Source organism: Triticum urartu, chromosome 2, assembly GCF_003073215.2.
Source record: "Triticum urartu cultivar G1812 chromosome 2, Tu2.1, whole genome shotgun sequence".
Classification (NCBI taxonomy): Eukaryota; Viridiplantae; Streptophyta; class Magnoliopsida; order Poales; family Poaceae; genus Triticum; species Triticum urartu.
In genome coordinates, this window is record NC_053023.1 from 676,057,769 (window position 1) to 676,129,857 (window position 72,089).

At 43.0% G+C, this 72,089-nt stretch overlaps 5 protein-coding genes across 5 annotated transcripts; all 5 read right to left on the reverse strand.

Annotated features, from left to right (window-relative positions):
* Positions 1-1,515: 1,515 nt before the first annotated feature.
* LOC125534023 lies at positions 1,516-2,266 on the reverse strand. Its single transcript, XM_048697331.1, has 2 exons — positions 1,888-2,266; positions 1,516-1,783 (listed from the first exon to the last, which is right to left on the reverse strand). The coding sequence occupies exons 1-2, from the start codon at positions 2,264-2,266 to the stop codon at positions 1,743-1,745; spliced, it is 420 nt and encodes a 139-aa protein (XP_048553288.1). The 3' UTR covers positions 1,516-1,742.
* A 17,198-nt stretch (positions 2,267-19,464) lies between these two features.
* Positions 19,465-20,189, reverse strand: LOC125534024. The gene is made up of 2 exons (XM_048697332.1): positions 19,825-20,189; positions 19,465-19,719 (listed from the first exon to the last, which is right to left on the reverse strand). The coding sequence occupies exons 1-2, from the start codon at positions 20,147-20,149 to the stop codon at positions 19,676-19,678; spliced, it is 369 nt and encodes a 122-aa protein (XP_048553289.1). The 5' UTR covers positions 20,150-20,189; the 3' UTR covers positions 19,465-19,675.
* A 14,444-nt stretch (positions 20,190-34,633) lies between these two features.
* LOC125534025 (late embryogenesis abundant protein 18-like) lies at positions 34,634-35,225 on the reverse strand. Its single transcript, XM_048697333.1, has one exon. The coding sequence runs from the start codon at positions 35,133-35,135 to the stop codon at positions 34,803-34,805; it is 333 nt and encodes a 110-aa protein (XP_048553290.1). The 5' UTR covers positions 35,136-35,225; the 3' UTR covers positions 34,634-34,802.
* A 3,840-nt stretch (positions 35,226-39,065) lies between these two features.
* LOC125534026 (late embryogenesis abundant protein 18-like) lies at positions 39,066-39,691 on the reverse strand. Its single transcript, XM_048697334.1, has one exon. The coding sequence runs from the start codon at positions 39,586-39,588 to the stop codon at positions 39,247-39,249; it is 342 nt and encodes a 113-aa protein (XP_048553291.1). The 5' UTR covers positions 39,589-39,691; the 3' UTR covers positions 39,066-39,246.
* Positions 39,692-62,363: 22,672 nt separating this feature from the next.
* LOC125534028 (salicylic acid-binding protein 2-like) lies at positions 62,364-63,372 on the reverse strand. The gene has a single exon (XM_048697335.1). It carries the CDS (start codon positions 63,311-63,313, stop codon positions 62,519-62,521), a length of 795 nt encoding a protein of 264 aa, XP_048553292.1. The 5' UTR covers positions 63,314-63,372; the 3' UTR covers positions 62,364-62,518.
* Positions 63,373-72,089: the final 8,717 nt, after the last annotated feature.

A 72,089-nucleotide genomic window follows, 5' to 3' on the forward strand; every position in this document is an offset into this window, starting at 1 on the left:
TTCAGATATATTCACCGTATATTTAGGAAAATGGTTGACACATATTATAAGTACTTGAAAAATGTTTGACATGTCTTTAAAAATTATTTAGCACATGTCTAAAAAATTCAACAAGTATATTAAAAAGGTTAAATGTATTTGTTTAAAATTTCATCATGCACTTAGAATTTTTTTGACTTATATTTGAAACATGTTTAACGTGTGTTAAAAAATGTTCATTATGCATTTGAAAATGTACAATAGGGATCTTCAACAATAGTTGAACGAGTAAAAAGGATGTTCACCATGTATTTTAAAAAAAAAAATTCGATATATATTTGAAAAATGTCTTACACATGTTTAAAAGGCTCACCATATATTTAAAAATGTACAACCAGTATATAGAAAAAATATTCAGCATGTATTTAGCAAATAGTCTACATGTAACAAACTGAAAAATTAAAACCAGGAGAAAACATAAAAGAGAAACATAAAGTAAATAAATGTCAAATGTTTATCCAAGAAAATGTTTAGAGTGTATTGCAATTTACAAATGGTCAAATTGTATTAAAACAATGTTCATACACTGACACCTGGCGGACTAAAATAATCACAAGTTCAAACTAATAAAAGAAAGACCACAAACGGAGAAAATGAGATAGTAAATTAAAAAAACAAAAAATAGAACAAATAACGAAGAGAAAAATAAAAGCGAAAGGAAACAAAAACATATCGGAACCTTCCTCGAACTGCCAAAGGGCGCCTCCTATTTCTCATGTAGGTAGTGACCCTCCGCGTGCCCGTGCTCTCTATGAGCCGGCCATTCCAGTTTAGGGAAGGCTCTAGAACCGTTGTTGAACCATTTTTTTCTTTTATTATTTGATTTTTCCTCTGGTTTCTCCTTTCTTTCTCGTTTTTAGTTTTGTATTTTATTTTCTCCTTTTTACAAACCATTGAACTTTTCTCCAAGCCATTTTTTTAATTTCGTATACTTTTCCAAAGCCATTAACCTTTTTGAAAGACGCCCTCAGTTTTTCAAATTCGCGAACCATTTTCAAATTGGTTATTTTTTCTGAAATATGTGAAATCTTAAAATTCACACGCATTTTATAATTCCGAGAATATTTTAAAAATTTATGATTTTTTTGGAAATTCAAGAATATTTGTAAAATCATCAACATTTTTTGAACTTTTGGACCAATTTATGAGATTGCGAACTTTTGTTGAATATATGCTAACATTTTGTGTGTGTGTGTGTGTGTGTGTGTGTGTGTGTGTGTGTGTGAAATCATCAACATTTTGTGTTCCTACAAAAATATGCTAAACTTTTGTGGATGGTAGAATGTTTTTTTTATTCACAAACTTTTTTTTGAAACTTTTTGTGAATGGTGACATGAGAATATATTGTTGGAAGGACATGTTAAATCGTATTCACTTCGTTCCAACAACGCCATGTTAGATTCAAACGAGCAATAATAAAGAAAAAGGTGCCAAGGCGGAACTCGTAGCAACTGCGGTCTTTTGTAATGCATGAAGTGTAGCATTCTAGACAGAAGGCTTTTATTCTTACTATTATTAATTATTATTGGGATCTCTGAGGGGAACATGCCATGGCAGATTACATTCTACGACGATGATGATAGTCACTATATAGCTCAGCATACAGGCACGTACGCGCGCACTTTATTTAGTTATTCTGCATGCCATGATCTCAGTTTTCTTCAGCGGCCTTCCTCTCGCGCGATCCCCATGATCGAAGCTCCTCACGCGTGCGCGGGTGGTGGTACTGGCGCCACGGTGTAAGCTGCAATTATTAAGTCGTACTACGTGGATTAGACGAGCCCGGCCATGCAAAACTGCAGAAAAATGAATTGCGCAAAACCTCTGCATAAATGCTTGGTTGCTTACTTCCGCATTTGCTCCCGACGGTGAGTTTGATTTTGCAGTCGTGGGCGAGGTGGACGAGCTTCACGGGGCTGACGGTACGCTCGTCGGAGGCGGTGAGGACGCGGCAGATGCAGGGCATGTCGACCTTCTTCACCTCGTTTTTGCAGGCCTGGCTCGGGGGCGTGTAGAAGCCCTCCTTCTTGATGCTCTTGATGCAGATGCTCACGATCCTGTCCCTCTCGTCGTAGCAGTCCTTCTCCCCCGCGGCGAGATGCGCCGCGAACCCGGCGAAGAGCGACGCGAACAGCAGGGCACGGACGAGGCTGGCTCCGGTGCGGCGGCCCATCTCCGTGTCTAGGCCGTAGTGTGTGATGCTGGTATGCTTGCGAGTGGTGTGCATGATGCTGGCAGTGGGAGCTCGTTTATATAGTAGCCGAGGACCCCCGGTGCACGTACGATCGACGGAGAGATCGACGACCTACCTACCTGGTTGACGGCGGCGCTAGTTGCATTAAAACGGTTAGCGGCGACAAGAAAGCAAATGATCTTAGAGCTTCGATCGAACTGCTATAGGCATTACAGAGGCATATGTCGCTTCATTGAATCCGGGTCTTGGTAGTGGGTGCAGTGATCGACCTAAGGCATCAAGTCCAAGAACAGATGAACTCAGCTGCAGATGCTGGACGTACGGTTGTTCATGGAGACAAGACAAAACCACCCCCTTCTTCCATCACACAGTCACTGAAAAGAGAAGGAATAATCAGCTATTCTAGATTGGCCTCCACCTTCGATGCTCGAAAATGGCATCATCGCATAACCTTTAACCAGTGAAGAGGCATCGCAGACAGTTGTATCTGTATGCATTACACCAACTTTTTTTGGCTCTTCAATGCAAGCAGGCAGGTCCCATTTAACTCCTAGAAAAATCTCTAAGGCCATTAGTGATCGCCCATTAGTGGGTTAATTACATCATAAGTTGTGTTGTAAAAACTCAAATTAAGTAGCGCTCAACCGCCTGGCTCCATTGAGAAAAATCTAGTGTCCTTCACTGAGAAAAGGTCAAAAAATCAAGCGCTTCTGCCTCTGAAAAAACCGGACACCGCTTTTTATATTAGTATTAAGAAAATGTTTGCAATTTTTTTGAAAAATACTCTTGAATTATGGAAAATGGTTCATGAATGCAAAAAGTGTCGGCGCTTTTGATAAAATGTTCAAGAGTTTTAGTGAAATGCTCACGAATTTAAAAACAAATCATGATTTCAAAATCCTCAATTAGTACAAAAAATTTAACATTTAAAATTAAGTTTCAATATTTTGACAAATTTTAAAATAGTGAAAAAGAAAAAAAAGTAAAATAACAAAGATAAAATGAAAAAAAACAGAATGAAAACATGGGAAAATAAACTTAATAGAAAGTAAAAAAAGGAGTAAAAAAGGCAGAAAAGCAACAGAAACACACAAAAACCAAGCAATAGAAAAAAAATCAACCAAAATGGGCCAACCACATTGCCTCTCGCTTCTGGCCGTGGGGCGTCGATCCTCAATGCAGACAATGAGGAACGATACAAAGCTGTCTGGACTGCCAATGCTAGAGCTAAAGGGGCACTCAGATATGATCTGAGCTTGCCCGCCGATAAGACTGGACCGGAGGATAGCCAAGGTCCATGACGACGGCCCCAAGTGGGTGATTATGCAACACAACGTCGACATTGTGACCGAAGGTATGCTCAAGGGTTTTCACTAGAGCCCTAGCATGGGGAGGGGAAGCACAATGACGCCACCAAGAGAGACATGACACACACATGCATCGCCACAGCCAGAGTGCGGACCTTTTGGTCGATGTCTCACCGCGGCGCACCGAGGTGTTATGGTCCCAAAAGTCCACCGCCACCACACCATGATCCCGGGGCGCCACTACTGAAGCACCGCCACCACCTCCAGGATCCCCGTCGCCTCGTTCCTCGTTGTCCATATAGCCGAGGAGAAATGCCACCAGCATCACAACGTTGCTCGCCATAAAGATAATCGCACGACCTCGCCATCAAGGGCCACCGCCCCAACATTTTAGAACCCCAAACCCTTGCACCATCATCGGTCAACACATATTTCGCATGTAGAAGCAGACCCACCATGAACCATGTGGGTGCCCCCACCTGCCACCAATGGTGTGAGCCACGGGAAGCAACATGGCAACGGGAATACCAGTCAACGAGCAGAAGACGGCATGCACAACCCCCTAGTCACGGCTTCCCATCCGGTTCAATGGCCCACTCACCACCCCAGATCTTGGTACAAGTGGGCACCTCGGGCAGGAAGCCTCTGGCCCAAGGCCGGGTGAGGCGGCGAACAATGCCCTCGTCGTGACCATACCTCACGAGGAAGAAGACGACCCCCCCCCCCCCCAAGTTGTGACCGCCTCATTGGGCTGAAGAACATCATTGGGCCCTAGATGAGGGATGGACCGGGCTCCTGGTCAGTGCCCCCAAGGGGAGGCCATGCGCTGACCCTCCTAGTTGTGTCGACCACTTCCCAGGATACCCAACCTCTGGTTGTGCGATGGGTGGTCAGGTGACGGTACGAACATAGGGTTAGGGGCATAGAGGGAACCAAAGGGGGGCAGAGGAAGCAGGGGAACCGCTCCGCCGTCGCCAACCCATGGCGAGACTTTGCTCGACGAGGACGACCAGTGGCAGCGAAGGGGGAATGGCAGGGTCGGTAGTGAAGGGGTGTGGGCTCCGCCCGTGTCACCCTTGGGGACGATGCAGTTACATGAGCGATTTTTTTCCAAACCAATGTTAAGATGTTCACAAACGTTCACTATGTGTTAGTTATATATTTTGAAATTTTCTTTCTCAGCTATTCTTAAAAAAAATTACAAAATAATTAAGGAATGTTTAGCATGTATCCAAAAAATGTTCATAATATTTTTTAATACACGGTGAATAATGATCGATGCATATTTTATGTATTTAAAAATGTTTGACATCTCTATAAAATTGTTTGATATATATCTAAAATATTTCAACATGTATATTAAGAGGTTAATGTTTTTTTTAAGAAGTTCACCATGTATTTATAAATTTTTGACATATATGTGAAAAAATATGTATATATTAAAAACTATTCATTGTGTATTAAAAAATGTACACCATATATCTTCAAACTTTTTTGAACGATTTAGAAATAAATTCACCATTTATTTTGAAAACAATATTTTGTATGTACTTGAAAAATACAAGTATATAAATAAATATTCAACATTACTCAGAAAAAGGTCAGCATATATTGAAAAAATACAAATCAAACAGAAAAAAAATGTGAAAATGCATAAAACAGAAAACTAAACTAAATAAAATATCAAATGTGTCTCTAAAAATGTTTAATGTCTATTACGAATGTTCAAATTTTATTAAAATAATGTTCATACACTAAAATCGGGCGGATTAAAAAAAATCACGAGTTCGAAATAAACAACAAAAAAGGTGAGATAGTAATTAAAAATATAAAAACTGAAAATACAGAAGATTAAAATTAAAAAAACACAGAATGCCAACAAAAAGAAACGCAGAGAAGGAAAAAAAAAAGGCTCAGAACCTTTCTCGAACTGCCAAAAGGCGCTTCCTATTTCGCGCCTATAGCGTCCTACCAAATACTCCTTCGTGCTTCGTCCTCACTACTATGGGCCGGGCCATTTCGGCCTTGGAAAGGTTCCAAAGCAAAACCCGCTCTGCCCTTAACCGATTTATTATTTCTTTCTCTTTTCTTTCTTCAAATAAGTGAACTTTTCTCAAACTCATGCTTTTTTTTGAATTCGTGAAGTTTTTCCCAATCCATGAATGTTTTTTTCAAATTTATGAACCCTTTTTACAAACCCCCCCACAAATTTTAAGTTCGTGAACCGTTTTAAATTTGTTATTTTTTATGAAATATGGGGGGGGGGGGGATTCAAATTCATGAAATGTTGAAATCCAAGAACATTTTTTCAAATCCATGAACAACTGTTTCGACATCTGGGAGCAATTTATCAAATTCGTGAAGTTTTTATGAATCTGCTAACATTTTTGGAATCGATGGATATTTTCTGAATTTTGGGAACAACTCTTGGAATTCATGAACTCTATTTGGAACTCGCGAATACTCTTTGAATCAGTGTATTGTTTTTGAAATTTATAACATGTTTTGAAATTAATGATTTATTAAATTGGCAAATATTTTTGCCTATTTGAACATTTTTCAATTTCTTTAAAATTTATTGAAATGCCGGATCTTTTTCCTAATATTTGAACATTTATTTATAATTTTAAATTCTTTTAGATTTTCTATAATCCAATACTATTTTTTAAATGGGAACATTATCAAATTTGGATTTTTTGGGATCATGAATTCTTTTGAAATTTGGCATTTTTAAAAGCTCAAACATTTTCTAAAGAAAAAACCAAAATAGAAAAGACATAAAAAATGAAAGAGAAAACATAGGTGTCCCACTGCACAATGGGCCGGCCAGCCGGCCCAAAGCGCGCGCACGAGTGTGTGTTGCTACGCTAGCACCGAATAGCACGGGGATTAGTAGCTGCCCTTCCAAAACTAGAGAGTAGAAGGTTCCGAACTTGCTCTCGATCGACTACTGGGCCATGGGCAGCTCACGTTCGCAGTTGGTGAGTGATATATCCTTCTCGCGGTTGGTGAGATATAGCACTGGCGTTCTATGCTAAAATTCAATCAGGGATCCCAGCTTAAACTGGACTGGACCACACTCAAAAGTATGTCTATTTTTTCTATTTATTTATTTGATAAAGAGAGCGTCCTCTCCGATTTTCATTAGCTGAAACCACAATGTCTGTTATATCTACCAGAAGAAACATGAAATAGACGATGACCGCGTGATCTAAAGGGGTATGATGAGAACTACCCATCAGCGTCGAACGACCACAAGGGGATAAACCGGCAGACTACCGATACCTCGTAAACCAACAGACTACAACTCCCTCTCGTGAGAGCCTACAAGTCAGATCTCCAGAAGAAGGAATAAAACATAGGTTTTCTAATTTCATACAAACTGTCTGATGAGACCAGAAGAAAAGCGTAACAACAGCTTGGTCAGGGGGTAAAGGACTTTTCCTGCAAATCATCCAGCCATGATTCTGTTACTGTTAGACTTGTGTCGAATATTATTGTATAAGGTAGGTTACAGTTGGACTTGGTTTTGGACTGTGTGTAGACAGGGTAGGAGTTGTGTCCTAATAGGACACTTGTATCCTAGGCCTCTCATATATATCGGGGGTAGACACACGATGTAACCTATGCCAACATAATAGCACGGGCACGCGGGGGGAGTCGGCGGCGTGTGCCGACGCCCGGGCGGCCGGGGTGCGGTATTGTAGCGGTGTCATGAGGAGGAGCGCCCATAGTCATACCCCGGGGATGTAGCCATATCGGTGAACCTCGTTAACAAATCTCGGTGTCGTGCTCGTGTGATTGCTTGGTCCTCGGTAGATCGATGGAACGCCTCGGATTTATTCTAATTAGTGGTATCAGAGCTAGGTTGTTGGGTGGTTGCTGGATTGTTGATCTAGAGGATGGATCGTTGTCAGATCATGCGAAAACGAGATGCAAAGAAATCGGTATCGAAATTGATTGGGAATTCTTTCATGGAAGTCGTCGAGTCGCTGTGATCAGACAAGATCGGGAAGAAGCAATCGGAAGCAAAAGTCTCGGCGCGCCGATCGGATCGATGCATATTGGGCGAGTGGCGGCGGCGTGAGTTTCGGAGGACTCGACAAGACCAGATTGGATCACGTTCAGGTGTAGCGTGGGGCAATAGGAGTCCCGAGCGTGGGCGTGTGGCCGGTGCAGCAGCAAGCTACAGGCAGCGGCCCAGGGGAGCCTTAGGCAGGAGGTGGCCCATACAGTTGGGCTGCTATGCTACACGGGCTGACACAATTGGGGGCTGAAGTTCAGGATCATGTCGTGAGATTTGTTTGCACGAAAAGAAGAGGCACGATGTCCAGGTTTCACATGATACGAGTGTGCGTGTGTGTCATTGGCAGATAGATGATCTTTGCTGCTAAGGGTACACGGACATGCACTAGCAAATAGTGACAAGGAAAAATAATTGTGCAAAGAATTCTTTGGGTCAGGTTTGCATGGAATTTTTTCTGTCAAGTTTGCGAAGAGGGCTCGAAAAATATGTGAAGACGAGGACAGCGTGTCGTGCGGATCATGCATACACAGGGCGTTCAAGCAATGCACGGAGATGTGCGGGGCGGACACGACGCAGGGTGGAGTATGGTTGCAGTCGGATAATTTCGACTGGGTCGGACTGGATTGTCTGATGGATCAACGTGGATGTTGGTCAAAGCAGAAGATGGCGGTGATTTCAGCGATGACAACATAGGAGCGTGATGCTGATGGTGGCCAACTTCTGGGGCGTGGAAACACGTGGTGCAGGCCTGAGGGTTTGTGTGGCTTCGACAAGACTATTACGCAGGGTTGATTCAAGACGGTGCACTTGAGAGCTTGGAGTCGACAGGGCGCGGGAGGGTGGCACGTACAACCACCATGGAGTCATGTTGAAGGTGGAGGTGGAGTCTGATGGAGGACTACACTCTGTGCTGATGGAGGGGCTATGGCGTAAGAATTCGGAGAGTCGAAGCCTATTTCAGCGGGATAGTGAGAGACACGTGGATCAGACTAGGTACCAGTGGTCTGATGGAGGCGTGATACTCGGCATCGGTCGGTGATGATCGATGGTTCTCTGCAGTGGGAGTTGAGATAGTGGGGGCTAGCTACCCGGGAGACTCGACCAGGATAGCAGAGGCTCGACGCGGTGATAGCGGCGAGGCGTGCGGTAAGCACGGTGACACAGCGACAGGCCAAGGCACTGGTGGTCAGACATGTGGAGACAGACAAATTGTGCAGGGGTGCCAAAGCAGTGTTGACGAGTACCGGATTCAAGTTGGTGACTGGGTCTATCGGTGCCGGAAGATGGACAGGAGTTGACCATGGAGAATCTGTGAAAGTGACAGAAAGTCTGAAATTGTCAAAAGCGGAGAGAGTACATGGCCGTATATTCTGTGGTGTTCGGTGCACATGGCAAAGTGCGGGTGACAAGTACAGAAGGAGGTTGAGTGCTATAGCTGTGGGACATGTCAGAGACTATCCGGGGAAAAGGGTGAGACAACTGTGAATTTGACTCAGGGTGACACAAGGTGACGGTGAAATTCCTCCAAGTTTCAGACAGATGGTCAAGGAAGAATAGTGATGTTGAGTTCAGGTAACTCTTATTTGTGGCGTTCAATACGTGAGTTGTTCATTTTCACGCAGATAGTGGTCGGTGTGTGATGGTGTTGAACGGATTCTTCGAAAGTTGGGAGCATAAAGTAGAGTATTGAGGAACTTAATTTTGCTCGAGTATTGACTGTAAAGAAGACGAGAAGGGACTACAGTTGCAGGTGGAGTCATATGGAGTCTGGGAGTAGCAGCGGTGCTCATGGCGTATCTCAAGTCCAATGTACATGGAGGTTCGACGCACGGACGAATTCAAGGTGGTGGAGAATATTCGCCAAGGTGGAGTTTGTTAGATTTGTGTCGAATATTATTGTACAAGGTAGGTTACAGTTGGACTTGGTTTTGGACTATGTGTAGACAGGATAGGAGTTGTGTCCTAATAGGACACTTGTATCCTAGGCCTCTCATATATATCGGGGGTAGACACACGATATAACCTATGCCAACATAATAGCACGGGCACGCGGGGGGAGCCGGCGGCGTGTGCCGGCGCCCGGGCGGCCGGGGTGCGGTATTATAGCGGTGTCATGGGGAAGAGCGCCCATAGTCATACCCCGGGAATGTAACCATATCGGTGAACCTTGTTAACAAATCTTGGTGTCGTGCTTGTGTAATTGCTTGGTCCTCGGTAGATCGATAGAACGCCTCGGATTTATTCTAATAGTTACTCCCAAATCTCCACATATGTATCGCCTGGAAGTTCTCATTTGCAATCAGCACAACCATTCTTATGCTTATGTCGCTAAGTGATTTATGGACCTAAATGTAATTTCTATTACCTTTAGTGTGCTCTGTATTGTCATAACTGATTATGAATAGTTCAGAAATGTCTCTCGCAAAAAACAAACAAACAAACTGCTACTCCCGTCAACGTAGACAGCTGCTGAAGAAAAGCCATACGCGAGAAAAACAACGTCGTTCCCAGCTCCCAGGCGAAAGCGGTGAAGCTAATAGGTATTCCCTTCTCCGTAAATATATATAAAAGCGTTTGGATCACTACTCTTTAATTATAAGAGGGAGTATTATTGCCCTTGAGATTTTATGCGTGCACGTGCATGTGCACAAAGCACACGCGCACACACTGTTAGCAACTCGATTGACTGCACGCTTATGTCAAACAAATTAAAAAAGATCGAACAGCCATGATCACTCGCTAATTGCTACTAGTAAGTGTGCACGTGCTATGCACGTCACCATCAATTCAATCAAGTACTATATGTGATCATACCAAAAGAGTGGTTCATCCATCTAAAACAATAGTTTTTAGAGGAAGGTTTTCATTTATTGATCATCAAAATTACTTATCACATAGATAAGAAAAAGGCTGCCCGGTACATGTAGCTCCCGATTGTGCAGGGTTAGGGGAATGATCCGACCATTTTGGGTCTTTTGTATGCAGTCTTCCCTGCAATTTTTGTAATAAATGAAAATAAAATAACTGAACCAATGAGTTCACAAAAATAAAATGACATGTAGTAAGCTTCAGATTTTTTTTGACCCTAAAAAATTCAGTTTTTTTATTGTATGCTTCACACATTTAGTTTTTTTTTCTATTCGACGCAAGAAAAATAATAAAAACTCCTAGTTGTTTTTTGAGATGCTTCAACTCATCACGCCACTAAACCAGACACACACGTAGCCCATGTTCGCGTAGCCCAACCCAACAGGCAAAAAAAAAGGCAGGCACCCATCTCTCGCATTCGTCTTCACCCGATCCACTTTCCTCCTCTAGTTCTCGATCAGGGTTGAGTTCTCGCCCTCTCACAGATCGGATCGACGCAAGTTCGTCAGCGTTTATATTCAAAACACCACCGGCAGCAATAACCAGCGTCGCCGCCTCCTTGACTACCACCTCCGCCACCCTCGTCTGCAGCGCCTTCCCTCCCGGGCTGTACTGCTATGGGCGAATCCTATCTCGCCGCCGGTCTACACCTCTGGGCGAGAAGCCGCTGCTCGCCCTTCGGTCGGCTGCTTAGGGACAACGCCCCCCTCACGTGGACTTGGACGACAACCGAGGGTCATGTGACCTCTCCGTGTGAGGCATGGTATTGTTCTGAAAGTAATTTAACATTCTGAATTTCAGGTTGTTAAAGGTTGCAGGAACTGTTTGCACTTTTTACTACCGCGTCGCGCCACCTGCCATCCCGAAGCCAAGCAGAGCGCAAGAAGTAGTACCTCTGGCTGGCTCATTCTGAAGCACCTTGAGTGTGGAGATCGGACCACCACACTGTCGGATGATACAGCAGAGGGCAAGGGGTTTTGAAGCTTACAGAGTTACAGAAGTGCTCCTTATAGCTGAAGTTTTAACGTTTCTTTTGTGTGCGTGGGTTGTTTCTGCGTCATGTGGAGAATTACTCCAAATATGCAATGAAAGAGAACTGTCATATGCACTACTCGCAATGAAGAAAATGGTAATAATTTACAAGTGTGGTTGATGAGTCATTAACGTCATCCTACTCTGTAATGTGCACTGAGAATACCAGTGATTCTGCCTATACGTGCAATGTGCTTGGTGTGTATTGTTCATATTCAGTGGAACATGACACAAGAAAGTTTGCCCAGTTTGGGATTTCACTCACATAAAGTAGTTTGACCAGCATGGCAATGCCACTCAATAATAAGAGCAGAAGGTTAACTAATTTTTTACACAAAGGAGAAAGCTTTACTACAACACACTGCTAAACATATTACAATCTTCAAAGACAATCCACCTGGTGCCATCAGGGATGTCATCTAGTACAAGAAAAAAAATGGCACATACAGAGCTAAACTATTCCTAGCTCCAAAAAGCACGAAAAAGTGTCAAGTGCTATTTAGGAAGAACCTATTGCTTTGCATTGGTTCACGTTACCCTCACCAAGTCTCCGGCTACACTAAAGATCATACTGTACAGGTTCACACATGCTGCATCATTTATTATCCTAAAAATACATCTCTTCCTGCAAATCCATGGTTCACACACGCCCAAGTACCTGAAGCGCCACCCAGTCCAAGATCAGCTACTCTGCAATTTGCAAAAACATTCAGAAGTAATATCGTGTTAAAAAATTGAATGGAAAATGAATAGAATGCTTCCTCCTAGTCCAAAGTTAAATGGTGATCAACATACCTATGCACGTTAACAATAGGGTGTAATGAAACAAAGAAAACCATGCTCGTGTGCTTGGAGCACTTTGTGGATTTAACATAACAAAACATCCTTATAGACAATATTTTTTGTACTTTTCCCTGATGGGTCGATGTCCTTGCTTGGCTTGGCAAGTATTCTTGTTGTATGCCTTGATACTCCTCTAGACAAAGCAACATACAGTTGGCCATGAGAGAACACAGGTTCTGGAAGGTAGATGCCAACATTTGGAATGGTTTGACCCTGTGCTTTATTGATTGTCATTGCAAAGCTAAGGCGGATAGGAAATTGCTTTCTTTTAAACTTAAAGGGAAGCACATCATCTTCAGAGGGGTAGAGAGGAATTCGGGGAAGAAATACTCGCTTTCCAGCATGGTGTCCTCCTATAATTTTTGCATCAATAGCATTATCTTGAAATGCCTTAATAATAAGCCTCGTCCCGTTGCATAGCCCATTAGATGGATCCAAATTGCGAATCAATATCACAGGACAATTGATCTTCAATCTGAGTACATGTGGAGGCAGGCCATTAGGTGTGAGAGAATTCAAGAATTCAGGTGGGTAGTGATTTTGTGTGTCATCCACTGCTGAATCAAAGCTATAGTAGACTTTTTCTTCCCCGGGAAACCGCTTTATAAGCATCCCGTTTAATTCATCGACATACTCATTTTTAGTGGAAAGAATAGCACGGGAACTAATATAAGAAGTTAATCCTCCATTCTGGTAAAGTGAAGGAAAGATATCATCGATTAAGTTGTTGATGGAGGTTTTTGAATCTGTATATCTCACAACTATTTCTTCTGGTAGACGCACATAATCTTCACCAATCGATTCTTCAATGCCATTTCCAATTCTCATAAGAAAATCTGAGAACCATGGATCAGACTGTGCTCTCATATTGCGGCGGAGTTTTATTTGTTTTATATCCTTCCAGAGATAAGACTTTTGGAGTGTAGCATTTATAATCTGCGCTTTAGTGCCATGCCTAACAACAGGAAGGACTTGTCCGAAATCTCCTCCAAACACTACTACTTTTCCTCCAAATGGTGATGTACAACCTGTAATATCCTGGAGGGATCTATCAAGTGCCTCGACAACTTGTCGTTTTGTCATAACAACTTCATCCCAAACTATTAGAGATGCTCTTCGAAGTAATTCTGCAGTCCCACTTTGCTTACTAAAGTTGCAAACAGTATCTTCTTGAATATTTATTGGTACTTTAAATCTGGAATGGGCAGTTCTACCACCGGGCAAAATAGAAGCTGCAATACCAGACGTTGCTGTTGCGATGGCTATTAGTCCCATAGAGCGCACTTTAGCCAATAAAGCTTTATATAAATATGTCTTTCCTGTACCTCCTGGACCATCGATAAAGAATACTTTACACTTGTTGTGCAATACATGGTCCATTATCTCATCAAAAGCAAGTCGTTGCTCACTATTTAGGCTTGTGTACAACTCTAAGTCCTCTTTAGCAACTGTAATAGATAGTTCCTCGGATAATTCTCTCCTATTTAAGCTCTCCAAATCATCAGTATCCACTAATTCTGGAAGGTCAAATATCCTGATGTCCTTCCCCATAGAATATAGCAAATCACCAATATCTCTAAGGACCATTTGTTCAATTGATTCATTAGTTATGCCCTCTTTTTGAAAATCATCACACATCGCCTCAAAGTGTTTTTCCCATAATGCACGAACATTTGTCACCTCACAGAAAACCAAAATGGTTGCAAAGAGTCTTCTAAGTGCAGATGGCATCTGAAATGTTGCAGCTTCAGTGAGACAGTCAGAAATACTTTCATCTGCTTCAATAAGGCCTCTCTTTTCTGCAGCCTCTCTGAATGTTGAGAAAACAATACCTCCAACAGTACGCAAATCCTCAAATGACGTAGGCCCCCTCACATGATTTAGCAACACTCTCAAGTAATAACGCTCTCCTTCTGCGGGGTGAGCAGCCACAAGCCTACCTACTTGAGTTCTCTTCACACGACGTTTCCATCTCTTATGGGCTTTGTCCCATACATAGAACTCGGGGAATTCCTTATATAAAAAATTTCTAGCATAATTATCAATTGTATTCATCCTGAAAAACTCAGTAAGCATGGTCTTAGAAGATGATTCCCGCCTTATCACACTCTCTAAGTTATCAGAACCCTTATAACACAACACATGCATGTTTGGCAAATGCACCTGTAATTGTAAAACAGAAGGATGCATCTCACTGAGATTGAAGGAATAAATCCTCCATATTGCCTCCGGAGGTGATATAAATCTGGCATCTCTATACTCACGAATTTCATCAATAACTACATCTCCTGCAGCTTGTATGATAAAAGAGGCACGGTCATGACCCTTATAGATGTACTTGAATAAATATTTTACAGCCTTGATGCTGGAGCAAACTTCAAGATTTATATGGCAATTGTATCTCATAAGTAGGTACGGATTGTATGGCACAACCCATCTATTATCCAAAAGAGCACCCCTGATATGAACTCGATGACCATCATCCCTACGTCTATAGACTGGATATGAGTCCTCTCCCTAGAATGTAGCCTCTGAGAACGGACGGGGATAATGGTATCTACACTTTCCATCTTGCATGCAGAGGTTTTTACTGTTGAGAACACCACATGGTCCATGGAGCATGTGTTTAATAACTAAATCATGTAACAAAGGGTACTTATCTCTATCAGGGATCTCAGCTGAAATAATCTGATCATACTGGTCAGGGTTATTTAGTTTGTAAGACGACTTTAGAATTATTAAAAAATGTGCGTGTGGTAGCCCTCTCTTCTGAAACTCAATCACATGAACATGAGCGGCAACTTCACCAAAAAAATTCTTCTTGAATATAAGGTCCTTAAGATCCTCTAGTTTAGCCTTAAAGACTCGTGCCACTAAATCTGGTCGATCTTGTGGTAACTGGCCTGGTTCCAACTCTTTTATTATCTCTTCCCAATTTTGATTGCATGTCATTGTAAGAAATATATCTGGTTTTCCAAATCGTTGGACCAAAGCCATGGCGTCTAGATACCTCCGACGCATGTCCCGTGGACCCCCAATGAAAGTGGGAGGAAGCACAATGCGCTTGCCTATCATGCATGCACGTGTCTCGCCAGCTACAACACTATCAACCAGTCCTTGATACAAATCTGCTCGTATGAGTCTCTGATTTGATGGCTTCAAATAAAATGCTAATCTTATGGATTCAATCTTAATGTACATATCAACAATATATTGTTGCGTAAGTCGCTTTCCATAAAGTAAGACATTAAATTCCCCATCCCGAATTTGCAGTTTATAACAATAATATTCCCTTGGTGAAACACATGGACCAAAATTGCAATCCAGCCCTATATATAGGGAAAAAGAATATTTATATTAGATACATTATTTTAAAACATTAATTTTAGAATGACTACTCGATTATCATAAGAAAATGCATTTTACCTTCTTCGCTCAATTCTTTTTCTTCATGACTAATATTAATAACAGAATGTGCTCCCACTTTTGGAATACTCAAGTTCCACCCAACTTCCCCGTTAGGGAAAAATAGTGGGTAAGATAGTGGATCATAACAACCATGGTACCCTCTTATGTATTGTGGATTATCTGATTTTCCATATACCATAATGCTCCTGTCAAAATGGCATTGGGGGTCATTTCCCTCTACCCAGATTGCTGCTACTTGTGACGCGGTAGGTGCATTATATAACCGCTGATCTAAAGAAATGCTTGTGTTCAGCTCAATTTTGTACTCATCAAGACTTGACACTGAACCAAGGCTTCGAAATGTTTGGGCGTATGGATTTGATGAAAGTATACGCACCCATTTTTTAATAAGAGCCCTATCAAGATTAGGCGAGTGACGAAACCTATGCTGCAAATCTGCATCTGTGTCATAAAAGTATAACTGTAAATGCTTGGGCCCATCTTCCATTGGAACCAATTGGTCGATTCGGTGATAAATTTGTCCTTGTGCACGGAAAGTGTATACACCAGACCTTTTATTGCAATATCGTTGGTCCAAAATAACACCAAGTGAGGTAAAAGAGAAGTGAGAATTGAAGTACCGTATGTTATCTTGGAAGTACTTTGCTTCTGGATCTTGGCTCGTGTACAGTCGACGCATTTCAGCAGGAACATGGGGTATTACTATCTTGACCCTTCCGCCCATGCAACAAAATGTTGGTTTCTCAAACTGGAACCTTTTAGCATTGCAATGAATGCAATTAGGCATTGGCTTCAGAACATGATGACCAGCGGGTAAATTTTGATATATACGGTCGTACAGGTCAACTTGTGTTCCACAAATATCACGGTTTAGTTCTCGATATGAAAGATATTCAAAACCTGCCATTGTTTTAAAAATAAAATATTAATACAGTGATGATAAATATATTATATTGTTTTTATCAAATAATATACACATACTTATTTTTTTACCTTGTCCAAGGAATACATTTCCTTCTTCATCTTCATCACTGTTTTCAGCCATATCTTCATCTTGCCTAGTTTCATCTATAATATCATTTCACGGAAATTAGACGTGTTAGTTTATATAAAAACAGAATCAGAAATATACAATATATCAAAGATAGATACAGAAACCAAAATTGTTGTTCCATAGCTTAGAAGTTACTTACCCTGTACAGCAGGAAAATTATCCCTTGGCATGTAAATGGTGTTGTCATGGTCTTCTTGTTCTCTGGTGACATGGTGTTGCATTTGCACAGGAACATATTGGTCAAGCAAGTCACATGTATATCCATTTTCCTTTTGTGCAGTGATACAACATGCAGTACCACACGAAAATTGTGAAGCACTGCTATAACCCCCATTAGACAGTCTTCTTCTCTTATAATCATTTCCCATGTCCAAGTATGTTGCTGCCTGCTTATCTTTACCAACAATTGTCGACACATGACCACATCTCCTTTTTCTATACATAGAAGATTGTGTAGCAGTGCTACAACTCGCACCATCAGACGATCTTCTTATATTGTCCTCACCACTATTAATCAAGTATGTTGTCGGTATCTGCTTTTGTGAAACAGTAGTTTCAGAAGTGCAATGTGATGTCGATAAGACAGATGGATTTAACATGATCTGCCTTCCAATAACTGGGTTGACTAAACTTTCTTGAAAGATAATTTTATCAGATGGAGGCATGCTTGGATCTCCAGTTGCGGCCACTGTATTGATGTAAAAAAAAGTTGCATGGTGAGAGAAGGATTAAATATTGAACCATACATGTTTTGAAAGTTTTCTTGGACATAATTATCATTTATTAACTCGTTAAACTGTACCCAGGAAACACCGGATTACACCATTTACAATGATATTATCAACAAAGAAATAATACCAATTAAATTAAAAAAAATACCTTTTGTTTTTTTACTTGTTTGAGTTGATGAGTTTGTTCCACCATTGCTACTTCTACTGGTATGGCTAACTGCAGATTGCATACCATCGCTATATGTATCATGATTTTGCCTCCTACTCCGTTTGTACTCGCGATTTCTTTGCAGATAGACATCACGCTGTTCTGGAGTCATACGCAAGTATCTTTCCCGATTATTATAATGCTTTTTCTCAGGAGCATTTGTTGGCCCAGCACCTCTACACTCAATTGAGGAAGTATTATGATCACTATATACAGCAAATGGATTTACCGAATGCTGAGTTCTAGCAACAGAATCGCCCACAGACTGAACAAAACCTTGTGCTGAAGAGGATGCTTGAACACAACCTGTGAACACTAATTTACTAAGTTATAATAGTTCATGTGTACATACTTTCAGAAAAAAAAAGTATCATATGAGACAAACTCCATACCAGATTTATCTTCCAATGATTGTAGGCAATCAGCCACATTAGTGATATCTCTAAATGGATCATGTGCTTGTAATCCAAGCGACCTTGGTAATTGATTGTTTAAGTTTTCCTTGCCTGCCCTCATATATGAGTTCTGATCTTACACAAATTAAATCGAGTCGCTGCATGACAAAGTATACCATCAAAAAATTGTTCAATGTGAGATTCTCATAGTTTTATCTTGTATGGCAACATATAAGATCGGACTTAAAAAACCGAAAAGCTTATAGACATAAACACAAACACTTGAAGGTCGAAATTTAGGATATTTGCATTATTTGATATCCCCTTGACTGGATTGTACAAATCATCAATGTAGAAAAACAAAAGGCTTTGTGCACATAAACACAAACAGTTGGTGGTCAAAAATTATAATGCGAAACATTATTTGATTTAAGTAGGATCGGAAGACACAAATCAATAAATCAAGAAAAACTGGCTATAATACCAGAATTATTATACGATACCTGTTCCTCAACTTGGTGAAATTGAATGATATATGGCCAGTACGGCAATGCGTGGCCCAAATTCCAGTAGCACCCGTGCAGCTCTCCAACGATCCCTCCTATATCCACGGGATATTGTAGTGGGCGAGAAGACACCCAGCACACCGGATTTGTGTTCGAGAATAAACGCCTAGAGCAGCTCAATGATGACAGGAGGTTAGCGCGAATTGATGCCCCGGCTGGAGTGGCGAGGTAGAGGGAGGAGCGTAGCGCGATCCGCTGATCGGATCCAAGGATCGGATTGGTGAGGGAGAGGGAGAGGGAGAAGGAGAAGCGATTGGAAGGGTGGGGATTAAGGTGTGACGGATGTGCGATTGATGGGGTGGTTTGATTCGGTTTAGGAAACGCGGATCGACAAAGGGGATGAGCTTGGCGGTGGTATGAGCAGTCACGCGGCGGAACAGTCGAGGTAATTTTGTCGGTGGAGCTTCCAGTTGGTTCCAGACTATAGTTGCGCGCCTTGGAGTCCCTATAAAGCGCGCGTGCGGCGAATTCAACTTTTCACTCATGTCCACGTGGAAGGATCTTGTGCAGCACATGACTTGATCTGACGGCCAGCAGCTCCTGGATTTGCCAATTCACAGCCGTCGGATTGAGCACATCCAACGGCTGATAGCAAAAGTTATTCCCACACTATATAGGAGTATAGAGAAACAAAACGGCGTCGCCGGATGAATGTGTTCGGAGTTCGAGACCAGAGTAGCAGTATGGGACTATGAGCTACTCCGGCAGTAACCCAGGGCAATGGGATGAAGAACCAACATGGAATGCAGTCGTTGTTACGCAAGCATAGTGTAGAAGGAAGGCTTTTATTATTACCAACTCAGATCTCAGGGTAGCACGCATGCTATGGCAGAATGGCAGAAGATACATTCTACGGACTACGGTAGCTCAGTATAGCTGAGCATACAGGCACGCGCGCACTTATTCAGTTATTCTCCCCTGACATCTCCTCCGGTCCTCCTCCCCTCGCCTTCCTCTCGCACGATCCCGTGGTCGGAACTCCTCACGCATGCGCGGATGGTGGCGCTGGCGCCACGATGGTGTAGGCTGCAAAAATCACGTACGTACGTGGATAAGATGAGCTAGTCCGTAGCAAGAAAAACAGTAATGGAAAAGAAGCATCAGGCGCTGCATGCATGCACGAATGCTTACTCCCGCATTTGCTCCCGACGGGGAGGGCGACGCCGGCTTCGCGGGAGCAGCGGACGAGCTTCTCGGGGCTGATGATCCGCTCGTCGGCGGCGGTGAGGACGCGGCAGATGCAGGGCATGTCCACCTTCCTCACCTCGAGGCGGCAGGGCATGTCCGGGATCACGTAGGGGCTCCCCTTCTTGATGGTCCACTTGCACATGCGGATGACGCTGTCCCTCTCGTCGTAGCAGTCCTTCTCCCCGGCGGCGAGATGCGCCGCGAACCCGGCGAAGAGCGACGCGAACAGCAGGGCACGGAGGAGGCTGGCTCCGGTGGTGCTGCCCATCTTTGTTGCTTAGGTACTGTGGCGCTGCTGTGCTTGCGAGTGGTGTGCATGATGCTGGCAGTGGGCGCTCGTTTATATAGCACGCGAGAGCCCCCGATGCACTTCGGACTCTAGAGATCGACCTACCTGATTGACGGCGGCGCTTGTTGCATTGAAAATTTCGAGTGGCGACATGGGAATAAATGTTTAGGTACTTCATTGAATTTGGGTCTTTGTAGTAGGTGAGATCGACCGAGCCATATCTGGGGTTCCAAAACCACATGAACTTGACCATGGAAGCTGCATGCGTGGTTTCTTTTTTCGTGGTTTTTAATGGAGGGAAAAACATATGCCGTCACTCGAACGAAGAAAGCATAGATAGCTTTCATCGTCGATGCACGAAAACGGCTTCACGCGCAAGAACTAGCGAGGGCGCCGCATGTGTGTTCATTCATATCATGTAGGGCGGGTCGAATGAGCCGGAGGGAAGCACACAAGTCGACATACATTTACAAAGTATCCCGTAATGTTTAAACTTTAGACCAACTTTAATATTCGCTATAATGCACATGTAGTGCCCTTCATAATTTTTCGAAAATGCTAATGCATGGCGACTTAAAAGTTTTTCATGGCAATTTATAATATCACGAGGATGGTAAATTTAGTTTGCAAGAATCGCAATTACCTGACAAAAAGTGAACTGAAACGGATTCGCAATGCTTGCCAACCAAACTTGCCATCCTTGATGAATAAAACTTACCATACAAAAACATTAGATTTGCCAAGCCTACAAATATGATGTTCGCTGGATGTTTAGGTTCTAATTTTGAAGGTCTCCAATTTTCTCTTTATTTTCATTCGAACACCTGGACTAAATGTTTCACAGTATTTTATGGGCAATCATGCATGTATTTTTTAACAAGTTACATGCACAGAAAAACAAAGGATTCAACCAATATATACAACACTTCTGCTTCAGTACACCCCCTTATCTGAATCAACAACTAAGATTAAAAAATGACCCTTCAGATAGGAGGGCATGATGGTCAAGTTTAGAATTAACCGCTATATTTTTCGGGAATTAATCAGTCCATTAATCGTTATACCACTTTAATTTCTATCCAAAGCGTATGTATTCACATACTTTGTCTTTCAAGGGCATATCCTATTTGGGCCTTTCCGGTTTTGTGTTTTTTTGTTGGTTATCTACATTTTTATTTTTATTCTTTCCTTTATTTTTTGTTTTCCCCTCTTTTTCTATTTTCCTTTTCCGTTTGCTATTTTCCATTTTTTTATTTCCAAATTGGTGATTTTCTTTCATTTAAAGATTTTTTTTTCAAAATTTTGAACAAGTTTTGAAATTAAGAACACTTTTCATTTTTTAAATATTTTTGAATTTGTTTGGAACATTATTCGAAATTTAGATCATTCTTTAATTTGTGAACATTGTTTTGAATTGCTGAATATTTTATAAGTTGATTTTTTTGGAAATCATGATTATTTTTGAAATTTACGAATATTTATTGAAATCCATGAACATTTTTTTAAAACCAAGAAAGTTATTCAATGTTTTTAATATTTTTTGAAATCATGAATAATTTTTTAAATTCCCGAACAGTATTCTGAAATTCAAAACATTTAATGAATCGTGAACATTTTATGAAATCCAGGAACATTTTTAAAAATCATGGACTTTTAAATTTGGAAACTTTTTCAAATTCACAAATATTTTCAAAAGTTCAGAACTTTTTTGAAATCCCGAGCATTTTTGAATTTGGGATTCGTGAACATTTTTTGAGTTAAAAAAGCAAAAAAAGAACAAAAATAGTAATAAACGAAAAAAACTGGGGCGCTCCGCCCCGCATATGGGTCGACCCAAAGCACGTGTAGGGCGGAAGAAGGGGTGTGTGTTTGCTAGTTTCCGAGCACGTAAGTCGAGGTTAGTTCGTGGACTCTTAGACTAGGTTCGATTTCTACTCACGTGTGAGGTCATGCGTGGAGTGCATCCAGGGGCGGATCCAGATTGGAAATTACCCGGTGTCCACATAGAAGAATGCATGCCTACATGTCAAATAATTCAATGATCTACACACTAAATCAATGGATTACATTAAGCAAGTTTAAATTAGACCCGGTGCCGGTGACACCGGCTAGCTCTACATAGCTACGCCCCTGAGTGCACCTACTACGACGGTGTAGCATCACAGCCATGTCAGGTTTATGGGGACAAGTAAATCGAGGGTGTGTCTCACGATATCATTAAAGGATGTGGAGATTAGCAGCGAGTAGCCTCGCTGGAGTTGTGTGGGACATTCCGAGAGTTGTGTGGGGCATTCTAATAGAAAGGAAGATAGGCAAACTCATTCTCCTCGCATGAACTAGACGGAGGCGATCGGTGGCATTGTGGCAATGATGCGCGAGCCCCGCTAGCTCCTTCTCCAACACGACATCGGAAATGCATCTCCTCCATAGGGCTAGCTCTTCCGCAGTTCATGGAAACGCTCCTCCCCTCCCTAGTGCCATCGTGAAAGCGCGGCGCTAGCTTTTCTCCATGGCACAATGGTCGGATGCTCGATGCTCGTCTACCGAGATGAGTGGCGAGGTGCTCCTCCCCTTGCCCTCACTGCAGAGCGGCCCTGCCTTTCCTACGCAATACAACGCTCGGCCGCTCGATGCCTGTCTAGCAGGATGAGTGGCGGTAACTGTTACGAGACGCATTCTCTCCTTCTAAGGGATAGTCCTACGTATCCATGTACAAGTTTGTACATCAAACAACCTAGGACTAGATCAGGCCCAGGTTTGGATTTGGATTGGACAGGACAACACATGTAATTTTAAACACTATACAAACACTAATTAGTATGTTACGTACTCCCTCCGTCTCATAATATAAAAACGTTTTTACACTAGTGTAGTAAAAGACACATTTACCTTTTTAAACAATTTAAAGGGGGAAGGGGTACTGAAGCAAACTTCTATGTACAAATCACATGTCAATGTAGGGGCGTGTGCACCGTCCCCTTCTTCGGGGTGCGCACTGTCCCATCCTTTGGCGTGTGCCACCTCCTCTCCTCTAGTATGCGAACCTTACCCTCCTCCGGTGTGTGCACCTTTCACTCCTCCGGTGTGTGCATCGTGCTTCCATCCCATCCTACAACACATGATCTCTGCTAGTGTGAACTTCCAGAATGATGTTTCCATTGGATCCATGGTATTCAAATCCAACATGATAATTCGGTCCTCCTCGGCTATTCGAGCTTGCATCAACCGTTCCTCCTCAATTTTTAAGCCTACATGCCTTCATATCTTCCTTCTGCCTTGTGCTTTCTTACATAACATCTCACATCGCCCTCCTCTATTGTAGCTGCTCCTCCATCTCCACATTTTCTTATTCTTCTTCGCGTACTCATTTATTAACCTCATCGACTCATTGATTTTGCTTTTCATCGGCTCCACTTCTGCTTATCTCTTGAACATCTCCTTTACTCACTTCCCCCTGTCAGGCCGACCCATGGTAGACATCGGAATGGGACTTCTAGGAACCCTTTCCTCCCCATCACCTTAATCTTCCTCATAGCCATCCAATTTCAGAGAGGAATTTTTTGCGACTTGACTCCCATGTTTTGGAGGAGCCTCATCATTCCTTGATTTCTATTTCTTGTTGCCTTCCAACATATTCGAACAATTTTGGAGGCCAAACAATTTGCCCTTCGACTTGGCCATTTGTCGATACCTCTCTTGGGCTATATTACTCTACAACATAGAATGCTCAAAATGCTCAATGTGATGTAAATGTGGTAATAAAGAATAATAAGAGTGCTCACATATTGGTCAATGGTGGCACCGCTAGGAGGAGCGTGCCTCACTTGGTCCAAGCAACCCGCCCAACAGTTGCACATCTCTTGAATTGCATCCATCGATGTGTGAGATTTCAGGGTGTGTTTTGATTTATGCTCAAGGTGTTGATGGAAATGCTCCTCGATGTGCCACCAATTATTTGCACTCGTTTGATATTTCTCGATGACAACATCAAGAGTGATCTCTTGACCCCTCATAGGAGCAACATCCTATTTCGTGGTGTAGTTTGCTGTCAAATTACTTTCTTCCATGATGATTCAGAGGGTTGGAATGGATAAAATCAGTATCTTTGCCCTTTGTATCCAATTGTTTAAAGTTTTCTACTGGTGCACCATCAAGATCGAAATCATTGATTGCAACCAAATCACTCGTCATACTATTTAGTAATGATTCATCACCGACTGTCGATCCTCCCAAATGCACAGAATCATTGCTAAAACAAAAATTGCACATTTGCCACTATTCTTTCACAATCACATTGCATTTAATCAAACCAATTGGAAGATAAGCAATGAAGGAGGGTATTTCACTTCATCGGCAAATCTCTAAGTGGGTCAGACTAGGTAGGCACGGAAATTTTGTCGGCCGGTGTGACGAAGGAAGGAGGGCAACGGACACCGGGTGGTATTGTCTCCATCATGTGTTTCTTCGTTATGCGGCGTTGTGGCGCTTGTGGGCCCCGGAGTCGAGGATGCCAATGGCAGCATAGTGTCCTCCACATCTGTGTCTAAGTCGTCAACAACAAAGTGGATGAGGTGCTGACCTAGGAGGTGGCTGATGTCTACTACGCAACCTTCTTCTTGTAGACTTGTGTTGGGCCTCCAAGCGCAGAGTTTTGTAGGACAGTAGAAAATTTCCCTCAAGTGGGTGACCTAAGGTTTATCAATCCGTGGGAGGCGTAGGATGAAGATGGTCTCCCTCAAATAACCCTGCAACCAAATAACAGAGAGTCTCTTGTGTCCCCAACACACCCAATACAATGGTAAATTGTATAGGTGCACTAGTTCGGCGAAGAGATGGTGATACAAGTGTAATATGGATGGTAGATAATGGTTTTTGTAATATGAAAATATATAAAAACAGCAAGGTAACAAGTGGTAAAAGTGAGCGAAAACGGTATTGTAATGCTTCGAAACAAGGCCTAGGGTTCATAATTTCACTAGTGGAAATTCTCTCAACAATGATACCATAATTAGATCATATAACAATCCCTCAACATGCAACAAAGAGTCACTCCAAAGTCACTAATAGCAGAGAACAAACGAAGAGATTATTGTAGGGTACGAAACCACCTCAAAGTTATTATTTCTAATCGATCTATTGGGCTATTCCTATAAGTGTCACAAAAAACCCAAGAGTTCGTACTAAAATAACACCTTAAGATACAAATCAACCAAAACCCTAATATCCCCTAGATACTCCAATGTTACCACAAGTATCCACGGGTTTGATTATATGATATGCATCACACAATCTCAGATTTATCTATTCAAACCAACACAAAGAACTTCAAAGAGTGCCCCAAAGTTTCTACCGGAGATTCAAGACGAAAACATGCGCCAACCCCTATGCATAAGTTCACAAGGTTACAGAACCCGCAAGTTGATCACCAAAACATACATCAAGTAGATCACGTGAATATCCCATTGTCACCACAGATAAGCACAAGCAAGACATACATCAAGTGTTCTCAAATCCTTAAAGACTCAATCCGATAAGATAACTTCAAAGGGAAAACTCAATCCATTACAAGAAGTTAGAGGGGGAGAAACATCATAAGATCCAAATATAATAGCAAAGCTCGCGGTACATCAAGATCGTACCAAATCAAGAACACGAGAGAGAGAGAGAGATCAAACACATAGCTACTGGTACATACCCTCAGTCCCGAGGGTGAACTACTCCCTCCTCATCATGGAGAGCGCCGGAATGATGAATATGGCCACCGGTGTTGATATCCCCCTCCGGCAAGGTGCCGGAATAGGGTCCCGATTGGTTTTTGGTGGCTACAGAGGCTTGCGGCGGCGAAACTCCCGATCTAGGTTCTATTCTGGAGGTTTGGGGATATATAAGAGGTATTGGCGTCGAGAACAAGTCAGGGGGGTCCAACAGGGGCCCACAAGGTCGGAGGGCGTGCCCAAGGGGGGTGGGGGCGCCCTCCACCCTTATGGAGGCCTCAGGACTACTCTGGTGCATCTCCGGTACTCAGTGGGCTTCTTTTGGTCCAAAAACAATCGTCATAAAGTTTCATGTCAATTGGACTCCGTTTGATATTCCTTTTCCGCGAAACTCAAAAATAAGGGAAAAAACAGAAACTGGCACTGGGCTCTAGGTTAACAGGTTAGTCCCAAAAATCATATAAAATAGTATATAAATGCATATAAAACATCCAAGATAGATAATATAATAGCATGGAACAATAAAAAATTATAGATACGTTGGAGACGTATCAAGCATCCCCAAGCTTAATTTCTACTCGTCCTCGAGTAGGTAAATGATAAAAACAGAATTTTTGATGTGGAATGCTACCTAACATATTTATCAATATAATTTTCTTTATTGTGGCAAGAATATTCAGATCCATAAGATTCAAAACAAAAGTTTAATATTGACATAAAAACAATAATAGTTCAAGCATACTAACAAGATAATTATGTCTTCTCAAAATAACATAGCCAAAGAAAGTTATCCCTACAAAATCATATAGTCTGGCTATGCTCCATCTTCATCACACAAAATATTCAAATCATACACAACCCCGATGACAAGCCAAGCAATTGTTTCATACTTTTGATGTTCTCAAACCTTTTCAACTTTCGCGCAATACATGAGCGTGAGCCATGGACATAACACTACAGGTGGAATAGAATATCGTGGTTGTGGGGAAGACAAAAAGAAGGAGATAGTCTCACATCAACTAGGCATATCAACTGGCTATGGAGATTTCCATCAATAGATATCAATGTGAGTGAGTAGGGATTGCCATGCAATGGATGCACTAGAGCTATAAGTGTATGAAAGCTCAAAAAGAAAACTAAGTGGGTGTGCATCCAACTTGCTTGCTCATGAATACCTAGGGCATTTTGAGGAAGCCCATCGTTGGAATACACAAGCCAAGTTCTATAATGAAAAATTCCCACTAGTATATGAAAGTGACAACATAGGGGACTCTCTAACATGAAGATCATGGTGCTACTTTAAAGCACAAGTGTGGTAAAAGGATAGTAGCATTGCCCCTTCTATCTTTTTCTCTTGTTTTTTTGTTTTTGGGCCCTCTCTTTTTTTGCCTCTTTTTTTAATATTTTTTATTTTTCGTCTGGAGTCTCATCCCTGACTTGTGGGGGAATAATAGTCTCCATCATCCTTTCCTCACATGGGACAATGCTCTAATAATGAAGATCATCACACTTTTATTTACTTACAACTCAAGAATTACAACTCGATACTTAGAACAAAATATGACTCTATATGAATGCCTCCGGCGGTGTACCGGGATGTGCAATGAATCAAGAGTGACATGTATGAATAAATTATGAACGATGGCTTTGCCACAAATACGATGTCAACTACATTATCATGCAAATCAATATAACAATGATGGAGTGTGTCATAACAAACGGAACGGTGGAAAGTTGCATGGCAATATATCTCGAAATGGCTATGGAAATGCCATAATAGGTAGGTATGGTGGCTGTTTTGAGAAAGGTATATGGTGGGTTCATGGTACCGGCGAAAGTTGCGCGGTACTAGAGAGGCTAGCAATGGTGGAAGGGTGAGAGTGTATATAATCCATGGACTCAACATTAGTCATAAAGAACTCACATACGTATTGCAAAAATCTATTAGTCAGGTACTACGCGCATGCTCCTAGGGGGATAGATTGGTAGGAAAAGACCATCGCTCATCCCCGACCACCACTCATAAGGAAGACAATCAAAAAATATCTCATGCTCCAACTTTGTTACATAACAGTTAACCATACGTGCATGCTACGGGACTCACAAACCTTAACACAAGTATTTCGCAAATTCACAATTTCTCACTCGCATGACTCTAATATCACCATCTTCATATCTCAAAACTATCATAAGGAATCAAACTTCTCATAGTATTCAATGCACTTTATATGAAAGTTTTTATTATATCCCTCTTGGATGCCTATCATATTAGGACTAAATTCATAACCAAAAAAAATTATCATGTTGTTTAGAGACTCTCAAAATGATATAAGTGAAGCATGAGAGTTCAAATTTTTTTTCAAAATAAAACTACCGACGTGCTCTAAAAAGATATAAGTGAAGCACTAGAGCAAATGACAAACTACTCCAAAAAGATATAAGTAAAGCATAATGAGTAGTTGAATAATTATGTAACTATGTGAAGACTCTCTAACATAAATAAAATTTCAGATCTTAAGTACTTTATTCAAGTAGCAAGCAACACAAAATAAAATGACATTGCAAGGATAGCACATATCATGTGAAGAAGCAAAAACTTAGGCTCAACCAAAACTGGCCGATAGTTGTTGAAGAAGAAAGGTGGAATGCCTACCGGGGCATCCCCAAGCTTAGATGCTTGAGAATTCTTGAAATATTCACTTGGGATGCCTTGGGCATCCCCAAGATTGAGCTTTGGTGTCTCCTTACTTTCATATCGCGGTTTCCCTAAATTTTAAAAGCTTCATCCACACAAAACTCAACAAGAACTCATGAGATAAGTTAGTATAAATCCATGCAAAATCTTATCATTCTCTACTTTAGAAAATCACTAAAATTATAATTTGACATTGCATACTAAATGCCTCTGCATATTTAACACTCCTATCATCAAATAGAATCATTAAACAAGCAAACATATGTAAACAATGCAATCATAACAACAATCTGTCTAAACAGGATAGTCTGTAAAGAATGCAAGAGGAATCATACTTCTTTAACTCCATTTTTTTGAAAAATTACCAAACTATAGATAATTTGTTGTTACTCATTGTGTAAAAATTTCAAGATTTTATCATGTTCTGACTATTCACAAATATTCAAAACATAACAGCAAACTCTCTGTTTTTAAAACAGCAACATATTGACTTGCAAAATAAGCATGGTAAAGGCTATACTTGACCTTTTTATTGAACTAAAAGATGAAAAACATTACTCTAAATAACAGCAAGCAAATATAAATAAAAGAAAATTACGCTCCAAGCAAAACACATATCATGTGGTGAATAAAAGTATAGCTCCAAGTAAAGTTACCGATGAATAAAGACAAAAGAGGGGATGCCATCCGGGGCATCCCTAAACTTAGGCTCTTGGTTTTACTTGAATATTACCTTGGGGTGCCTTGGGCATCCCCAAGCTTAGGCTCTTTCCACTCCATATTCCATAGTCCATCAAAACTTTACCCAAAATTTGAAAACTTCACAACACAAAACTTAACAGAAAACTCGCAAGCTCCGTTAGTATAAGAAAATAAATCACCACTTTTGGTACTGTTGTGAACTGATTTTTTATTTATATTGGTGTAATATCTACTGTATTCCAACTTCTCCATGGTTCATACCCTCCTATACTACTCATAGATTCGTCAAAATAAGCAAACAACACATAGAAACAAGAATCTGCCAAAAACATAATAGCCTGTAGTAATATGTAACTCTCAAATACTTCTATAACTCCAAAAATCCTGAGAACTTAGGAAGTCCTAGGCAATTTGCTTATTAATCTTCTGCAAAACGAATCAGTATTTTATCACGCTTCTGCTAAAAATGAGGATTGTTTTCCTGAGCGCAACAGTTTCCGTTTTTCAGCAAGATCAACTCAACTATCACCGTAAGCCATCCCAAAGGTCTTTACTTAGCACTTTATTGAAGCAAAAGCTATAAAACATGATTAATATAGTAGCATAATCATGTGAACACACAAAAACAGTAGGGGTAAATATTGGGTTGTCTTCCAACAAGCACTTTTCTTTAATACCTTATTAGCTAGGCATGATGATTTTCAATGATGCTCACATAAAAGATAAGAATTGAAGCATAATTGGAGCATCATGAATCATATGACTAGCACATTTAAGTCTAACTCACTTCCTATGCATAGGGATTTTGTGAGCAAACAATTTATGGGAACAAGAATCAACTTGCATAGGAAGGTAAAACAAGCATAACTTCAAGATTTTCAACACATAGAGAGGAAACTTGATATTATTGCAACTCCTACAAGCATATATTCCTCCCTCATAATAATTTTCAGTGGCATCATGAATGAATTCAACAATATATCTATCACATAAGGCATTACTTTCATGATCCAGAAGCATACAAAAATTATTACTCTCCACATAAGCAAATCTATTCTCATCAATAGTAGTGGGAGAAAACTCAACGAAATAACTATCATGTGAGGCATAATCCAATTGAAAATTAAAATCATAATGACAAGCTTCATGGTTATCATTATTCTTTATAGCATACATGTCATCACAATAATCACCATAGATAGCAACTTTGTTCTCATAATCAATTGGAACCTCTTCCGAAATAGTGGAATTATCACTAAATAAAGTCATGACCTCTCCAAATCCACTTCCATAAATATCATAAGATTCAACACTCTCCAAAATAGTGGGATAATTACTTCCTAAAGTTGACACTCTTCCAAACCCACTTTCATCAATATAATTATCATAAATAGGAGGCATGCTTTCATCATAATAAATATTCTCATCAAAACTTGGGGGACTAAATATATCATATTCATCAAACATAGCATCCCCAAGCTTGTGGCTTTGCATATCATTAGCATCATGGATATTCAAAGAATTCATACTAACAGCATTGCAATCATGCTCATCAGTCAAAGATTTAGTGCCAAACATTTTAATGCATTCTTCTTCTAATACTTTGGCATAATTATCGGAATCCTTATTTTCACGAAAGACATTAGAAAGATGAAGCATATGATGCAACCTCAATTCCATTTTTTTGTAGTTTTATTTTATAGACTAAACTAGTGATAAAACAATAAACTAAAAGATTTGATTGCAAGATCTAAACATATACCTTCATGCACTAACTTCCCCGGCACCGGCGCCAGAAAAGAGCTTAGTTGACGGGGTGTTAGTGCCACTTACCTAGCCTCCCCGGCAACGGCGCCAGAAAAGAGCTTAGCTGACGGAGTGTTAGTGCCGCTTACCTAGCCTCCCCGGCAACGGCGCTAGAAAAGAGCTTGATGTCTACTATGCAACCTTCTTCTTGTAGACTCGTGTTGGGCCTCCAAGCGCAGAGTTTTGTAGGACAGTAGAAAATTTCCCTCAAGTGGATGACCTAAGGTTTTATCAATCCGTGGGAGGTGTAGGATGAAGATGGTCTCCCTCAAACAACCATGCAACCAAATAACAGAGAGTCTCTTGTGTCCCCAACACACCCAATACAATGATAAATTGTATATATAGGTGCACTAGTTTGGCGAAGAGATGGTGATACAAGTGTAATATGGATGGTAGATAATGGTTTTTGTAATCTGAAAATATATAAGAACAACAAGGTAATAAGTGGTAAAAGTGAGCGAAACGGTATTGAAATGCTTCGAAACAAGGCCTAGGTTTCATACTTTCACTAGTGCAAGTTCTCTCAACAATGATAACATAATTAGATCATATAACAATCCATCAACATGCAACAAAGAGTCACTCCAAAGTCACTAATAGTGGAGAACAAACGAAGAGATTATTGTAGGGTATGACACCACCTCAAAGTTATTCTTTCTGATCGATCTATTGGGCTATTCCTATAAGTGTCACAAACAGCCGTAGAGTTCGTACTAAAATAACACCTTAAGATACAAATCAATCAAAACCCTAATGTCACCTAGATACTCCAATGTCACCACAAGTATCCGCGGGTTTGATTATACGATATGCATCACACGATCTCATATTCATCTATTCAAACCAACACAAAGAACTTCAAAGAGTGCCCCAAAGTTTCTACCGGAGAGTCAAGACGAAAACATGTGCCAAACCCTATGCATAAGTTCACAAGGTCACAGAACCCGCAAGTTGATCACCAAAACATACATCAAGTAGATCACGTGAATATCCCATTATCACCACAGATAAGCACATGCAAGACATACATCAAGTGTTCTCAAATCCTTAAAAACTCAATCCGATAAGATAACTTCAAAGGAAAAACTCAAATCCATTACAAGAAGGTAGAGGGGGAGAAACATCATAAGATCCAACTATAATAGCAAAGCTCGCGGTACATCAAGATTGTGCCAAATCAAGAGCACGAGAGAGAGAGAGAGAGATCAAACACATAGCTACTGGTACATACCCTCAGTCCCGAGGGTGAACTACTCCCTCCTCATCAAGGAGAGCGTCGGGATGATGAAGATGGCCACCGGTGATGATTTCCCCCTCCGGCAGGGTGCCGGAATAGGGTCCCGTTTGGTTTTTAGCAGCTAAAGAGGTTTGCGGCGGCGGAACTCCCGATCTAGGTTATGTTCTGGAGGTTTGGGGATATATATATATAAGAGGTGTTGGCGTCGAGAACAAGTCAGGGGGTCCACGAGGGGCCCATAAGGTCGGAGGGCGCGCCCTAGGGGGGTGGGGGCACCCTCCACCCTTGTGGAGGCCTTGGGACTCCTCTGGTGCATCACCGGTACTCCGTGGTCTTTTTTTGGTCGAAAAAACAATCGTCCTAAAGTTTCAGATCAATTGGACTCCGTTTGATATTCCTTTTCTAGAAACTCAAAAACAAGGAAAACCAGAAACTGGCGCTGGATTCTAGGTTAATAGGTTAGTCTCAAAAATCATATAAAATATCATATAAATGCATATAAAAACATCCAAGATAGATAATATAATAGCAACAAATAAAAAATTAGAGATACGTTGGAGACGTATCAGTGGCAGGTTGATATAGGGGCCAACAAAGGGGCAGGAGGCGCAACACGTCTAGTAGTCAGGAGATCCGCCTCGAGCCGAGGGAATAGGACACATGTCGATGCGGAGTCCATGTCATCGTTGGAGGGGAGATTGGTTGCCGCAGTCGGCTTATCAATACGGGCATACTGGCTATGTGGCAGCGACACCGGCTCCCCCTTGACGCGGTGGAGCGGCAATGAGGGCCACACTGAAACACGGTCCTTGAGCGACCGCTCAAGGAGGAGCTACATGTGCGCCTAGTACTCCTTGTCGGTTGTCGCGGCCTCTGCGAGGAGGCGCGCGTGCTGCGGCTTCTACTCCTCCTCGTTGTTGGAGTAAAGGATGGTCTCTCTGCCTTCCTGAAGGAGCAGGGCGCCTTGGACTTGGAGGATGATGACCCCAAAGAGCGACGACGGCGGTGCCTCGATATGGATCCGGAAGAAGATCCGCATGGAGAACCAAGACATCGACATCGTCGTGTAAAAGACAATAAGGTCGATAGCAGTGAGCGAATATGAACAGAGCGGCGGTGAGCAGAGAGGAAAGGATATGTGATATGTACGGCGTCAGATCCATGCATAAGTAGTCGCGGCAAGGCGAACGGGCGAGCAGCTGGCTTCAATACATCACACCCGTTCGGAGTAGGCTTCTCGGCCACCGTGCCAGCATTGAACCATACAACATGGCCTGCTGGAGCGTTTTACCGGCATGAATTAATGTGCGGCAATTGTTTCACATGGAAGAGGGTTTAGAGTTTGGCGTGGCGGGCATGCCAAAAACATAGAAGAGGATTTTAGCGGCAATTATTTCACATGGAAGATGGTTTTAGAGTTTGGCGTGACGGGCATGACGGAAACGTAGAAGAGGATTTTAGAGTTTGGCGTGGCAGGTGTGACGGCTAGGCACGTACGTGATGGAAACATGGAAAAGGGTTTAGAGTTTGACGTACGTGACGGAAACAGATTTTAGAGTTTGGCGGACAACCTTCCCTAATTTATTGGACCTTTCCTAATTTTTTGCATTTGATTTGTGAGAAAACGCCGTCGTCTCCCTTAATTTGCTAATTTGTCGGGCCTTTCCTAATTTGTGTGTTTGATTTGCGGGAAAAGGGACACAAGAATTGAAATAATAAGGTCCTAATTTGTGTGTTTGATTTGCGGGAAAAGAGACACAAGCATTGAAATAATAAGGTTTTAGACACAAGAATTGGAATAAGGTTTTAGAGTTTGGCCGGCAACCTTCCCTAATTTTGTGTGTTTGATTTGTGGCAAAACGCCGTTGTCTGTCGTAATTTGTCAGGCCTTTTCTAATTTGTGCGTCTGATTTGCGGGAAAAGGGAAGGTTTTAGACACAAGAATTGAAATAAGGTTTTAGAGTTCGGTGACGACCGTCCAGACGTCTTGCGGCCGATTTGCGGGAAATGTCGGCCGATTTGTGGGAAAACAAATAGATTTGCGGGAAAACAAACACAAAAGCTGTAAACATCCCCTGATTTGCATTCGATTTGCAGAAAAACCGAACACAAGAACATGTTCACAGACAATTAAAATCCGCATCGAATGGCGAACTACATCTGAACTCCTCGGTCTGGATGGCAAACTACGTCCTAACATTTGTGGGTGTTTTGAGGGACGTGTGTGGTCCGGACGTTTACTAGTGTTTTGAGGGTCCGTTAGAGATGCCCTAAGAAAGAGCAACCGTCAACATACGAAATCGAACTTCATACAACAACACTCACACTAGAACATCGAAGGCACCATTTACAGCATGATACATTCTATTCCGCTACATGGGCGTGCATGCACACAGCATACACTTGTGTACCAACTACGTACGACTGACGGGCAGGTTACAGACTACAAGGTAGACCCTGCTCCCCTCGCCATCTCTAGATGTACTTCTCCGCCGCCGGGTGCCAGCCGCTGGCCGGGTACGCGGGGTCGGGGGCCACGGGGGTGCCAACGGGGCCGTGGTGGCCGCGCGTCCCAGCCGTGCCGTGGCGTCTCGCGGCCGCGTCGGCGCGGTGCTCGGCCTTCTCCTGGTGCATCTGCGCGTCGGCCTGGCCCTTGCGCGCGCGCTCCTCCTCCTTGGCCATCTCCTTTTCGCCGTGCGTGGTCGCCGCGGCCTTGCCCGCCTTGCCCTGCACCTCGGCCGATCCCTCCTTCGCCTTCTCCTTGGCCGAGCTCACCATGTCCTTGGCCTTCACCTTCGCCGCCTGCATCGTGTAGTGTGTCGGTCCTCCAATGGCTGCCTCGTGCGTCGGGTGCGGATGACTGGTCGTGTGGATATAGTTCTTCCGTGGATGTCTTGCTTCTGTACGTGAGCTCTTGGGTATGGTGGATTTGTAGGCGCTGATTGCTCGGAACGGCGGCGGCGGTGGAGTTTGGTTTCTTGCCGGACGCGAGCGGCGTCCTCTCGCCTGGCAGCACGTCAGCTACGGGGTGGCTGGTGGCGCGCATGCGGCGATGCCAGAGCAGCGGGAGCTGCACGTCGCGGCTTGAGGTGGCAAACTGGCAGCCCGCGAACGTTGGGCCTGTGCGGTCGCGTAGGCCGCCTCGCACCGCCTCGCACCGCCGATCTGCCATGTGGTGGATGATGGAATTTACTCTAAAACTAAATAAATATCCTTCCCGCTTCTGTAAGATTTCAGATCCTGATGGTTTGGTTTGTAATTATTTCTCTGGAAATAGGGGGTGTCACATTGATTTCGGACGATCTCTGTTTCGCAGTGATGGTTCAGAACTATGCGAACCTGCTTGGTGATCTGGAAGATGTTCAGTTTAATGAAACTACTGACAGAGCTATCAGGTTACTGGATAAGAAGGGATATTAAGAAAAATTCCACAAAGAGGCAACATCTGTCTTTGTTCTTCAGCTTCCTTGCGTGCGACTTGTGTTGTTTTTCTTTTGATCGAGCTTACTGTCCTAATTGGGATTACTAGTATGGGGCGAGCCAGGTTTATGAAAAAACTTTGTTTTTTCTTTGGATTCCTAAAACCCAGATAATGGAAGTTATCATTTCTCTAAACATGTTCGAGAAACTTGAAGGCATGATTTTTCGAAATGTAAGAACCATACAGTTTAGAAATGAATCAAATTCATGCACTAGTAAACTAAAAAAAAATCACGCATCATCTTATAAATTGAGTAACCAAGGCAAAAATATATGAGTTTATGACCACACATGTTTCTCCTCTACACTTCTGTTAGGATCACACAAATACAAATTATACTAGCATAACCAAAAGGCCAAAAGGTAAACCTTGAAGGATCATCCTGAGCACAAGAAATGTGCGAGGCCAGATCATCGAACAAACACCACACAAAAAATGGTAATTTACTCTCATATCATACACTTTAGGCATGATCCTGAACTTAATATCCAAGTATAGTACGGAGCGACCAATCTACAAGAACACAAACTCAGCATTCTCCCCCAACGTGTTTATCTAGACAGTATCATCATCCTCAACAGTGTGATTTGACATCCTCAAGTTAGCATACATCTCTTGCAAACAAATGACGTCCACCAACAACCAGTTGTCCCCATTGCACAGCCAGATGCAAAGTCAAAAATTCCTGGAACTCTGGAATCGTCATCATCAGGTGATAACTAGGTGTTCATCTCGCCATACTCCACCCCATGTAGGGGTGGAATTGTTGAGAAACTTGAGAACCCAAAATTTAAGACAAGAATGTCATTCCCGAAGCTCGTATGTATGTTTTATTGGGGACAAGCAGAGGTCCTGGAAAACATGGCCGATAGCAATAAGGGAAGCGTGTCTTAGCCGAAGTATGCAAGAACCAGACACCGTCTTTAAACATATAAAAGTGTGCCACAATTTTTCCTCCTCCTGGTCCTGGAAGAACCAGAAGTAGGCCACTTTGTTTGAAGAAGATGCATCTGGTATTGCCCTCCGGTAGGTCACGAGGGGGTTGTGGGACGATGGGCACTGCTCTCTCGAGGCACAACGGGGATGGTCCAGCCCGAAACGTGGATTTGGAATTGCCCCTGATGAGGATGCGACCGTTGTGGCAACCCCCGATCCATACATTATGATAGCCATCAAAGTTGTAGCTTGTCGCACGACGGGCGACAACGGCGAGCTTGGGGGGCTGAGGCGGCATTAGGGTGAAGAGTTAGGGTGCTGTGAGGTAGAAGCAGAGTGGGCGAGGAGGGTGCGGCTCACGAAATTGGCGGAGGAAGGCTGGGTTGGAGGCGTGGAGGAACCAACGCTACGAGGATGGCACCGATGAGTGCAGTGGGGAAGCCAAGGCAGACGATGATCTCAATGAGGAGGTTGTTGTCGTCGAGCACCTTGGGCACCGGGTCGGCACATGGCAGCTTCTTCGCATTCACACGTACCTTTGATGAAATGCGATCGGCCCTAATACAATAGCAGCAATAACAACGCTATTCAAAAATTGGTCAATTCAACAATTTATCGCTATCGGGGGGGGGGGGGGGGGGGTGATCGATAAGATTATGCCATATCATTATCATTTATCATTTGGTTTGATTTATCGCTCTGGCAAGCGATTTATCAAGAATCTACTGATAAACCAGGCCTATTCCTAGAACATGCTTATTTCTTTTTTGTGGACCTTGCTAGTTCTACTTTGCTTGTAATTGTACAAGGATTTAGAGGCAAGGAATCCAACATAACACTTGTGTCCAATATTAATTTTGTGTTGAATATAGCATATTTCAGTGATGTGAACTTGAGATTTGAACAAAAATGGCTGATTAATAGCCGACGATAAAATCAATCAATCAATCAATTTTTAATTAATCTCTAAGCCGACCGAGACATTAACGACAAGCAATATCCTTAACATTCAACATTCAGTAGCAGCTGGGACTGACAAATGCAACAATCCAGCTAAACATTGAAAAACTGCGCAAAACAATAAGAAATTAGATATCACCCTACGTATCGTTCCCGTCTCAGCATGTCCATGGTATGTCTGCCTCCCTGTCATGTTATGTCTATCTCCCTGTCTCAGCAAGTACTCCCTTCGTTTTTAAATGTCCCTTTAGTGATTTTAAATGGATTATCACATACGAATGTATATAAACCTATTTTAGAATGTAGATTCATTCATTTTGTTTTGTATATAGTAATTTATTGAAATCTCTAGAAAACAAATATTTAAAAAAAGCATGTACAGACCACCGTGGTATGTCTGCCTCCCTGTCATGGTATGTCTACCTCCCTGTCTCAGCAAGTACTCCTAAAACTCAGTCGAGGCACAAGGGAGTAGTATTTTCCGCAAGAGAAGGAAATAATTACCTTACGGCGACTTTGATAGTTTGGGCTTGCTAAAACTCAGTCGACTAAGATTTAGTAAGTCCTAATCGACCTTGCAGCATTGTTGGTCGTATCACGTCATCTCACCGGTTGGTTGTATCGCGTCGTCTCATCGGTTTGACGCATCCTCCATTAACGGTTGTAGCATTTTAGTCATTAACGATTGTAGCATTTCAGTTAGAACGGTTGTAGCATATGTTATCGTTGCTTGCATCACCGTAGCACCACAACTACGACTGACTCAGTTCAATAGTTTTATGTTCCAAGCTCCAATTGGATGGTCTTGATCTGTCCTCTCGCTCTGAACGCCAAGCTCCAACTGGATGGTCTTGATCTGTCCTCTCGCTCCGAACGATCTCCTCCTCTCTCTCTCTCTCTCTCTACTATCTTCATGTAGTTGGGGGAACACTCCACTATCTGCATGTAAATATTTGGGGGAAATCAAGCTAGGGTTTCCGGCGAAGTAAATTAGTAGGGGATCGAGATCAACCTAGGGTTTCCCGCAAGAAACTAAGAGAAGAGAAGTAGATTAGTAGGGGACCGAGAAGAGGAAGGAGATGGGGTCGCCGACCTCGAACCGCCGGTGACTGGGTTGAGATCGCCTCTTTTTCGCTCGGCTCCGGTGGCCGTTGTGCTGAGAGTGGAGACTGAATGAGCTGAGCGACTCTTTGGCTAGAGCGCCGGCATTCATACGCACCACTGCTTTGCTATCCAGCTCCACATCAAGTTTGTTCACGTCCATTTCTGAGCATCTGATTCTCACGCACGCCAAGCGAATAAGCAAGTACTCATGTCACAAATTACGAATCAAATTTTGTGATGAAAACAGGCAAGAGCACTGGACTCACAAATTACTAGTACATCAAAGGTGCATTTTACAACTGACCGATACATTTTATTCGGGCACACGCATGTGCGCACAGCATACACGCGCGCGCCAACTACGACACACGGGCAGGATCACTAGCCACACACAAAAAACACTAGCTGCCAGCTCCTGATCCCCCGATCATCTGGCGTCTAGACGTACTTGTCCGTGGTCGGGTACGCGCCGGTGCCCGTGTACGCAGGGTCGGCGGCGGCGCCCGCAGGGCGGTGGTGGCCATGCGGCCCGGTGAGGGGCACGTGCGTGGCACCGTGGCGCCCCGCGGCGGCCTCGGCGCGGTGCTCGGCCTTCTCCTGGTGCATCTCGGCCTTGGCCTGGGCCTCGTTGGCGCGCGTCTCCTCCTTGGCCATCTCCTTCTCGCCGTGCGTGGTCGCCGTGGCCTTGCCCGTCTTGCCCTGCGCCTTGGCCGTGCCCTCCTTCGCCTTCTCCTTGGCCGAGCTCACCGCGTCCTTCACCTTCACCTTGGCCGTCTGCATCCTCGCCGCTCTTCCTCGGGAAAAAAGCTTCTTCCGCTTGCTGTGTGTATGTGTTCTTTGTGTGGGTGCTTGGGTGTCTGGGAATGTTGGATGTCGTGGCGGTCGTGTGGTGTATTTGTAGGCGGAGGATGGGTTGGGTTGGGATGGCGGCGCTGGCGTTTTGGGTTCCGTCGGGAGCGAGACGTGGGGTGCTAGGTGGCGCGCATGCGGTGGTTCCAGAGCAAGCCGGAGTTTACACGTAGCAGCGTGAGGTGGCGCCCAAGGTTGGGGCAGGCGGGCGCGTGTGCTGTGTGGCGCTCTTCGAAGGAGCCGCGTGCCCCTGGGGTGGATGACGGCGGCGTGCTCGTGCTGCGGATCACTCCGGTGCACGTGATGAACGGCATCTGGATCAACATCAAGTGAGTGTAGCTGTGCAGGTCCTGTTCCAGTGCGTGTTTGCTTTTTTTAGGGTGAAAAACAATTTATTTTTTTCATATCATTTCATTGATAGAAGTTAGAATGAATACAAGAGATGATACAATCGCATGACATGAACGCAATAGGCGTGAACATGGTGCCAGAAATAAAGAGACATGAGACATGAGATGCTCGACCCAAATAAAGATAACACAACTAAACTCGTCTACCAGAGAAGCAGTCCCACCGACAACTTGACGACCAACATTTCTAAATCCAACATCGAGGACACCACGAGCAAACAAGACAACGCCTTCACGAAGGAGAACGACATCAAGACGTCGTCGTCGTCCGATCCGGGAACCCGGACCTAGGGTTTCCCCTGATGCTCGAAGAGGGGCACAGTTAACGACCATGACAGCGCCTCCAAGAAGGGAACGAGACCCGCAGGTGTCGCCGCTGCCAGCATAGGATGCAGGGATTTCTCCCTGGCCAAAATCCGAGCAATTCCAAACCATCGGAGCACGAACCGGAGAAGTGGAAGTTTAGCATAGGCCGGAGCTACGACTGCAGGAAGGGGAGCCATGCCCGATGCCGAAGGAGGCACCGGGCGCCGCCGGACGCGCGGGCCTCAGAGGAGGGCAAAGTTGTGTGGCTGAGCGGAATGAAGGCGAAGGGGATGCGACGGTGGCCAGAGACCCGGGTGAGCCATCATCCGGAAGGGAGCGCAGATCCAGGCCACCGGAACCGGAGCAGCAGGGACACCGTCTTGCTCAAAGAGCTAGAAGAGGACGCAGCTCTCAAAGCATGAAGGAATCGACGATGCGCCGGGATGGACGGCCAACCAAGGGCGCCAGCAGGGTGATGGTGGTGCGGAGATGCCAGGGAGTCAACAAACCGAATAGGTCGGAAAGAGCGCAACTTCCAAGGCTTGTTGGATCCAAAGCCGCGCCGACCAACCACGAACACAGGAGGGGCGCAAGTCCATGGTCGTCGGGCCGAAGCCGCCCCTGCCGGGGGTGGGTGGGTGGTGAAGAGGACACACGGGAACTTCCCGACGCGCTACAGGGAGCAGACGCCGCCGGGCACAACCAAGCACCTCCATGGCCGCCTCCCGAAGAAGTCGAACCGAAGCCTAACCAGGGGATGGGGAGGGTCGGGGGAGCGGGGGTGGGGAGCCGCAGCGAGTTGAGCGCGCCCGGCCATCACGAAGGATGGACGGGGAGCACCGTGACCGGTCGGGGTGGCCCCAGATCCCATCTGGGGTGGACCGCAGCAGAGGAACCGCAGCCGGGGGAGGTGACCCAAGCAGTCAGCGCACCGAGGGAGGCCTCCCCTGCCGCCGGTAGAGGCCGCCGGCGCCGCCAGGGTCCGGATCTATGGGAGGGGGCGGAGTGGAGGAGGGGAGGGCAGGAGGCGAGGGGAAGAGAAACAACCCCGCCGCCGCCACCCCAGGGCCCGACGCGGCTTCACCGGCCGTCCCTTCGGCGACGGCGATGAGGGGTTGGAGGGAGGTGGGGACGGGCCGCCGGCGAGCAGGGTTCCCCCCGAGTCGCCCGGCTCGGGCGACGCGAGGGTCGGGAAAAGGAGAGGGACGCGAGGGTCTGTCAATATTCTGTTTAGTTTGGGTTTTGAAGTGGGATACAAGGAGGGTCATGGAGATTCCCAAACCACACATGGCGTCCTGGACCCTGAGAAAGAGCAAATTTCGCTAGTCTATGTGCCTCATAGTTTGCGGCACGACTCTCAAACCCAAACTTACAATTAAACTTAGTAGCTTTGAGATTTATTTCGCTAATGATAGCGCCATACCGGCCTCTGGCCCCCTTAGAAATGTCTAAGACAACTTGCTTGCAATCCGAGGCAATGATGAACTGTTGTAAATTGAGGTCCTCTGCCAATGCTAATGCCTCTCGACATGCAATCGCCTCCAAAACAGTAGGGTCGCAGACATCAAAGATAACAAGTGCAGAGCTTCCAAGATAAAATCATTGGTCATCCCTACAAATAGCAGCTGCGGAACATTCACGCTCGAATCTAACCCCTGCGTCAACATGAATTTTTGTATAGCCCACTGGAGGAGCCTTGGGTCTAGAATTAGGCACCACATGCGATAAAGGTCCCGAGACAGCACGCGTATTGCTGCTGCCAATGATTTCCAAGTCTGATATGAACCTGTTTATAAACGCATGTGTGGAGTGTGGGCTCTAGAATATACCTTCATGTATTGCCTTTCGTCGTGTCGACCAAATAGCCTATATAGTTATCGCGAGCAACGTGAATTTCTGATGTGATAGGGATTCTATTAGAGTAAAAAAGGCATTGTTTGGCTGAGGGTTCAGCAACTTCCATCATTTGCTGCGCCAGTTCACTGTCGTTGAGAGCCCAGATGCATCTTGAAGCGGCACATTCGATGAGCGAATGTCGCCATGAGTCAGGCGCGCCACAAAGCCCGGCTGAATCTGTCATTTGGCGATGCATGCGTACGTCATTCGTTGGTAAGAGTGTTTGGATAGGCGCCACATGAACATCCTCACATTTGCTGGGACACTCGTCCTCCACAGCGTTTTCCAAGCTTTCTCCGCTGTATTGGAGCTGGAAAAGCCCGAGGTTCCCTCCAACCATGCTTCTCTCCATTGTTTTGTCGCTACTAGCATTTTATAAGATGATTTCACAGTGAACGATCCATGCTTCTCAAAATGCCAGCACCAAAAGTCAGGAATATTGCGGGTGCAGAGAGGAATCCCCAAAATAACTCAAGCTTCCATTGGCATGAAAGTCGCCTCCACCATCGCTCTGTTCCAAGTTGCGGACGTGTGGTCAATTAGTTCCGAGATCAAAGATGGCGGGTTCTGTACTCGGTTGCCGTATGGACGAAGCATCTCGTCCCTGGGAAGCCAGTTATCATTCCAGATGTGTGTCGTGTTACCATTACCCACACGCCTTATCAAGCCCTGCTTTAAGATATCTCTTCCTTCAACAATAGCCCTCCATATCTGGCTAGGGTGGCTCCCGAGGCTAGCCTGTAAAATATCAGAGTTTGGGAAGTATATGCTTTTTAATAGCCTTGCACTCAAAGCCTCTGGGTTATGTAGCAACCTCCAAGCCTGTCTAGCAAGCATAGCAAGATTGAACAACTCAAAATCTTTGAAACCTAGGCCCCCCATTCCTTTCGGTTGAGTAATAGTTTGCCAAAAGACCCAATGAGGTTTGCGTTTGCCCTCTTTGCTCCCCCACCAGAATTTCCTTATCAACATGTTGAGGTGTTCACACAATCCTATGGGGAGCTTGAAGCAAGACATAGAAAAACGGGCACTGCCTGAGCTACAGCTTTAACAAGGACTTCTTTACCCGCTGTTGACATTGTGTTTGAAATCCACCCCTATACCTTACTCCACATCCGATCATTTAAATATTTGAAGGCCCCATTCTTTGAGTTACCAATGTCAGACGACATTCCCAAATATTTCTCATTTAGTTTCTCGTTTGGGATGGTAAGCAACTCTTTAATCTGCACTCTCACATTCTCAGGCACTCCTTTGCTGAAGAAGATTGATGATTTTGAAAAATTTATGTGTTGACCAGTAGCCTGACAATTAATATTCAGAACCTGGTTTACCTCATTAGCACCCACACCATTAGCCTTGAAGAACAGCAGACTGCCATCAGCAAATAAAAGATGATTCACTGGTGGAGCTGAGGAAGCTACCTGCAAACCACTTAGATTGGATGACTCACTTCTGGATTTAAGGAGGCACGAAAGGCCCTCTGCTGCTAACAAGAACAAGTATGGGGAAATTGGGTCCCTGACAACCCGAAAGTATAGGGGATCGCAACAGTTTTCGAGGGTAAAGTATTCAACCCAAATTTGTTGATTCAACACACGGGGAGTCAAAGAATACTCTCAAGTATTAGCAGCTGAGTTGTCAATTCAACCACACCTGGAAACTTAGTATCTGTAGCAAAGTGTTTAGTGGCAAAGTAATATGATAGTAGTGATAACGGTAGCAAAAGGTAACGACAGTAAAAGCAATGTTTTTGGTATTTTGTAGTGATGATAGCAATAGCAACGGGAAAGTAAATAAGCGAAGAACAATATGTGGAAAGCTCGTAGTCAATGGATCAGTGATGGAGAATTATGCCGGATGCGGTTCATCATGTAACAGTCATAACCTAGGGTGACACAGAACTAGCTCCAGTTCATTGATATAATGTAGGCATGTATTCCAAACATAGTCATACGTGCTTATGGAAAAGAACTTGCATGACATCTTTTGTCCTACCCTCCCGTGGCAGCGGGGTCCTTACGGAAACTAAGGGATATTAAGGCCTCCTTTTAATAGAGAACCGAAACAAAGCATTAACACATAGTGAATACATGAACTCCTCAAACTACGGTCATCACTGGTAAGTATCCCGATTATTGTCACTTCGGGGTTAACGGATCATAACACATAATAGGTGACTATAGACTTGCAAGATAGGATCAAGAACACTCATATATTGATGAAAACATAATAGGTTCAGATCTGAAATCATGGCACTCGGGCCCTAGTGACAAGCATTAAGCATAGCAAAGTCATAGCAACATCAATCTCAGAACATAGTGGATACTAGGGATCAAACCCTAACAAAACTAACTCGATTACATGATAGATCCCATCCAACCCATCACCGTCCAGCAAGCCTACGATGGAATTACTCACGCACGGCGGTGAGCATCATGAAATTGGTGATGGAGGATGGTTGATGATGACAATGGCGACGGATTCCCCTCTCCGGAGCCCCGAACGGACTCCAGATCAGCCCTCCCGAGAGGTTTTAGGGCTTGGCGGCGGCTCCGTATCGTAAAACGCGGTTATTTCTTCTCCTTGATTTTTTTCTCCCCGAAACTCAATATATGGGGTTGGAGTCGGAGAGGCAACAGGGGGCCCACGAGGTAGGGGGGCGCGCCCTTGGGGGGCAGGCACGCCCCCACCCTCGTGGAGAGGTGGTGGGCCCCCCTGGCCTTCATCTTTTGCAAGTATTTTTCATATTTTCTAAAAAGTTGCTCCGTGAAGTTTCAGGTCATTCCGAGAACGTTTGTTCTTGCACCTAAATAACACCATGGTAATTCTACTGAAAATAGCGTCAGTCCGGGTTAGTTCCATTCAAATCATGCAAGTTAGAGTCCAAAACAAGGGCAAAAGTGTTTAGAAAAGTAGATATGTTGGAGGCGTATCAACTCCCCCAAGCTTAAACCTTTGCTTGTCCTCAAGCAGTTCAGTTGCCAAACTGAAAGTGATAAAGAACAGTTTTTACAAACTCTGTTTGCTCTTGTTGTTGTAAATATGTAAAGCCAGCATTCAGGTTTTCAACAAAGATTATAACTAACCACATTTGCAATAACGCATAGGTCTCAAGTTTACTCATATCAATAGCATAATCAACTAGCGAGCCATAATAATAAATCTCGGATGAAAACACTTTCTCAAAACAATCATAATATGATATAACAAGATGGTATCTCGCTAGCCCTTTCTGAGGCCGCAAAACATAAATGCAGATCATCTTTAAAGACCAAGGACTGACTAGACATTGTAATTCATGGTAAAAGAGATCCAGTCAAGTCATACTCAATGTAAACTAACAGTAATGAATGCAAATGACAGTGGTGCTCTCTAACTGGTGCTTTTTAATAAGAGATTGATGACTCAGCATAAAAGTAAATAGATAGGCCCTTCGCAGAGGGAAGTAGGGATTTGTAGAGGTGCCAGAGCTCGGTTTTGAAATAGAGATGAATAATATTTTGAGCGATATACTTTCATTGTCAACATAACAACCAAGAGATGGCGATATCTTCCATGCTACACACATTATAGGCGGTTCCCAAACAGAATGGTAAAGTTTATACTCCCCCTCCACCAACAAGTATCAATCCATGGTTTGCTCAAAACAACGAGTGCCTCCAACTAACAATAGTCCCAGGGGGAGTTTTGTTTGCAATTATTTTGATTTAGTTTGCATAAAACATGGAACTGGGCATCCCGATGACCAGCCACTTTCTCGTGAGTGAGGAGCGGAGTCCACTCCTCTTGAGAATAACCCGCCTAACATGGAAGATACGGACAGCCCTAGTTGATACATGAGCTATTCGAGCATACAAAATAGGATGATTATTTGAAGGTTTAGAGTTTGGCACATACAAATTTACTTGGAACGGCAGGTAGATACCGCATATAGGAAGGTATAGTGAACTCATCTGGAATAACTTTGGGGTTTAAGGGATTGGATGCACAAGCAGTATTCCCGCTTAGTATAGGTGAAGGCTAGCAAAAGACTGGGAAGCGACCAGCTAGAGAGCGACAACAGTCATGAACATGCATTAAAATTAATCAACACCGAATGCAAGCATGAGTAGGATATAATCCACCATGAACATAAATATCGTGAAGGCTATGTTGATTTTGTTTCAACTACATGCGTGAACATGCGCCAAGTCAAGTCACTTAAATCATTCAGAGGAGGATACCACCCTATCATATCACATCACAACTATTTTAATAGCATGTTGGCACGCAATGTAAACCATTATAACTCATAGCTAATCAAGCATGGCACAAGAAAATATGATCTCTAGTTGTCATTGCAAACATGTTTGTTCATAATAGGCTGAATCAGAAACGATGAACTAATCATATTTACAAAAACAAAAGAGGTCGAGTTCATACTAGCTTTTCTCATCTCAGTCAGTCCATCATATATCGTCATAATTTTCTTTCACTTGCACGACCGAACGATGTGGATAATACTAATAGTGCACGTGCATTGGACTAAGCTGGAATCTGCAAGCATTCAATAAACATGAGAAGACAAAGCAATATGGGCTCTTTTGTTAGATAAACAATAATGCATATAAGAGCCACTTCAATAATTTAATCACGGTCTTCTCCTATCGACCCCAAAGAAAAGAAAAGAAATAAAACTATTTACACGGGAAAGCTCCCAACAAGCAAAAGAAGAACATGAAATATTTTTGGGTTTTCTTTTTAATTACTACTACAAGCATGGAAATTAAACTGATTAAAAGCTACAACTAATTTTTTTTGTTTTTCTTAAGGTTTATTAAACACACAAGAAGAAAGCATAAAAATAAAAATAAACTAGCATGGATGATACAATGAAAAAGTATGAGCACCGACATCTAGCAATGAGTGTGTTGATATAAATGTAATGTCGGTGGGAAATACGTACTCCCCCAAGCTTAGGCTTTTGGCCTAAGTTGGCCTATGGCCACGGCTGGCCTGTCGGATATCCATAATAATAGCAGGGGTCGTACTGCGATGCAGCAACTATCGCCTGCTGAGCTGCAGCATGGCGACGAGCGGCCTCCTCTCTCCTCTCGTATTCATCTGTCTCCTCTCTGGTAATAGTATATCCTCCTCTTTCCTGATAATCAAAGAAGGCAGGGGTAGGGAGAGTAATACGGACATCACGGCGTCTGTCAAAGATTAGTCGATACTGGAGAGGTGATTCGTTCCTCTCAACAAACTGGTGGTGAACCATAGCATTAAAATCTAGATAAGCAGGAGGTAATTCAATATCATCTTCGCGTATGGCTATACCAAGAAAATTAGCTATGCGGGTTGCATAAATTCCACCAAAGAAATCTCCATTAAGTCTATTAAGATGCAACCTACATGCAATAATGGCTCCCAAATTATATGATTTGTCTCCTAACACAGCACTCCTAAGAATACTAAGATCGGGGACACACATGTGACATGCCTCATCTTTACCATTAATGCATCTACCTATGAAGAGAGCAAAATAATGTATAGCAGGAAACTGAATGCTCCCTATGGTAGCTTGTGTAATATCTCTAGATTCTCCCACAGTTATGCTAGCAAGAAAATCTCTAAATTCATATTTGCGAGGATCCCTTATACTACCCCATTGTGGAAGTTTGCAAGCAGTGGTAAAATCCTCTAAGTCCATAGTGTAAGATTTATCATAAAGATCAAACAGGACAGTTGGAGAATTAGGTGAAGTTGAAAATTCAAACCTCCTCACAAAGGTACTGGTGAGGTTGTGATACTGGCTGCACTTCTCTTCCTCGAAGCTCGCGAGATTAGCGTTACACAAATATGCGTTGAATTCTTCCTTAATTCCCGCTCGATCCATAAAGTTCTCAGAAGGCCATTCACAAGGACGCACTGGAGCGTCTCTTGGTGGCTCTTCATCAGCATCACGCATTGCAAGTCTGGGTCCTTACTTCCTTGAGGAACCACCTTGGAACATTTTCCTAAGCATTTTTCTTTCTCTGAAAAATTCTGAAATTTTTTAGTAACTTCAAAATAAAAGTAAACCAAACTCAATAATATTGATAGCAACTACTCCTACAAGTGCCTAGGGCCTATATCATGCATCAAAACTACTTTTGACCATATAAATTTGACATGCAAGCTCAAGAACAGGGTCACCTAAACAACAAAAATTTGCAATGAATAAAGCACTAGAACAAAAACTAATTGGACCAATGGAGGAGTCACATACCAAGAAACAATATCCCCAAGCAGTTTTGTGAGAGGTGCTTTGAGCAAGGAGATCGAAAATGGCAGCAAAATGAGCTTGGACTCGGGTTTGAGCTGGTTATTCGTGTTTGTGGGAGGAAGAAGAATTGTATGGGTGAAAGGATAAGTGGAGGAGGGCCACCGTGGGCCCACGAGACAGGGGGCGCGTCCAGGGGTAGGGCGCGCCCTCCACCCTCGTGGGCAGGTGCTTGACCCCCCTGCTATGTTCTTAGTGCCAAATATTCTAGAAAAAATCATATTTAAATTTCAGGGCATTTGGAGAACTTTTATTTTCGAGGTATTTTTATATTGCACGGATAATCAGATAACAGACAGAAACATATTTATATTTATTTTATTTAATATAAATAACAGAAAGTAAAAGTGGGGTACAGAAGGTTGCGTCTTCTAGTTTCATCCATCTCATGATCATCGAAAGGAATCCACTAACAAGGTTGATCAAGTCTTTTTAACGAACTCATTCCGAATAACATGGAACCGGAGAAATTTTGAATAACACTATGTTACCTCAACGGGGATACGCACATCCCCAATAATAAGAATATCATATTTCTTCTTGACAGTAGGAATAGGAAATTCAAAACCTCCAAATATAATCGATGGAATTTTTCCAATAGAGTTGATACTATGAACTTGAGGTTGTTTCCTCGGAAAGTGTACCGTATGCTCATTACCATTAACATGAAAAGTGACATTGCCTTTAGTGCAATCAATAACAGCCCCTGCAATATTCAAAAAGGGTCTTCCAAGAATAATAGACATACTATCGTCCTCGGGAATATCAAGAATAACAAAGTCCGTTAAAATAGTAACGTTTGCAACTACAACAGGCACATCCTCACAAATACCGACAGGTATAGCAGTTGATTTATCAGCCACTTGCAAAGATATTTCAGTAGGTGTCAACTTATTCAAATCAAGTCTACGATATAAAGAGATAGGCATAACACTAACACCGGCTCCAAGATCACATAAAGCAGTTTTAACATAGTTTCTTTTAATGGAGCATGGTATAGTTGGTACTCCTGGATCTTCAAGTTTCTTTGGCATTCCACCCTTAAAAGTATAATTAGCAAGCATGGTGGAAATTTCAGCTTCCGGTATCTTTTTTTTATTTGTAATAATATCTTTCATGTACTTAGCATAAGGATTGGTTTTGAGTATATGAGTTAATCGCATACGCAAAAAGATAGGGCTAATCATTTCAGCAAAGCGCTCAAAATCCTCATCATCCTTTTTCTTGGATGGTTTGGGAGGAAAAGGCATGGGTTTCTGAACCCATGGTTCTCTTTCTTTACCATGTTTCCTAGCAACAAAGTCTTTCTTATCATAACGTTGATTCTTTGATTGTGGGTTATCAAGATCAACAACAGGTTCAATTTCTATGTCATTATCATTACTAGGTTGAGCATCATTATGAACATTATCATTAACATTACCACTAGTTTCGGGTTCATTACCAGATTGAGTTTCAGTATCAGAAATAGAAAAATCATTTGGATTCTCAGGTGTTTCAACAATAGGATCACTAGAAGCATGCAAAGTCCTATCATTTTTCTTTTTTTCCTTTTAGAAGGACTAGGTGCATCTTATATTATTTATCTGAGAATCTTGCTCAATTCTCTTAGGGTGGCCTTCAGGATACAAAGGTTCCTGAGTCATTCTACCAGTTCTAGTAGCCACTCTAACAGCATTATCATTATCTTTACTATTCAATTCATTGAGCAAATCATTTTGAGTTTTAAGTACTTGTTCTACTTGAGTGGTAACCATAAACGCATGTTTACTAATAAGTTTAAGTTCACCTTTAACATTAGCCATATAATCACCCAAGTGTTCAAGCATATTTGAATTGTATTTCAATTGTCTACCAAAATAAGCATTAAAGTCTTCTTGCTTAGCCATAAATTTATCAAACTCATCTAAGCATGGGCTAGCAAACTTAGTAAATGGGATTTCAGCTTTATCATATCTATAGAGAGAATTTACCTTTACTACCTGTGTCCGGTTATCAAGACCATGAGTTTCTTCAATAGGTAATGGATTAAGATTATATGTTTCTTCAACAGGCGGTAAATTAAGATCATGTATTTCTTCAATAGGAGGTAAATTCTTAACATCTTCGGCTTTAATACCTTTTTCTTTCATAGATTTCTTTGCCTCTTGCATATCTTTAGGACTGAGAAATAGAATACCCCTCTTCTTTGGAGTTGGTTTAGGAATAGGCTCAGGAATTGGCTCCGGAGGTGTCCAATTATTTTCATTTGTCAACATATTATTCAATAGAATTTCAGCTTTATCTGGTGTTCTTTCCCTGAAAACAGAACCAACACAACTATCCAGGTAATCTCTAGAGGCATCGGTTAGTCCATTATAAAAGATATCAAGTATTTCATTTTTCTTAAGAGGATGATCAGGTAAAGCATTAAGTAATTGGAGAAGCCTCCCCAAGCTTGTGGGAGACCCTCTTCTTCAATTTGCACAAAATTATATATATCCCTTAAAGCAGCTTGTTTCTTATAAGCAGGGAAATATTTAGCAGAGAAGTAATAAATCATGTCCTGGGGACTACGCACACAACCAGGATTAAGAGAATTAAACCATATCTTAGCATCACCCTTTAATGAGAATGGAAATATTTTAAGGATATAAAGGTAGCGAGTTCTCTCATCTTTAGTGAACAAGGTGGCTATATCATTTAATTTAGTAAGATGTGCCACAACAGTTTTAGATTCATAACCATGAAAAGGATCAGATTCAACCAAAGTAATTATATCAGGATCAACAGAGAATTCATAATCCTTATCAGTAACAAAGATAGGTGAATTGCAAAAGCAGGGTCAGGTTTCATTCTAGCATTTAGAGATTGCTTACTTCATTTAGCTAATAACCTTTTGAGTTAATTTCTATTTTTGCAAGCTAAAATAGCTAAAAGCTTCTTGATCAAAAACATAACCCTTAGGAATAACAAGTGATTCTTCATCATCACTTTCATCAGTATCATCAGATTCAATATTTTTAATTTCTCTAGCCCTAGCAAGTTGTTCATCAAGAAAATCACTAAGTGGCATAGTAGTATCAGGCATAGAGGTAGTTTCATCATAAGTATCATGCACAGCAGAAGTGGCATCATCAATAACATGCGACATATCAGAACGAATAGCAGAAGCAGGTGTAGGTGTCGCAAGCGTACTCAAAACAGAAGGTGAATCAAGTGCAGAGCTAGATGGCAGTTCCTTACCTCCCCTCGTAGTTGAGGGATAGATCTTGGTTTTTGGATCTCTCAAGTTCTTCATAATGATAAGCAGATATATCTATCCCAAGTGACTCAAAGAATAGAGCTATGCTCCCCGGCAACGGCGCCAGAAAATAGTCTTGATAACCCGCAAGTATAGGCGATCGCAACAGTTTTCGAGGGTAAAGTATTCAACCCAAATTTATTGATTCGACACAAGGGGAGCCAAAGAATACTCTCAAGTATTAGCAGCTGAGTTGTCAATTCAACCACACCTGGAAACTTAATATCTGCAACAAAGTGTTTAGTAGCAAATTAATATGATAGTAGTGATAACGGTAGCAAAAGGTAACGGTAGCAAAAGCAATGTTTTTGGTATTTTGTAGTGATGATAGCAATAGCAACGGGAAAGTAAATAAGCGAAGAACAATATGTGGAAAGCTCATAGGCAATGGATCAGTGATGGAGAATTATGCCGGATGCGGTTCATCATGTAACAGTCATAACCTAGGGTGACACAGAACTAGCTCCAGTTCATTGATATAATGTAGGCATGTATTCCGAACATAGTCATACGTGCTTATGGAAAGGAACTTGCATGACATCTTTTCTCCTACCCTCCCGTGGCAGCGGGGTCCTTACGGAAACTAAGGGATATTAAGGCCTCCTTTTAATAGAGAACCGAAACAAAGCATTAACACATAGTGAATACATGAACTCCTCAAACTACGGTCATCACCGGTAAGTATCCCGATTATTGTCACTTTGGGGTTAACGGATCATAACACATAATAGGTGACTATAGACTTGCAAGATAGGATCAAGAACACTCATATATTGATGAAAACATAATAGGTTCAGATCTGAAATCATGGGACTCGGGCCCTAGTGACAAGCATTAAGCATAGCAAAGTCATAGCAACATCAATCTCAGAACCTAGTGGATACTAGGGATCAAACCCTAACAAAACTAACTCGATTACATGATAGATCCCATCCAACCCATCACCGTCCAGCAAGCCTACGATGGAATTACTCACGCACGGCGGTGAGCCTCATGAAATTGGTGATGGAGGATGGTTGATGATGATGATGGCGACGGATTCCCCTCTCCGGAGCCCCGAACGGACTCCGGATCAGCCCTCCCGAGAGGTTTTAGGGCTTGGCGGCGGCTCCGTATTGTAAAACGTGGTTATTTCTTCTCCTTGATTTTTTTCTCCCCGAAACTCAATATATGGAGTTGGAGTTGGAGTCAGAGAGGCAACGGGGGGGGCCACGAGGTAGGGGGCGCCCTAGGGGGGCAGGCGCGCCCCCACCCTCGTGGAGAGGTGGTGGGCCCCTGGCCTTCATCTTTTGCACGTATTTTTCATATTTTCTGAAAAGTTGCTCCGTGAAGTTTCAGGTCATTCCGAGAACGTTTGTTCCTGCACATAAATAACACCATGGTAATTTTGCTGAAAACAGCGTCAGTCCGGGTTAGTTCCATTCAAATCATGCAAGTTATAGTCCAAAACAAGGGCAAACGTGTTTGGAGAAGTAGATACGTTGGAGACGTATCAGTCACCCTGTCTGATTCCACGAGTTGGCGTAAACTCCTGCAATTTCTTACCATTGAACATGACAGAGAACTTCACTGTGGTCACAAGATTCATTACTATGTCGACCCACCTCTTTGTGAAGCCCAGCTTAAGCATTATAGCTCTCAAATATTCCCACTCGACCCTGTCATATGCCTTCATCATATCAAGTTTCAGTGCACATTATTGATGCTTCTTCGCCTTGTTTCGCTTCATAAAATGCAGGCATTCATAAGCAGTTATAATGTTGTCGGTGATCAATCTGCCTGGGACAAATGTTGACTGCTCCTCAGAAATAATGTTGGGTAGCACTAGCTTTAGGCGGTTTGATATTACCTTTGAAGCTATCTTGTACAATACATTGCACAAAATGATCGGTCGAAACTGGGATAAGAGGGTGGGATTTTTTACCTTGGGGATTAGCACTAGCACAGTCTCATTGATACTCGCAGCTGTCTCCGTACCCTCCACGGTTTTCAGAACCACATTGGTGACTTCGTCCCCACAGATCTTCCAGTGACACTGAAAAAATGTGCAGGACATCCATCCGGGCTGGGTGCTTTAAGTGGGAACATCTGGAAGAAATCATTTTTTTACCTCCATTTGAGTATATGGCGCATTAAGAGATTCATTCATCGATGGGGTAACCTTACGTGGGACTGTGTCCAAGACTTGATTCATATTTTAAACCCCCTCCGATGTGTACAGCTCCTCATAGAAGGCTGTAGTCAGAGACTCCATCTCACTTTTATCTTCAGTTATTTGCCCGTCCGGTCGCTGCAAAGCTTTGATCTGATTTTTCCTTCTCCTTCTGCTAGCTCTAAGGTGGAAGAAATACATATTTTTGTCCCCATGTGTGAGCCACTCCAATCTAGCCCTTTGTCTCCATAGCATTTCTTCTCTGTGGTACAATTCTGTTAGGTGATCAACAATCTTAATCTCCAAATGATTGGGACCTGATCTGCCTTGGGAATCACGTAACTCATGTAACTGTCTCCTCAGCCCTGCTATCTCATGGCGAACATTACCAAAGTGTGTGCGGTCCCATCTTGATAGGTCCCCCGCCAGCTCCTGCATTTTGTCCTTTAGCTCTTGCACCGAGGATACCCCAGTGGATGTCCAGGCGGTCTCCACCACAGCCGGCAACGTTGGGTCTCTTTCCCAGCCAATTTCATATTTAAATGATCTCGGCCCACTGTTGCATGCATGCAAATCGCTATAACGTACCAAGATGGGTACGTGATCGGAGGTAGGTGCTATTTTATGCTCCAACGTAGCTCCAGGGAATGCAATAGACCAAGCCGGGTTTGCAATGCCCCTGTCTAATCTGACTCTAGTAAAAGTTCCTCCAGTAACCTTCTTCCCAAAAGTCCAGCCGTTCCTAGAATATCCCATATCTGAGAGGCCGCATGTATCCAAAGCATCACGGAACAAATCCATCTGAGCCTGACTCCTGTTGCCGACGCCGTCATGTTCGTGCGCATGAAGGACCTCATTGAAATCCCCCACGACTAACCATGGCAAGTCACTCGTTCTGACGATACCCCTCAGCATATCCGAGGTTTTGTATCATTCGTTTACTTGCGCCTCCCCGTACACAAAAGTAACTCTTGTCCTAATATCAACCATTGCATCAACAATAGCATCGATGTGGTAATCAGAATAACCGACAACTTCAAGCTTTATTTCATCATTCCAAGAGATACCTAAGCCTCCACTCCTTCCATGACTACTAACAGCAAAACTTCTATTGAAACATAAAATGCCTGCTAGATTCTCTACTCGAGAGCCCTCTATTTGAGTTTCAACAATACATGCGATAGAGGGGGCAAGTTGCCTCGTGAGATCACGAAGCTCGCAAACTGTCGCGGGTTTGCCAGCCCCGCGGCAGTTCCAGCATAGAAGACTCATTGCGCTCGGCGCGACTCCTCTAGAGAGCCCGCAAAACGCGCATCAGAAGGGTTGTTGCTAGTTTTAGCCTTCAGGATTCCTTGCTCAAACATCATCACAGTGTCTTTCGTCCTCTTTGGTTCTTGCTTGGAGGTTGGACTCTGAGGTACCGCCGCTGGGGTAAGGCCAGAGGCGCTTGACCCGAGCTGTTTTTTGTTGCATAGTCTGGCACCACATGCGCCCCCAGGTTGACTTGTGCCGCTCCACGCTTCCTGTTGCCTTCAGCCCCTATCATGCCTATGTCATCTTTAAGACTGGGGTCATCCCGTTCCATCCACTCCGTGCTATCATGCTGACTTGCACCCCGCTGGTTTGCCCCATGACCTGCTCCACGGCCAGCTCTGCCTCTGCCTCTGCCACCACCTGGCGAACTCCCGGCTCCAGGGCCATGACCTGGACCCTTAAACCAATCAGCACGAAGATTTTTGAAAACTAGTGTCGATGGAGGATGAATTCCATTGCCACATTCTTTGTACAGGTGACCTAACATACCACAGACGGCGCACCAGTCGGGCAATCTCTCATACTTCACCCTGAAGATCTCCCTTTTCTTCTTAATCACCAACGAAACAGCGTTCCTGAGAGGCTTTGTGACATCCATCTTTACACGCACCCTGAAAAAGTTACCCTCAAAGTCCTGAGACTTGGGTTCAGCATAGATGAAGTCTCCGACAGTTGCAGCAAGGGATTTGATCAGGACAAAAAACAGTTCCGGGAGGTCATGAATTTGAATCCACATCTCAATTTTGTTCAAACTAATTGACGATGGTCTGGTGATTCCGTCATATGGCTCAATAATGACCTCCTTGCCCTTGAAGGTCCATGGCCCATCTTCCATTACTCGCCCCCAATCACCGATGCAAGAGAATTGCAGGGTGTATAGGTTATCCTCCAATGGACGGAATTAACTTCTTGCACTAGATCCCATGCAACCCTCATGTTGCGGAAGAACCAATACTGACTATATTGCCTGTCGATGTGCACACGAGCAATTGCCATCCAGCGAGCAGCTTCCTCCGGTATGTCACCATCCTCCACAACTATGTCCACCAGATCATCCTCTTTCAATCCCAACTCCTTCATCATTGCTTCCATGTCGCTCATCGCCGATTCAGACGCCGACATTGAGCCCTCCATCATATCTCTTGCCCGAGAAATAACAGATTCCCCGGGCGGGATGTTCCCTAGGACGGCCTCCAGTCAACCACGATGCCAGCCACCCGAGGGCGTCGGCGATCTGTGGTAGGGAAGCGGAGGGGATCGTGATCTCCACGTCAAGCGAGCGCCGCCAGGAGGAGGAAAAACCCTAGCTAGAGGGGAAGACACGGCCGAGTAGGATTCCCAGACGTACTAGTGTGCGTTTGCTATATTGGAGGCTGCTATACCCTGCATGTAGCACCCATTAATCGCATCGGCCTGCAATCAATACGGCCTTTGGAAAAATAAGTACAGTTTATTCCAGATTTTGATATATACAAATAATTATAACAATCGTGTATTACAGAAATATTTGCCCTATAAAAAAGAAGTATCTATGTAAGTAAAGAAAGTGTTTATATTTTTTTTTAAATATGTTCATGTATGTGTATTATAAAATATGTCCTTGAATTAGAAAATGAATTTGTTTTATAATTATTTATTTAATATAAAAACGTGTTTACATATGTTCAAAAGGTGTCCATGTAATCTTTAATGTTAGTGCAACTTTAAAAGGAGTTCATGTACTCAGTAAAATGTTATTGTAATTTTAAAACGTGTTTATGTATTTCAAAAAGTGTTATTGCAATTTAAAAAGTTTAATGTTTTTAAATGCTTGTGTAATTTATTTAAATTTTTCACATGGTATTCAAAATTGATGATATAAAATTATAAAGTATTCTTATTTTTAGAAAATCAAGTATTTTAAAAAATGTTTTCGCACATTTAGGAAACATGCCTAAAATTATAATTAATGTTCATCTAGTTGTTTAAATTGTTCGTGTAATTTCAAAATGTGCTTATGACTTTTATAAAAAACTTATGTAATTTTAAAAGTGTTAACACATTTACTACAAGTGTTATAGACTTTTCAAAAGTTAATATGAAAACATGAAATAGAAAATTAAAATACATAAAAAATAAACAGAGAAAAGGAAGATCACATAAACCCGGGGAAATCGGACATAAGGTGAAAAAACTAGACGCTAGTGGATCTTGGCCCATGCTTTAGCGCTTCCACATTGCATGATCGCATGATCGTGTGCAGTAGTTTCCCGCGTGCATTTTTAGTAGGGGACAAAGATATCTACAACACAGTTACATGAGATAATTTACAAATCATGTCATATATGATTGAATTTATTTTATAGTATATATGCACTACAATAGTGATGTTTTCTTATGAGCTGAACCAAGGCTCATTCTGACCCCAACAAATGCTCTATCCCGCTAAAAAAACAAATGCACTGTCACAGTTGGAATTACAATGATTTCCCCCTTTTTTCTCGTTACTCGGTTGGATTAGTGTTTGGGCGATTGTTATACGCCACCTATTGCACATGATAGCCCATCGATTGTCCACATTAGGCATATTAGTGGGCATGCGCAGCTCAAACAACTTATGGAACGGTTTTGATCGCGAGCTACGCGGGGATTTCCCTCTTGGTTTTCTTTCAAACTTTGTATGTTTACTTTATTTTCCCCTTTTGATCTTTTAATTTCTATCACCTTAATTGTACTTTTGTTTTATTTTTTTCTATTTCTCGTACAAATGTTATACAAATTATATAAATCTTTATCAAGTAATACACATATATTCTACTCTGCTTTATTATTTTTTTCTGGATTTCTATTCTATTCTATATTCTACTTTTAAATTTTTAGTTTCCATTTCCTTGTTTTTTGTTTTCTGTTTTCTTTGTTTAGTTTTTTCATTTTCCTAATTTATTTGGTTCTGTTTCATTCTACTTTTAAAAAGTAAATACATATAATTCTTAGAAATACATGAATATATTTTTAAACGCGTGACCACTTTTTTGAAACTACTTGAACATTATTTTTAAAAGATGTAGACACAATTAAAACTTATACGATTCTTTAAAGTAGTTGGATCTTTTCAAATGACATGAAATTTATAAAAGACATTTTTAAAACCATGAGAACAATTTTTAGAATACATGAACATTATTTATATTTACAAAAATACTTTCTGAATTTGTTTTGTTTTTTAAAGGAATGCATGAACACCATTTAAAATCAAACTAGCATTTTAAAAATACATGAAAATAAATTAAAATTGCATTTTCAAATATATAAGATGTATTTTTTTCTTTTATGTTTGCATTGGATAAGAGTGGGGGAGATTCTTTATTCATTTTTACAGGTGAGTCCCACATGTAAGCGGTATATCTAAAGTAACCCTTCTATGAGCTACGCATGGGCATTCTGGACAAAGAAAATGATCAAAGGGGTTTTTTGGATCCTGAGTGGCGGGAAGCAAGTGCATCATTGTAAAGATCTCAAATGTTTATTCCTAAGTCTAACATAGTGGTAAAAGTAGTAAAATTATACTGTGGGCATCCCACAAGCCAAAATAATAAAAAATCTCAATTTTGTATTCCTTAGTCTAACATAGCCATAAAAGTAATAAAATTATATTACTTGTGGGCATCCTGAAAGCTTGTGGACTGGCCTTAAGTTTTTGAGCTTGTGCTCAAGTTCTACATTATGTGTAGTTGTTCGTAAGGGCCCGATATTCAATTCGGCGCTCGGGCTCATCTGCACCAGGCGAAGAGTAAAATAAAAATTTATAGTAGAAAAAAATTATGCAAGATGATTTAGTGCGCCAGTGCGTTCAAAGTTTCATGGCTAAATGACATCCGAGGAGCTAGTCGCAAAAAAGAGAAAATGACCTCCGAAGAGTGCTCTTTTCAAAAGTTTCTCACATGCCAAAATTTATCTTTTTTCTAAGAGCTACTGAAATTTCCAAACTCCATGAAATTCGGAAGGGAGTTCACGCACATGAGCATCTCGCAATTTTTTACTATTTTGAAGGATTTTACTGTTCACCCATGACCGTGAGTGCAGATGCACCCGAGAGCTAAAACGCCACTTCCGTAAGGGCAATCCTTTTGTTTGTGGATAATTTATAGCCGCATTGCAGATGCCTTAAGCGAGAGGAGGAAGTTGTCTCAACTCTCAACAACATTCTACTTTGTTATGGGCCGAATAGGATGCAACTAACTAAAAGTTAACCCTTGAGATGCTCCCGCTGGCACTGGCGGAGCTTGAGCATAATCCAAGAAGTGGTAGCCATCGCCACATGTCACGTGTTGGACACTCTCTTTGGACTTTTACTTTTTATTTTTCCATACGCATTTTTTGGTTTTAGATACTTTTCTTTGTTCTTACCTGATTTTCCCTAGGTTTTGAAGGGTGGGGGTTTGATTTTTATTTTTTGCTAGGAAGCAGTCTTTTCCGCAAGAGGTGCTTACGCGCCCTCTGTTGTGCTCCTCCACGAGAAGCGTGTGCTTCTCCAAATGGGAAAAGCAAAACTGTCTTCATCGTAAAGAAGGAAACACATAGTTGTGCTTCCGTGAGAAGCATACCCTTACTTTCGTGAAAGGCACAGTGTGTGTTTCCTTGAATAAAGTGAAAAACACAATATGTGCTTTCAAAAAAGTAAAAATTACAACCGTTCTTCCGGGCTTCAGTTTTTTTCATACTCTTTTTTTATTGCCGGCTTTTCGGTTTTCCTTTTTTGGATTTTGTTTTCGCTTTTTGTTTCCTTTTTTATTTCCTTTTTTTTGTTTTTTTCGTCGAAACTCATTAACTCGGGATCCAGTTTAGAAGATCTCAATGCGAGAAATTCAAAGACGAAAACGGTTCGGTATTTGGACGCACAATTGGGGATAAAATATTTTGAAAGAATAAATCTAGAAAAAGATAGAACTCACATGTTGTGCGCCACTTGTCAACACATGAGAATATAGTGAATGGTCTTTGCAATGGGTTACCTTGAACTAGTGATTGCCCATTATATATTTAAACCATAGGCACAAGTATGGACGAACATAATAAGTGGCCCAACTCTAAATACGCTGCAGCAGTTGTTTGGTTAGCAAGATTTGAAAAACATACAGAAGTTGGAATCCTACAGGAATGAAGTACACAAATATCAACAAGTTGTTTGTTTGTACCATAAGAGCAACTCCAATGGGGCAATCCATTTCGTCCGTCTGCGTTCGTTTGGGTCGGCGCGGGCAAAAATGGTGGCCCAACGCGCCGTCCCAAACTCAAATTTCATCCGCTTTGCGTCCGCGCCGACGCATTTGCGGCCAAAATTTGCGCCCCAAATGCGTCGTCGCGGACGCGGAACGGACGCCACGCGCGCATTCTCGGTGTCTGCCGCGGCCCCATCTGACGGCCGTCCAACCGCCCGCGGTCAACCTGGTCAGCTTAATTTATGACCTCGGGCCCACGCGTCAGCGACGGCGGTCGTCCTTTTTTAAGCCGACCGTGCGGCGGGGTCGTCCTCATCCAAATCGACGTCCACATCTAGCAAACTCTGCCCCCCGTCGCCGGCAAACCCTAGCCACCACCACCACAGTGAGATGGGGCTCTTCTCCGACGCCAGCAGCAGCAAGGCCAAGGGCAAGGCTCCCGCCATCCCTTTTCCCTCGGAGTTCCTTCCGCCTCCGCCGGCGTTGGCTCACCGGCAGAGACAACGTGTGAACGTGCCAGTGCACCAGGCGTAGTGGCACTGGCAGCACCGCGTGTCTCTTCCTACCCCGATGCCACCCTGCCGCACGACTGGCATCTAGATCCGGAAAGGATCCCAGTGCCGGCGGCGCCACGGTCGGCTAGGGCGCATGCGAAGGAGGTGCGGCGCCGGCGGGCGCTGCAGACGCCGGAGCAGCGCCGCGACCCCGCCTACGCAACCGACTCGCCCAACTGGGCAAGGTGGTTCGCCTTCGAGTACGAGGAGGCGAGGCGACGCGGCGTGCGCCAGGTCGACCGCAGCGTGCCGTCGCCGTCGCTCGTCGTCCGCGAGGAGGACCAGGCAGCGGAGGACGCCTACTAGGCGGCCCTTGCGGCGGTCTATCGGGAGAGCGAGGAGGACGAGCGGCGCAGGATGGAGGCGGTGGAGGAAGAGGAGGCTCGGTACGAGGCGGCCATTGCGTAGGTCATTGCCCTCTCCGCGGCAGGCGACTGCGCGCTGCCGCCGATGGCCCCGTCGTCCCCTCTCCGTCGCCGCGTCAAGGCCGAGCCGCAGCCGCAGCCGGAGCCGTCCCCCATCAAGCGCTACTCCTTGATGGGAGTAGTGCGCGAGTGGGTCTCCGCGCCACCGATTTGGATGGAGGCGACGCCGGCGTAGGAGGCGGTGTACCTCGAGATGTGGCGCCAGCGACGGCTGGCCGAGGAGCGTCGTCGCGGCGAGTACAAGGAGATGCTTGAGCGCGACCTCGAGGAGGAGGCGCGCCAGGCCGTGGCTGCACAAGCGGCCGCACAGCTGCCCGCGACTGACATTGCCGCCGCCTGGAACACGGCGTTCCCCTGGACCGGCCCTGCGTCGACGCTCATCGACCTCACCGACCCCGAGGACGACGATGACAACGCCTAGGGCAGCGCACCGCCTCGTAGTTTAGTTTGTTTTTAGTTTTATTTAATGCTAATGTGGACGCGTGGACTCTCGCCGGCCTTCTTGGCTGGCTTTAATGTTTAATTAAGTTGTTTTTTATTTTAAATATGCATGCACTATTTTCTTTTTGTCGACGCCGTCAAAATGGGACGAGCGAGCTTTGGACGCATACGTCAATCCAAACACAAAAGCGGACGTCTATGTTCGTTTGACCGATCCAAACGAACGAAAAGCGAACAAAATTGCCGTCCCTTTGAGTCAGCCCCTTGGAGTTGCTCTAAGAAAAATAAGGAATTTTGTAAAGAGATCAAATTCATATCATGGGTATCATAGGATGACGATCAATGCAGAGTTTGAAACATTTGTTCCTTTGAATCAAATACTAGATTCTATTGGAAAATATCTACAGATTTGCATACCACATGTAATTTATATAAAATTCATTTGAAAAAGAGCCCTCGTCTGCGGTACATCTGGACTCACATTTCAGTAGATTTCTTCCTCTAATTGTAAGTACAATCCAACTACGGAAGACATGCGTTTTATCTTAAGAACAGTACAAGTAGGCTCCGCAAATCGATCAAGTGTAGTTGTTGGCGATGTCGGCGAGGTGGCCCGCAAGTTCCTCCGGCGCGGAGAGCATGGCCATGTGGTCGGCGTCAGCCATCTCCCTCACCTCAGCCACGGGGATGCCTGCGATCATCTGCCTCTGGTACTCCTCGACCATGGCCTGGTCCTGCTTGGCAATCACATAGACCTTGGTCACCGCGCCGTATCGGGCAGCGCTGAACGGCGGCCGTTGCTGCTGGTCGGCCACGTAGTAGGAGCTCACCCGCGCGAGGCTCTGGCACAGCGTGTAGTCCTCTTCGGAGGTCAGCTGGTAGAGCTTCCGGCGCACGAAGTCGGGCCCGAGGAACACCGACGGCGGGACGTGCTCCTCGTCGACCACGCTGTCCATCCAGTCGGACACGGGGACCTGCTCGATGACGCGGGTGCGCGGGCCGGCGCAGTCCGGCATGAAGGCGGTGAGGAACACGGCGGCGGCGACCTTGTCGGGGAACTCCTCGGCGGCGAGCGCGACGCTCATGCCGCCGAAGCTGTGGCCCACGAGCACCGCTCGCTCGCCGTCCGGGAGGGCCCGGAGCGCGTCGAGCAGGGGGCGCGTGTAGTCCTCGAAGGTTGGCGCGTCGCTCAGCCGGCGCGCGTCGGCGCCGCAGGCCGCGAGGTCCGGCGCGTCGACGCGGTGCCCCGCGGCGCGGAGGAGGGTGGCGACCTTGTACCAGCACCACCCGCCGTGGCCCGTGCCGTGCACCAGGATGAGGCGGGTCGACGTCGCCACGGCGGCCGCTGGCGCAGAGGAGGAGGATGACGACATGTGTGCGCCGAGCAGCTAGCAGCTTCGTTTCTTGGCTGCTTGATGGTACGCCTCTGGCTTTATTTATGCATGCGGCCATGCGGGCATCTTCTTCAGGAAAAGTGGGCAGATGGGGTATTGTCATGGCTGATGCAACGTATGCTGGCGTGGGTCAACACGCTGCTTCCTTTCTGCATTGTCATGGCAGCCTGGCTGCGGAGAAGATGAGGTTCAGCCGAAGTTCGTGCCAGTTGCCATCATCGCCATGAATGCGACGGTTTAGAGCTCGCAAAGGGACGACGACTCGCAGCTTTGATTTCTGCAAGGAGCCAGCGGCTGTACGCTTAAGTTAGCGTTGAGAGCAGGGAAGTGCACTGTTAGATAATAAAGAGAAATAAACGAGACAAAGAGACACGGATTTTTATGTAAAAATCCTTGCGGGAGAAAACCACGGACGCACGAAGGCGCAATTATTATCATGGAGGAGTATTACAAGCACGAGACGGCAGACCGTCTGAGGTGCGACTACATAGGATATATAAGAGGGCAATACATGAGATTCCTTGGAGGACAAGTAAACGAGTTGTACTCGTACGCGTCGACGTCAACGCAAAGGCCCATACCAGTTGTACTACGTCTAGTCCAACACGGTATAATTTGGATCACAATTTAACAATCTCCACCTTGATCCAAATTTCCTCCAGTAGTCAAAGAAAATGAATAACTCCATCCAAATCAGCATAAACACCTTGTGCGTCAAAGTCCATAGGACTAGTGAGAAATACCAACTAAGCCTGAGCAAAGCTCAAACTTATTGGTCGAAACTGGCTTTGTCATCATATCAGCAGGATTATCATGAGTACTTATCTTGCATACCTTCAAATCACCTTCAGCAACAACATCTCGAATATAGTGATATCTGACATCAATGTGCTTTGTTCTCTCATGATACATTGGATTCTTTGTAAGATATATAGCACTTTGACTGTCACTAAATACGGTAGGGCAAGATGAGTCTCCACAAAGCTCAGTGTACAAACCTCTCAACCAGATAGCTTCTTTGCATGCCTCAGAAATAGCCATATACTCGGCATCAGTAGTGGAACAAGCCACAATAGACTGCAAAGTTGCTATCCAACTCACAGCACAACCACCAATGGTGAAAACATAACTTGTAAGTGATCTTCTCTTATCCAAATCACCAGCAAAATCAGAATCAACAAAACCAACAAGTCCATCTCCAGTTTTCCCAAACTGTAAATAAGCATTAGAAGTACCTCGCAGGTATCTGAAAATCCACTGAACTGCTCTCCAATGCTCTTTTCCAGGATTAGCCATGTATGTACTGACAACACTCAATGCATATGATAAATCCGGACGAGAACAAACCATGGCATACATAAGTGAACCAACTGCACTCGAATAGGGAACTCTAGACATGTACTCAATATCTGCATCTGACTTAGGACATAAAGCTGATGATAATTTAAAGTGTGCAGCTAACGGAGTACTTACTGGCTTGGCATTATGCATATTAAAACGACGAAGAACTTTATCAATATATCCCTTCTGACTTAGATACACTTTTCCAGACGGTCTATCTCTGGATATTTCCATGCCAAGTATTTTCTTTGCTGCACTCAAATCCTTCATCTCAAATTCATTACTCAATTGCTTCTTTAGTTCATTAATCTCTGACATACTCTTTGCAGCAATTAGCATATCATCAACATAAAGGAGCAAATAAATAGTTGAACCTTTGACAGTTTTCAAATAAAGACAACTATCATAGTTAGACCTTTTGAAACCTTGAGAGAGCATAAAGGTGTCAAATCTCTTGTACCACTGTCTAGGGGATTGCTTCAATCCATAAAGAGATTTCTTTAACTTACAGACAAGCTTTTCTTTTCCAGGAATAACAAAACCTTTAGGTTGTTCCATATAAATATCCTCTTCTAATTCTCCATGTAAAAATGCAGTTTTAACATCCAATTGTTCAAGCTCAAGATTATGCATGGCAACAATACTGAGTAAAGTGTGAATAGAGCTATGCTTCACAACAGGAGAAAAGACTTCGTTATAGTCAATACCTGGAATCTGACTGTAACCTTTAGCAACTAACCTTGCTTTATATCTTGTCTCATCATTAAGAGAAACACCTTCTTTCCTCTTGAAAACCCACTTGCAACGAATAGGTTTCTTCTCTCTAGGCAATTTTACTAAATCCCAAGTGCCATTCTTTTCAAGTGATTCCATCTCATCATGCATAGCGGTCATCCACTTATTACTATCACCAGAAATAATAGCCTCGGAATATGAAGAAGGCTAGAATTACCTTCAATTTCTTCTGCAACAGATAAAGCAAAAGAAACAATATTGCACTCTTCAATTAACCTATCTGGTTTATTAATACCCCGTCTAACTCTGTCACGTGCAAGATTCCAACTGGGCGGAACAATAGGCTGATTTGGAGTCGGAGTGACATGATCATCATTAACGACGGGTTCATCATGTGCATCAACAATTTCATTACTAGATGTATCACCTGAGTTAATAACATGCTCCACCTGAACAGTAGGCTGCTGAATAGGAGGCTGTTGTTCACTCTCAACAGGAACATTAGTAGATGAAACATCATGTAACACAACAGATTCATTAAAGATAACATTTCTACTAATAATAATCTTCTAGGTTTCAGGATTCCACAATTTAAAACCTTTAACACCAGACTTATAACCAAAAAAGATGCACTTAACAGCCCTAGGCTCCAACTTTCCATTATTAACATGAGCATAAGCAGTGCAACCAAAAACTCTCAACTGTGAATAATCAGCAGGTGAATCAGACCATACCTCAATTGGAGTTTTCTTATTAAGAGCAATAGATGGTGAACGGTTAATGAGATAACAAGCAGTGGAAGCGGCCTCAGCCCAAAAACGCCTATGCAAACCTGCATTGGACAACATGCAATGGGCTCTGGAAATAATGGTCCTGTTCATACGCTCAGCAACACCGTTTTGTTGAGGAGTATAAGGAACGGTGTAATGTCTGACAATGCCTTCAGACTTGCAATAATTCTTAAATTGTTTAGAATAGAACTCCATACCATTATCAGTGCGAAGTATCTTTACCTTCTTTTCAGTTTATCTTTCAATCATAATCTTCCACTCCTTAAATGCTGAGAATGCTTCATATTTATGCTTCAAGAAATAAGGCCAAACTTTTCTCGAATAATCATCAATAATAGTCAGCATGTAACTAGCACCACCTAGTGACTTCTTGCGAGATGGTCCCCATAAATCAGAATGCACATAATCAAGAATACCTTCGGTTGTATGAGTCGAAGTGTTGAACTTCACCCTCTTGTGCTTGCCGAAGATACAATGCTCACAAAATTTCAATTTACCAGGTTCATATCCATCAAGAAGACCTCTCTTATTTAACTCTGCCAAACCAAGTTCACTCATATGTCCAAGACGCATATGCCAAAGGTTAGCAGCATCACAATCAGAATCTTTGAAATAACTGGAGTAGCGTTACCTGAAACGGTAGAACCTCGAAGGTAATAAAGACCATTGGTCGAACTTAAGTCACCTTTCATCACAATAAGGGAGTCTTTGGTGACCTTCAAAACACTATCTCCACCTGAATACTTGTACCCCTTTGCATCAAGGGCACTAACAGAGATAAGATTTCTCTTCATCTTCGGAATATACCGAACATCTGTCAAAGTTCTGATTATGCCATCAAACATCTTGATTCGAATAGAACCTATGCCTTCAATCTTGCATGGTGAATTATCAAAACCCAAAACAGAACCAGCAGAAGTATTGGAATCAAAAGTATTAAACCAATCTCTATGTGGACACATATGAAAAGTGCATGCAGTGTCAAGTACCCACTCATCATTGGTCTCAGCACATCCAGCGATAACGGCAAGAGCATCATAGGAACTATCATCACGAGCAACGTTAGCAGAATTTTCACCTTGTTTGTTACCTTTTCTCTTTTCCTTGTTCTGCAACTTGAAACACTCAGAGATGTCATGCCCGTCTCTCTTGCAATACCTGCAATATTTCTTGTCTCTGGATTGCGACCGGCCCCTGTAGCCGTTCTTACTTTTGCCTCTGTTTTCATTATTGGAGTTCTTTTCCTTTGTCCTGCCACGAACAGATAATCCCTCGGCTTGGGATGAACTCGAACCATCATGAGGCACCATTAATTTCATCTTCTCCTTAGAGTTCAAAGCTTCATAAACTTCATTAAGTGTGAGAGTATCACGACTGTATAATATGGTGTCTCGAAAATTGGTATAAGAACTTGGCAGTGAACAAAGTAACATTAGAGCAGTGTCTTCCTCTTCATACTTAACCTCCATTGCAACTAGATCAGATATAATCTCCTTAAATTCTGAAATATGATTCAAAACATTACCTCCCTCGGGTAACCTGTGCAGAAATAATTTTTGCTTCAGATGCATCTTGCTGGTGAGGTCTTTAGTCATGCAAATCCCTTCCAGCTTTAACCATAGAGCGGCGGCAGTTTTCTCGCTTAAAACTTCCTGCAAAATATTATTATGCAAATGGAGTTGAATTTGTGACAAAGCCTTACAATCAATTCTTTTCTCCTCAGCAGTCCAGTCCTCAATTCGGTTCTTCCCAAAACTATTCAGTGCTACATCATAGTCGGCCTGTGCCAACAACGCCCGCATCTTGACTTGTCATAGGGTAAACCTTGTGTCACAGTCCAGCAGCGGAAGATCATACTTCATAAATGCCATGAGTCGATAAACTGTGCACAAAGTAGTACAAACCGGTAGAGAAAATTCTTGATAGAATTAAAGTTGCAGGACAAAGAACCAGAGAGATAGCACCTGGTAGTCTCAAGTGGACGTAGCAGTCGACGAAGAAAAGGAAATAAATCTGAGCAGTACTAGTGGTACTAGCGATCAGATATGCCTCACGTGAGGTAGTAATACCAAATCCAAATAGTGCTCCTGTACTTGTCTTTACGTGAGTAGTACTAGTTCCTTGTGCGATGACCTGGAGCGCGAAGAAGTAGTACTTGTAGATGTGATGCCGCTGTAGCTCCGTGCGCCGATCGAGATGAAGCAGCACGCACTGATTGGACCACCTACCGGACTCGGTGACGTGCAGGTGCAGTAGAAATCGATCCGACTTCGTATCGGCGGATCGCCTGGTCGTGTGCGCCGGCGACATGGACGTGCAACCTAATTCCGATCTCAAATCTCGTATCTGTAACCTCAGCTCTGTATATCACTTGTTAGATAATAACGAGAAATAAACGAAACAAAGAGACACGGATTTTTACATGGAAACCCTTGCGGGAGAAAATCACGGACGCACCAAGGCGCAATCACTATGATGAAGGAGTATTACAAGTATGAGACGACGGACCGTCTGAGGTGCGACTACATGGGGTATATAAGAGGGCAATACACGAGAGTCCTTGGAGGACAAATAAACGAGTTGTACTCGTACGCGTCGGTACCAACGCAAAGGCGCACATCGGTTGTACTACGTTTAGTCCAACACGGTATAGTTTGGATCACAGTTTAACATGCACAGTAGATGCAGGTAATGTTTCCACAGATATGATCGAATCTACAGAATTTTGACTCCGACAAATATTTTGGAACGGAGCGAATACTATTCAAAGTTTTCTTTTATGAAAAATCACAAGGAATAGAACTTCTCTAATGCTTTACATTGGTGTATTCCTGTGTGTCCGCCGGAACAGAGGGAGGGTCAGGCTCCAGTCATCCAGATCCTATTAATGGGGTTCAACCACTTTGAAAAAGGAGATGCTTTACATTGTAAGTTTCTTTGTGGTTGTTGGTGTTTTTTCTTGATGTGTTTGCATGACAGGTGTCTGCTTGTGGACATTCAGCTGTTCGAAAATGCACGTCATTCGTGTGCCAAGTTAATCAGCTAGGGAAAGTAATAGCAATTCACTTGATCGAATCTATTTATATATAAAAAGTACTTTATGGGGTAACCAGAAATTAGAGAAATAAGCTAGAAAATCCCATAATAATCAGTAACATCTGACCTTTAATTGTGTAGATTAGAAAATCATGACCATTTGATCCACTTTAAACCTAAAAAAACAATACCATCTCCTCTCAAAATTACCCACCACTGCCATTACGTAAAATAAACATGTCCACAAATATATTGTATTATCTTCTCTACCATGATACTGTCAAAAAAAAAAATCTCTCCCACGATAGATCTATCTCATGCATATATACGCTTATTCTCTCAAAAAAAAAACATCTCTCCCACGCTAGACTCATGCATATATGCTTATTCTCTCCCAAAACGATAGATCTCACGCATATTCTCTCCCAAAAGCTCCCAAAAGCTTTTTGTGCAATTGGCGTCAGCCCTAAATCATCCATTGCTCGGCATGCATGCCCGTACATCTCTCCTGTACGAGACATGCTGCACCAACGCTGACAGTTCCCCAAATTCAACTTATCATCGGCAGCTCCCAGCAGATCAGAACGATCGGATCCAGTCCTGCATGCTAATTGGTGCCGTGAGCCAAGATGGAGACTTTTGTATATACACAACCCAGTGATAGAAATTGGTACTACGCTAGCTTAAAGACTTCATGCCCACGTACACAACTAGAAATTGGTATGTATGCATCTTTGGTTCCTTTTAAATTCGTTATGTATTCCCCATATATATGTGTGTGTTTGATTCATCTTCTTTTTTCGTATGTGTTGACTGCTGGGCACCACACATGAGACCTGAGAAGAAAAGAGGGATATATTATCACAGTTGCAGTGTATCAATTGATCATGGCACCGGTATATACTAATTTTCAGCTATTTTAGACGAGCAACAGCATCAGAATGCTTCAAGCCCCATCTGCGGTGCTAGGAAAGTGCATAACGATCTTTCAAGCCAGCAATAAGGAGTGAAGTAATTTTTGGTACCACAATATTATGTTCGTCCGTTTAGGTTGACATAGACATAATCGTCTGTTAGTCGACTCAATCAATAGCTGATTAACGAAAGCTGATTGATTTTTTTTACAGCAATTCGTTTATATTTGTGTTGCAGCGCTTCTGCAGCCTGATCAAAACCCGGTCGATTTGAGGTGCATCGTGCCGCCCTAACCCCACCAAAATCTAATGGTACTCATAATGCTCAAAACTGATGAGGTTGTGATGCAAGTTCATGGTGGATCGATGGCCAGCCTGCAGAGGGAACCGCAGTACACACACATACGTGTATGGTGGTTGCATCCCTGTGTGCCTGAATTTTTCATTGGCAATAGCTAGCTCAAATGAGATGGCATTTTAAAAAGTCCATGCTAAAATGATAGAAAATAGGGTTGTCAATGACCGTAATAGTTTGGAGAAGCATGATACGCTCATCCATAGATGAGTGATAAGCATCATGCAAAAGTCTGAACTTACTTATTTACAATGAACGTAATACTACTAGGTTCTCGAAGCACGCATCTTTTGATTTTTACATCTTTATGTGCACACTTGACTACCATGAAGGATGAGTGCTGGTAGGTGAAGGCTGGACACGTACATGTCAGCTTTGCGTATTACACCTTCAGTTCAAGTTAATTATGGGTTTGTCGTTTCTCCAATACTTAGTTTTAAATTTGCATGTATATACATCACACCGCAAATATATGCCTGTATGAGATGATTGATGCATTTGCTAGGAGCAAAGGTTCTATATTTGTGCACGCGCCACTACGACGAAACATTAGTTTCTCCCAAAGTAATCTATAAAACTGAATGCTTGCTAGCGTTTGTATGCTTAGTTGTCCGATGAAGTTTTCTGTGTTTTGTCAAAGGTGAGTAAGGTGAGTAAATGATACGAGAAACAACGGAGTTCTTATGATAGTCTTTCCTCCCTCGGGGGTTTGTTTGTTTGCTTCCGCATCCAACATAGTAGACCTTTGCAGTTGCAACTATGTCTTACAAAGATGCAGCTTCCAGTTTATTTCATGTTATCATTCTATAATAGTACTTGCATATTTTCAACCCACCATTTAATTAATTCAAAATTATTTACATGCATATCTACATTGCAATGGACAGCCACTTGTGAAGATATATAAGCTGGCACATCTTTACTCAGTGTCAGCATAGTTATGACATGTTCTAATATAATATCGTACAATTATTACATTTCTTCTTTCACACAACAATTTGTAGAGGATATTAGTGTTCATACTATTTTTAGGTCAGGCTCATGGCAAGGAATCAAGCACTTAGTCAGACCATAATTTATCATATAAATACAGTATGGTGATGAGCTGAACAAGTATGGAGTAGTTACCTCTAATGAGGTACCATCCCTTTCTTTTACGTGTCCGTGTGTAAAATATGGGCTCCATTATTTCAGTTTGATTATAATATAATAGCTGACATTTGAGGAATCAATTTACTTGGCGGTTCGAGCAAAGGAGTCCATATTGTAAGTTATGTTCTACAAGTATATATATTTCCATGCAGTGCACAAGAGATTTTAAAGCGTGAAATAATTATATCTTGAAATACTGTGGTATGTATATATCACTAAACATGAGTGAAAAATATATTGGTAGAGGTTGAACATGCCAAATAAATATATCGCTATTATTTTTTGCCTAAAATTGTACTCCCTCCGTCCGGAAATACTTGTCAGAAAAATAAATGTATCTAGACGTATTTTGTCGAGTATGAATATGCATGTATGCTTTTCCTTGGATAGCATGCACACTTGCCGAATAAGTTTGTTTTCTTCCTGAGATG

Coding starts and splice junctions, on each gene's coding strand:
- LOC125534023 (XM_048697331.1), bottom strand. CDS start 2,266: ATGCACACCACTCGCAAGCATACCAGCATCACACACTACGGCCTAGAC. Junction 1,784..1,887: donor CGTCGGGAGCAAATGCGGAA/GTAAGCAACCAA, acceptor TAATAATTGCAG/CTTACACCGTGGCGCCAGTA.
- LOC125534024 (XM_048697332.1), bottom strand. CDS start 20,149: ATGGGCAGCACCACCGGAGCCAGCCTCCTCCGTGCCCTGCTGTTCGCG. Junction 19,720..19,824: donor CGTCGGGAGCAAATGCGGGA/GTAAGCATTCGT, acceptor TGATTTTTGCAG/CCTACACCATCGTGGCGCCA.
- LOC125534025 (XM_048697333.1), bottom strand. CDS start 35,135: ATGCAGGCGGCGAAGGTGAAGGCCAAGGACATGGTGAGCTCGGCCAAG.
- LOC125534026 (XM_048697334.1), bottom strand. CDS start 39,588: ATGCAGACGGCCAAGGTGAAGGTGAAGGACGCGGTGAGCTCGGCCAAG.
- LOC125534028 (XM_048697335.1), bottom strand. CDS start 63,313: ATGTCGTCATCCTCCTCCTCTGCGCCAGCGGCCGCCGTGGCGACGTCG.